The sequence below is a fragment of the Dermacentor albipictus genome, chromosome 8 (genome assembly GCF_038994185.2).
Source record: "Dermacentor albipictus isolate Rhodes 1998 colony chromosome 8, USDA_Dalb.pri_finalv2, whole genome shotgun sequence".
Classification (NCBI taxonomy): Eukaryota; Metazoa; Arthropoda; class Arachnida; order Ixodida; family Ixodidae; genus Dermacentor; species Dermacentor albipictus.
The window spans coordinates 488,110-555,000 of record NC_091828.1 but is presented as its reverse complement, the minus strand read 5'-3'; the positions used below and the strand labels follow the sequence as shown (position 1 = coordinate 555,000).

Sequence of the window (66,891 nt, the reverse complement as noted above, 5' to 3'; positions counted from 1 at the left end):
TAGCTGTCAAAAACTTCGCGACACCGAGCTGTTCAACTTTTGAAGTGTCCACCATGCGACGCAACCATATTCAACCCAGTGTATGAGAGCATTACAGAACAGTTATCTTCACACCTGCGTGTCACTTTTGTAAATGAGACATGCCGTTCTCCTACGCGCATGCGTCGCAGATAATGAACCGAACCATTATTGCGCGGTTAGGGTAGGCGCACTTTCATATGACTCGCCCTCGTACATTAGAAATGCAAAGATACAATGGGACATACAAATGCGAAAATACGGCTTGATAAAGGACAAAAAAGTGTCACTGGCAACAAAGTTCACTCCATGTATACACAAAACCTCGCAACAAGATATTTAAGTATACGTATAAGTCTCCAATGAGTCTATGTATGTAAGAAAAAGTAACTGTATGTAATGCGTCAAACAAGGCAAATAAACATGTTGCACAATCATAGATTCACAGAATCCTAGATTCCGCCATTTTTCCATCCACTCCCCCCGATGTATTGCGCGCGACGGAAGGCGGCGCGCTTGCTCCCCGCTTTTCTCCTTTGCGCACACAAGACTGAGCCACCATCGTCGGCTCACCCATTCCACCTCCCCTCCTACGCTTTTACTCGCACATACAGCATGCAGCGGGTAGTCGCGATTTTATCACCCTTGGACTTTATACGAAACATGAGGGCGACGGCGACGGCAGGAATGCGCCTGGAGTGTCCATATAATTGCTTTCGCAATAATATAATAAACGTACGTATCCGGAAACTGAAGCGTCCCGTCGCCCATTACTTTCCGCAAAAAACGTATCAAAATTGAACTTTCACCATGCGACAATTCGCTGTGCCGCAACAATGTATTTTTTTTCTGTGGGGCGGAGGCACCGAAATGAAAAAAAAACGGATAGGAAATGTTGGCCAGAATCGAATGCCTACATCGGGCACCTAATGGGGCTACAGAATTAATACCGAAGAAAACATGAGATGATTGGACCATTGAGAACCATACGCATACTGCTCAGTATCCTACACCGGCGAAACAAGACTTTCCGGAAAGGTTCCGCTCAAGGAACGCGATGCAATCCTTCGAGTCCCCGCAGTGATGGCGGCGAGCGACCATTGTTTTTTTTAATCTGTCGTCTGCTAGCCAGAAAGCTTCCAAAACTCTGTCAGGTGAAAATCCACTCGGCCAGAGCAAACCGAACGCCCACCAAAATGCACCGCGCGGTGGTCGGGGCCATACGAGAAAAACATATGCGCTCTGGCGCGCTCTGGCAGCCCGCTGGTAGGGTAGCGAGAACAAAAAAAAAAAATTGAAGAGGCTGAATGTGTCCTCGGCGAATAAATGTCAAAGTAGAAAAAATAAATAAGAACGTAGTTACTTTGGCTGGCTTTTGTGTGTTGACATGGATGTTCTGGCGTAGGTTAAAAAAAATGTTGATATTTTTTTATGTGACATGACGGCACAAATGAACCACCCCAACGCATCGTCTCATTTTACCTCGCTGCGTGCTTTGTCAACTGGTCTGCTAGTGTGTTGATTTGGCTTGTCTCGTTGTATGTTCCGATGTAAAACTTTTGAAAAGTCAATGGACCTTTGGCGTCAAATGTTTATAACAACATTAAACCCACAAAGTTCCGCAACTGAAAATTGAAAGCACAACTTTGGAAATGTCAATGCACGTTTCACATCAAGAGGTTATGAGATTTATACCCATAAAGTTTCGCAATTGATATCCATGCGCTCCATACATTCCGTGGCCTCAGTGAGATGCCGCGGCGAGCCCGCTCACCATCAAAGCGCCCTTGAAACTTTGTGCTTGGATGGGACTGCTTAGCGTTATATGACTGCCGGTGTATGGGCGTTGCCACGAAATCCAGCCCGAGTTCGCAATCTTCGCGGTTAAATCTCTTTTCGAGTGTCAAAAAGACATTCTAGACAAAATCCAGAGTGATTTCCGGCGCCGGGGGTCGCTTTGGTCGGCGGTGCATGGACAGCACGAAAAAATTTCGGGGGGGGGCTGAAGCCCCATAAGCCCCCCCCCCCTGGCTACGCCCCTGCTGGGATCGTACTGGCTCTGGGGAGGTAAGTTCTATATCATGAGTAAGGACAGAAGTCCTACCAGGCCTCTCAAAGAACTGACCTTGAAACTATTGTAAGAGCTGGTGTAGTTCGGTTTTCTGCTCAGGCGACAGCGGTGCTTTACTGAATAAGTCACTAATGACTTGATCGGTGTCTCCCCTGTTCGTCACTGAGCCTAGTCCCGGAAGCTCGACCGGAAGCTCTTCGGGAACGTTTACCATCATACACACCACTGCTTCCCGTTGCTTATAGGGTTTGAGCAGATTACAGTGGTAAACTTGCTGTGCTTTCCGTTTTCCTGGCAGACTCACCACGTAGTTGACGTCCGACAGTTTTTGAACAATCCGTGCTGGGCCCTCCCACTGCACGTCGAGTTTGTTTTTTAGCGATGTGCGCAATATCATGACCTCATCGCCCACCTCGCAACGACGGGCCCTGGCTGTCCGATCATAATAAACCTTGGCCCTCTGCTGGGCCTTTGCCATTGCTTCACCTGACAACTCCTGTGCCCTTCTTAAGCGTTCGAGGAGCTTAAGCACGTACTCCACCACGACTGGGTCGTCGCCCCTGCCTTCCCACCATTCTCGAAGCATGCGAAGCGGAGACCGCAGCGAGCGACCGTACACCAGCTCAGCTGGCGAAAACCCCGTAGCCGCATGCGGCGCGGTCCTTAATGCAATCATCACCCCGGGCAGACACAGCTCCCAGTCAGTTTGATGTTCAAAACACAATGCTCTCAACATGCGCTTCATGACTGAGTGGAGCTTCTCATCGGAATTCGACTGGGGTGGTACACTGAGCTGTGTAACAGCTTTACCCCGCACCTTTCGAGAAAGGCTGTCGTCAAAGCGCTAGTAAACACTGTGCACTGATCTGATTGTAAACCAACTCGCGCAAATATGGACAGTAGTGCATTGACTATCTCAACTGAGCTGAGTTCTTTAAGCGGCACTGCTTCAGGGAACTTTGTCGCTGAGCAGATCACAGTCAAAATGTGTCTGTATCCCGTGGCTGTTACCGGCAGAGGTCCCACTGTATCAATAACGAGCCGTCTAAAAGGCTCCGTAATAATAGGTACCAACTTCAACGGCGCCCTCGATTTGTCCCCTGGTTTACCCACCCGCTGACAGGTGTCACATGTCTTCACAAAGTGGTCTGCGTCCCGAAAACACCCTGGCCAATAGTACTCTTGCAAGAGACGGTCCTTAGTTTTCTTAACTCCTAGGTGTCCGGACCACGAACCCCCATGCGACAAGCGCAACAGATCCTGACGGTAGCACTGAGGCACGATCAGCTGATCGAACTCCACTCCCCTGCGGTCTATATACTTCCGGTACAGGACCCCACCTCTTTCCACAAAGCGAGCATTTTTCTTGGCGATACCTTCCTTGACAATGCAGCGTATACTTTCTAGGCTGCCATCCTTCTTTTGCTCGGCTATCAAAGCCGCCCGGCTGACTTTTAGCAACCTATTAAGTCCGTCTGACGTAGGCGCGATGAGCAAATCCGCAGATAGCTCTTCTAACTTGAACGAAAAAAACCAGTCAAAAACACAAAGGACAAGAGAAGAAGTTCACGACACACCAGTCGTTGTGTCGTGAACTTCTTCTCTTGTCCTTTGTGTTTTTGACTGATTTTTTCGTTCAAGTATGTACCAACTGGCCCAGATTTCAACCCTTCTGCTCTTCTAACTTTCCCGCATCGGGCATTTCCTCTCCAGCATCTGGTGCCTTCAACGCTACAGGCTCAATTTTATTCAGTTTGGACGTGCTCTGAATATCAGCTTGCTGCGCCTCTGACCCTTTCACATTGTTCGACAACGTCGGCCCCGCAACTACCGCCTTTGCAGCGAGCTCCCGAACTTTCGATCTGGTTAAGGCCTGAACGCTAGCCTCACCAAACGAAAGCCCCTTCTCGCGCAGGAGGTGATCGGACCTGTTCGAAAATAGGTACGGGTACTGGGGGGGGGGGGGGCAGCATAGATGACACTGCGGCCTCCGTCTCAAGCGCTCCGAAAGGTCCTTCAATAAGCGCTTTTGCTACGGGCAGACACGCTATGAGCTTCCACTGCTTGCTTGATCCATGCGCACTCACCCGTGAACATATCGGGTTCTACGTAAGAGGGGTGAACTGCATCCATTGTAGCTGTGGAATCGCGAAGCACTCGGCACTCTTTCCCGTTCACGAGGAGGTCTCGCATGTAAGGCTCGAGAAGCTTCATGTTCTCGTCAGTGCTGCATAATGACAAAAACACGACTTTTGTTTTTGTTTCTGGACACTGCGCCGAAAAGTGACCCGGCTTCTGATACGTATAACACACGCGCACTTGCCTCGTCTCGAACCGCTTTCTGCGTTCGGCTTCGGCTGCCGCCGTCTCCTTACGTTCGGTCGGACTGCTTTCACTCGCATCCGCACTACGTGTGTCCCCTTTTGCTCTCATGGGCGTGAACTTCGGCCTCTCAAACTTGGAGCAAAATTCACTCTTTTGACCGTCCTTAGCTCCGCGAGCCCGACGCGTCACAAACTCCTCGGCTAGCTCAGCGGCTCTAGCCACCATACTAACGTCTGGCCTATCCAAGACCCAGTACCACACGTTCTCAGGTAACCGACTATAAAACTGTTCCAGCCCGAAACACTGCAGAACTTTCTCGTGGTCACCAAACGCTTTCTCTTCTTTGAGCCACTCCTGCATGTTTGACATTAGCCTGTAGGCAAACTCTGTATATGACTCACTTCTGCCTTTCTCATTTTCCCGAAACTTCCGACGGAACGCCTCCGCTGACAGCCTGTACTTCTTTAGCAGACTCGATTTCACTTTGTCGAAATCCTCTGCCTCCTCTCTCTTCAAGCGAGCGACTACGTCGGCCGCCTCGCCGGGTAACAAAGTGAGCAAGCGCTGTGGCCACGTTTCCCGAGAGAATCCCTGCTTCTCGCACGTTCCAATGTCCTCTCCAATGTCCAATGTCCTCCCCAAGCTTAAACGGGGCGGAAGATATGATAGGCTGCGTGTCGCTCTGAAGTCTCGGGCCAAGATGGTTTTTCGCTTCGCCCGGAGAGCGCCCGCCACGCGTTCGCCACCGTCGCCATGCCAGTTTGAGCCTGGTGACACTCGGCCCTGCATCCCTCGACGAACTCCGGGCACGGGAGGACCTGGAACTTCGTGCCACTCGTATGCTGGGCCAGTGGCTCAGTCAATGGGCCGCCACCCTCGATCTCCCTGTGGATCCCCCCCTGCCTACTACCGCTTCGAAGCCTCTCCATGACGGCCACCCAGTACAAGAGCCCCATGCTTCGGTCCCGCTCCCCGCCTCCGACGACGAGGACATGGATATGTCCAGCTCCCGGAAACGCGCCCGCGAGACGGAGAGCGATGACGAGGAGCCAACCGGGCGACGTAAGCAGCCGTCGAGCTCTCCCCCCCGCCCGGAGCAGCACACGGCAGCCAGCTGCCACGTGCAGCAACCGGACCACGGCAGCGCCATTTCCCCACACTCGGGCGAAACAGCCGCCACCTCCTCTCCGCCTACCGCCCAAGACGGAGGCCCTCCAAGAAAGGCGAGCACCACCTCTCGACATCCCGCCGAGTCTACAGCCGCCGCCTCCGCGCCCCCTCAGAGCAAGGGCGCGCCCGGAACCATCCTCGACGCGCCGTCTGCTCCTGATGGCGCGCCGCGTCCCCTGCAGCGTCTGCTAACGAACCAGCTACAAACGCAAGCGCTGCCGACGAGATGGAGCTGACGGACGCAACACCCACTGTTTCGTCACATCAGGGCCCTGATCACCCCGCGGCGCGGTTCCTGAAGGACCCACCATGCCAGCCTGCTTCGCGGCCGAAGCCAAAGGGGCAGAAGAAGCAGAAGAAGTGGAAGGAGCCTGCCCACGTTTCCCGTTCGTCTCCCGGGGCAACGGACGACTCGCGGCGCCCACCCGCTACCTTGGTCACCCCCAGTGTGCCTACAGCCGCAGTACAGAGAGTGACACCATCCGCTCGCGAGTCCACCACGTCCGACTTCACGCTGGTGCAGTCAAAGAGGGACCGGCGCCGTGCACGAGCCCTGGAGACTGCTGCACTCCCGGTTGTTCCCGCGGTCGTCGGTACGGTGCTCTTCCGTCCCTCGGCGCCTGGCGGAATCTTCCGAGGAGCACCGCGCCTCTCACTCGCTGCAACCCTCTCTTCGCGGCCCGGTGTTGCAGTGGTTCGCGTTAACCATAAGCGCAACATCGTGGCCGCCGATACTACCACCCGGGAGTGCCTGGAGGAGCTGCTGGCAGTCACTGAGCTGCACGGAATTCCAGTGACTGCCCGACTGCCAGCCGAGCGCGGCAAGAGCACCGGCTTCCTGCACGGGGTGGTCGGGTTACCCGCGGACACAGACCTGCTGGGAGCCATCGAGTCGAGCGTTCCCGTGCTGTCGGCAACGAGGGAGGAGAGCACCACCACCATCCGATTCGCGGGACCGGTCCCCCCTGAACACGTGCGCATTTTCAAGCTAGGGTTCAGGGCGCGACCTGTCAGGCCCCGTCCAGTGCAATGTCGGCAGTGCGGCCGCTTCGGGCACGTGCTGGAATCCTGCAGATGGCCGACCGACTGCATCTTCTGCGGCAAAAGCCACGCGGAGGGCGCCTCCTGCGAGAAAGTCCGCTGCAGGAACTGCGGGGGCCCCCATAGGGCCGACACTCCCGCCTGCCCCAAATGGCAGGAAGAACGGGAGGTGGCCACCATCATGGCTTCCTCCACCTCGGCATTGTCGAGGCGTGCTGTCAGGGCAGTAGTCCGGGAGGAGAAGCAGCCACAGCATCCTTCTCATCTCCGGTGCGGTCCTGTGCGAGCGTGCTGAAGGGCCCCAGTTGTGCACCCAGGCATCCGGTACCAGCACCTCGTGCCTCTCAACGCCAGCAGACACGGGATACTGCTGCTCCACCCGCCCAAACTACTATGGATTAGCTGGTAGACAACCTGCTGCTCACCATGCAAGCAGTCAGCACCTTGCTGCCAGCTGACCATCCGCTCCGGGCCATCTGCCTGCAGGCAGTGGCATGTCAACAGCAACACAATCACCATGGCTAGTCGCACAGCAAAACGTCGGCCGCGCATCTTGCAGTGGAACGTGCGCTCGCTACGCCGACGACAAGCCGAACTTTCCGAACACCTACTTCTGCACGAGTACGACGTGCTCACGTTGCAAGAGACATGCACGCGCGACGGGGTGTGCAACTTTCCGGGATTTGTGGGCTACCACAGTGCGACCACCTGCGAGTTACGGACTTGCGCCAACGTGCAGTGCTGTGATCCGCTCCATCCACCCGGTCGCTCCCGCGCGTCTATTTACGTCCGTGCGCGTCTTGCCCAAGCCGTCGTTCGTGTGGCCGACATTGTACCCACCTCCGTAGAGTGTGTGGCTGTGACTGTGCGCGTTGGGGGGGCCGACACTTGTGTCGCCAGCGTGTACGTGCAACCCGTACGACGGTGGGATACGACCTTCATCGAGAGCCTCACCGCGCTCATCGCTGGTGACTGTGTCGTGTGCGGTGATTTCAACTCCCACCACACGGCGTGGGGCAGCGCCCACAGTGAGCCGAACGGCAGGGACCTGCTGAGTTCCATCCATGCTTCGGGCCTGCTAATCATCAACACCGGAAGTCTCCCTTTTGTGCGTCGGAGGGTACACGGGAGTGCGATAGACTTGTCGCTCGCGAGCGAGCGATGCCACTACGAGTGGGTTCGCAGCCCTGACACGCAGGGGTCGGATCACTATCCGATCTTTCTCGACCCGCTCGGCCTGAACCGCACGAGGACATGTACGTACCGCGTCACGGACTGGTCCCATTTTCGGTCCCTCTGTGCCATACCCCCTCCGGCAAATACAAACTTTCTTATGCATCTTATAGGAGGTGTTTGGATGCCGCTACAAAATCTTGCGTGGTGCCTGCTGGAACGCCGGTCCTCGATATCAAGCTTCTCAATCTGCGCGCTGTCCGTCGTCGCGCCGAACGCCGTGCCATCAAGAGCGACAAGGTGGAGAATTGGACTTTATACAACCGCCTGGACGCTGCGTGTCGCCGTCACGCCAGGCAGCGTCGCAATCAGAGCTGGCAAAGTCTCTGCGTGTCATTGGAGGACACTCGCGACAAGTCGCGCCCTTGGCGCATTCTCGCTTCCCTCCTCCGTCCCAAGATCCCTCGCCATCCTGCACTCTCCATCGCGGTGGCTACGGGCTTGAGCACAGAGCAACTGGCCGAACTCTTCGCCGATGCCTTCGCTCCACCGCCACCGTCTGTGCGCCCCGTCAGTGCACCCTGCGAACTACCGCCGCACAACAGGGCTGAACTCCTCCCTCCCCTGCGCTACTTTCCTACGAGGGCAATTTTGGAGCACGTTGAGGTGCTTTGCTCGGCCGAGTTTACCCTCAGTGAGTTGCGCATTGTCTTGAACACGCGTAAACGACGCTCAGCGCCTGGTGCCGATGGACTAACTCATCAGGTCCTCAGGAACGTCGATGCAGCGCAGCTCCCTTCCCTACTCGAGGCCTTCAATGGCGTCTGGCGCAGTGGCATTATTCCTGCTGACTGGAAAGAGGCGATCGTCGTCCCTATTCTCAAGCGCGGCAAAGCTGCCACGAGCGTCAGCTCCTATCGCCCAGTGTCGCTTACTTCGGTAGCCGGCAAAACTCTGGAGGCCATGGCTTTGCGCCGCCTTGAGTGGATTGCCTCCGCCCTCGACGCTTTCGCCCCTGAACAGAGTGGTTTCCGGCGACTGCGCTCAGCAGCTGACTCGCTCGCGGACGTCGTGGCTACGCTCGAGCACGCAGCAAGTCGCCAAGAAGCCGGATATCTCGTGCTGCTCGATGTGCAACGCGCATTTGATGGTCTCCCTCACACCACCATCATTCAAGCCCTCCGTTAGCTACGTGTCACCGGCCGCCTCTTTGACTATATCGCGGCCTTCCTCAGTGACCGCACGCTCAGAGTGCGAGTTGGCGCCACGCTCAGTGCCCCTCCCAGCGTGACCTCCGGGGTTCCCCAGGGCAGCGTGATCAGCCCATTTCTTATTAACTTGGCTCTGGCAAGACTACCTGACTACATCCCCAAGATGACAGCCCACGAAGTCCGCGTGGCGATCTACGCCGATGACATTGCACTGTTCGCGTGCGGGCCCACGGACCTCGGCTTCCAAGTGCGAGAATCCCTGCAGTCGGCGATCAACGCCGTCGATGAATATCTCGCCAGCATAGGGCTCCAGCTCTCGGCGTCAAAAACTGAGGTGTTGTCAGTACACCCCCGTGCTCGTGCGCGCTTCGAAATGCCTTGTCTCACGCTGCGCGGAAGCCCCCTCCCGTGGCAGAGAAAAGTGCGCTATCTCGGACTTGACATCGACTGCCGGGTCAACTTTAACGCCGCCGTCTCCCAGCTCTGCAAGAATTCTAAGAAGGTGGCTGGCGCCGCACGCTCCCTGCTCGCCCGTGGTCGTGGTTGTACACCGCAACTTGCGCTTCGAGTTTACAAATCTGTCGCAACAACGCAAGCACTCTATGCGCTTCCCCTCACGAACGCCAGAGCCATCAACTGGAACGCCATCGACATGGAGCACCGCACCGTAATTCGCCAACTTTACGGGCTTCCTCGCAACTCGCAAGTAGGAGCAACTCTCGCCGAAGCGGGAGACTGGCCGCCCTCACTTCGCGCACGGAAGCAAGCGATGAACCACATCGAGCGCCTTCAACGTTCGCCACAGGGACAACGCCTCGTTTGTCGCCTCCACATGCTGGAGGGCTCGGGCATGGGCCAGCGTGCCACCGAGTTCAGCGCACTCGTCGCGTCGACGCCGCAACTCCTACCTCTGCCGGTATCGCCGCACGCCTTCGCGCAACTCGATGTAAACACCACGGTGCCAGACGTCAAGTCCAAGCGTCAAACAGCTGTTTGTGCTATGCAGCAGGAAACGGCCGCACTGCTACACGAGCGCCTAGGGGGCCGGCTGCTCGTTTACACCGACGGCTCCGTGGCGAGTGATGGTTCTGGTGCTGCAGCGTGCACGGCGCAGGATATTTGCGCTACACGGCAGTGCCGCCTTCGTGTTGTGTGGTCGTCGACAGTGGCTGAGCTTGCTGCGATCGACCTAGCAGCTGATCTCTTGCTTCAACAGCGCAGTGTTTTTTCTGCCGCGATCCTTTCGGACTCGCGCGCGGCACTGTGTATGCTGGCGAAGGATTACCTTGGGCCTCCGTTGGTGCAGCGCATCGGCTCAAAGCTCCGCCACCTCGTCAGCCAGGGCTGCGATTTGGCGTTGCAATGGGTTCCAGCGCACATCGGCCTGGAAGGGAACGAAGCCGCGGACGCTCTCGCAAAGCAGGCTCACTCTCTGCGCTTCCCCCTCGCTACCTCGGTCAGCGGCTTCGACGTGGCCAAAGCAACCATTCTGCGAACGCTCCGTGCACGCCCACACTAGCGACAAAAACGCGCGCGACACGCCGCACGCCGCAAGCGCCCGCGCGGCAGACGCGTGCGGGCAAGTCCACAGTCGCGTTTTGCGGCACGCGGCAGCGGCCCGTGGAGTCCCGCGTTGTCTCGTTCCATTCGATACTTCTCGCGACAACGCGCTCTCCGTTCTGCCCATTTCGTCTTCCATCGGAAGTGTGTGTTTTTTTGCGCCACTGCCGGCCACGCTCAGGCATGTCGGATACGGACGAGGAGCTACTGGTGACTGTGAACACTATAATACTTGTTTGTTCTTTACTTGTGCGACGCCGACGTGCCAGACAGCGGACAAGAAAGTTTTGAGTGCGGTACAGGGACACTGAGGGCCAGGCGCACACTCTGCTTCCCCACCTTCACCTGTCATGCCAAACTGCTGTCCATAATGTGCCAGCGGTTGGCGCGCAGCTCCTTGTCCGACGCTCGATTTATCATAGAGGTATGCATATCCGCGAACGGTTTCCAAAAACGCCTCCATTGCGAGGCGAATTCTTCGTCGACGCCTCAGTGGCGGTGTGGTAAGGCTTAACAAAAACAGCCCCCTGGACTGGAAATGGCCTCTGAGATTTTACGGCGCGCGTGTCACTGTTCAGTCTCAGAGCCCATAGATTATGATTCTTTGCTTATGCGACAGGTGGCGCCACAACAGCGCGGCTCGTAAAGCGGCTCGCTTCTGATTGGTGGACGTTTCGCGTCTGCCGCGAAAAATGGGTCTCGCACCCATTCGCGCGTTTGCCGCGCGTTGCTGCCGCTTTTCGTGAATCTTGCCGCGCGCGACAGCGACGCTCGCCGCGCGCGTTTTTGTCGCTAGTGTGGACGTACCATTAGCGCGTCGCCGCCGGTGCGTCACTTCGACTCCTCCCCCGCGTGGGCTTCTCCCGGGCGGACCACTCTTTCCTGCTTCGCCTGCGCGTCGGCTGCTACAGGACGGCTGCTAGAACGCACAGGCTGCAGGGAATTGGCGACCCCGCGTGCAGCAACTGCGCCGATTTGGAGACGCTCGACCACTTGCTACTTCGCTGCCCTGCCTTCGATGTGGAGCGCACGGCCTTGTGTGCAGTCTATCGGCGACTGGGACTGACTTACGATACGGCGACCGCACTGCTATTCCCTGCAGCCCACTCGTCCATCGTGAAGCACGCTCTTTCGGCACTGCTAGACTACTGCAGTGCGACGCACTTGAGAGCGCGGCTCTGAGCCCCGCACTCACATTTTTTCGCCCTTGCCACGTTAGTCCTGTCTTTCTCCCCTTCATCTTTTTCTTCCCATTCCCCCTTCCCCGCGCAGTGCTTTTGAGGTGTCTTCCTGTGAGAGACAGTTACGGCGCTGCACTCATCTCTTCCGTTTCCTTTCCAAAAATCACTTCACACACACACACACACACACACAAGCTTAAACGGCCGCATCAGGTCAGTCATTTTGAACAATACTCGTTCTCCTGCACCGTGTGCCTGACTTCCAGTTCGCGCTCCTGTCTTTTTGCCGTCTCCTCAATGGTCTCAAGGCATTCCGACAGCTCGTCATCCTCAGCCTCTAACTCAAGAATAGCCCTCAGCAGTTCTGGTTTCCTGAGTTTGAGACATCCAGACCCAACTCTCTTGCAAGCTCCAGCAATTTCGGTTTGAGCAACGTTCAAATCCATGGCTGCTCTGAATGCTGCTTTCTCTACTGCCTACTATTGTCTTGCCGCAGACTAACCCGGCAGCAACGACAACCACAATTACCAGCTCTGTTTCTGACACTAAAAAAAGCCTGGCAAAACTCAGAAGAAGAAAGTCCCGCACTCACCAAACCTCGCAGCCGAGAATTCAGCGCAGTCGTTCCGCTGCAGGCAACCAGTCATCACACAGGGCTCGTTGCACTGCTCCCGGATGGTCGTTGTGCTGCTCAGCATACAGTCAACCGCATATCTTCGCTTCTGGCCTCCGTTGTCGCGATCTCACCGCTGCCAAACAGTTGTTGGAATCGGACCGCTGGCGCCCGTTGTTGCAAATGGGTTGCAAGCCCCAAGGGTAGCGTTGGCCTGGCGGCCTGGGGCACAACTGGAAGCATCCGAAGGTCCTGGCAAAGCATGAGTCGACTGCTAACAGAACAACTTGTTTATTCTAGCATCGCAAAAGAGCGGCCGGTCAGGTCGACCGAAGTGGAGAGACGGGAGAGCACGTTACTCAACAGAAGAAATCGGAGCCCCTCTCTTGGCGTCCGGGGGCAGCTGCTTTTATACTCTCGGAGTCGAGGGCAAGAAGGAAGGTCACGGGATGAGGTCACGTGACGGCGGGGCACGGACAAGCTGAGAGACATGTTCAGACGAGTGTAGTGACTCATCCGCCGGGCCGGCGCCGGTCAGACCTCCTCGCTTCACACTTGGGGAGCTCCTCTCCCCGGCTGCCGCGCTTTGACAAGCGTGGGCACCAACATGCACACACACACACACGCACACACGAATACACGTGGCGTCGAAACATGCCTGGACGCGCTTGGCAGAGAGGCGTCGCGGCAGCGCTGAACGGGCCAAAATGTCCGCCGCTTTGAATGAAGCCCCGGCGTCCGTTGCATCCGCGCCGGCTATTAGCGGCGAGAATTAGGAGTGGCGCCCTCTCGCGTGTGACGTCACGGCGAGGACGCCGCTCGCACCGTCTCGCTCGGCGGCCGCGCGCGCTCGTTCCCTTCGTGTATGCATGGGGTGTGGGTGGCTCGAGCCGCACTTATCGAAGGATATGTCGACTTCTTTCTGCTGCCATGCCTTAACCACAGTTCCTTCTCCTAAAGCACGCGAGTCAATAAAATTTGGGGCTTGGATATCGCAAGCTATGTAGCGTTGAACAGGGCTACTGCTGTTACAACGCATATATGCGCCGTGTCTGTCCATAAATTTTGCGTAAAAAGAATGTCTGCAAATTCATTATGCGAAGTTGTGTACGATGCTTGACTAAACACTTAACATTCCCTTAGAATTTAGCTATGAGAGACATTGCATGTTACATGAAAGAAAAATCTTGGTAATTGGTGTCAGCATGTTATCCGTGTTAGAAAGACATTGCCCAGCGAAGCTGTGATCATGATTCTTATTACTCTGGTGAGTTGTTCTAGCCAAATATGGCCATTTATTAATGCGTAAAAGAAAGAGTTAGGCGCCCATTTTTTATGAAAAAGTTTACTGCTAGTTTCACCCCTCTCTGCAACAGGCCTCCAACAAACGAATCGCTCATGGCTGCTAACACGACGGCGCATCATGTAGAGTATTTACATAGTTAATTCACAAATACCATAGTAGCAATCACCTGAGAGAAAAGTTTCGTTGTTAATATCGAGGTACAATCAATTGCAAGCAATGAAATGTTTCATAGCGGCCCTCAGTAGCCTTTAGCGACAATATGGCACACCCATCACGCAATGGTAGCACGTAACGGTAGCGACCGACTGTCTGTATGGCGAGGCACGCTTCGTTCGTGAAACCCATCAGTTCACTACGATTTCGAATTGAAACCATAAAGCATTCCTTTAAAGCTCCAATTGGAATGGCTAAAATATTCTTGAGCTACTACAGAGCAGCTTAGATTGCCTAGAAAATTCAAGCACTTTCTGTCTCACCATGTCTCGATCCAGCGTTGTTTAATTATGCAAACGGAGAACTATTCGCTTCGTCGGTACATAAAAGAGAACCTCGCCCAACTGTAGGCAAAATAAAGTTTGCTCTAATCCAATCGCAAACATTCATAAAGAAAACACCACAAGGTGTTTATATATATATTCACTTGATTTTTGACCCTCCACAGGGGAATTATATCTTCAATATGTCCCATATTACTAGTGATTGACGCTTCGACTTCTTTCTGGCTGCAGCATGCGGTCCAACAGGCATATTTCACTAAAAAATTTTGGCCGAGCAGCCTGTGTCAGTTCGCCAAGCAAATTCGTCATGTATATTCCTCAAGCAACAAGCACCAGTAAATTTCTCAAGTGAGTTGAACGTGTAGCACAGAAAAGGGAATATATATTGGTACATTCCATTTTGTATTCTATAAATAGACGTAAGCCTTCAATAGCTTTACTTCAAATTACCGCCGCTTAAAATAAACACGTGAAGAACCGCCTAATTGTAAGAAGCAGTCAAAAAAGCTAGTTGTGCTTGTAGAACTTAACTGCAGTATTAGTTAAGTCGTCGTGTTACTGCCGAGCGTTTCTGTGAAGAAACGCAAAAATTCAATTTTACACCATAAACTACTCGTCGTGAGCAAACCAGTTTTAGCGGATTGTAACTGTTGTAGAAGTCATATTTAGCCAGCGTCTTTGGCATACTTCTTGCGCCGCGGCAGGCATGGTATCATAACTGTATTCTTATTTTCTATATTTTTGCGGTTGTCGATTGAAAAACCCGCGATGGGCTGGTCTGCGCTCCTTCGGCTGGCACTGTAGCGTTGCCTTCGAGAGCTGCATTATCGTCTAAGAAATTAGCTCTTTGAATAAATTTTCGCAAATGAGGACGTCGTAAAAATATATTTGAGACGACCACCATAAGTATACAAGCAGAGAGAACGAGGGCGAACAAACGAAAACACCACAGAAAGCGCCCGGACAACGCCCGAACTGTAGCAGACGACAGGCGCGAGTCCGTGCCCTGACGTCACGCGAGCGGCGCTCGCAGCGCCGCTCGCGTTCGTTCTCGGGGCTAATACCACGCGTCGTAGGCGAAACGTAACACGGCCCAATTTGCGAAGTTCATTATGAACTTCTTTTAACATGGGTTCGGCAACGGCAACGCAATGAGACATCGAAATTGTTTAGTATTGCTGCGGAGCGAGCGCGCGCGCTCCGCGCGCGTTACCACGCGCAGCGCGGCGTGCGGCGTGGTTTCGCGAAAGATGTAAACAAGAGAGGAGGGTGGCCCTAAAGGTGGAGCATCGCCATGAGCAACGCCAAATTCCGGCTTCACTTTGGCTTCACAAAGAGTGACGTCAGGGCCTCTCCTTATAGCGTCCTCGATCACCTGGCCCCGGGGTTGCACCGAAACCAGAATGGTGCGCCTTGCACCGCCGTGGTGGCGCACTGCGGAGGGTCAACATCGAGGACAAAACTGCACCCATTGCAGGGTGCTTGCATGCAGCGCTACTTTGCCTCTGGCGCGCAAGACGTGCGCACATTTTGTTGTTTACAGGTGCTGAGCATCTGCGGCAAGCGCTCGAACCTTGTCAAACTGCGTGCTCCGACATACCTGGTTGCAAGCAAACACCAATGGGTCTTATAATTAATCCTGACGACCCGTTCCTGACGACCCTTTCAACGAACCTGTCCACTTTCGACCGCTCTTCACCACATTGTTTTTGGACCAGGTCGATAAGCATGCCGTCTTCGCTGTCAGACGAACTTGAAAAAAGCTCATCGATTGCGGCAATTAGCAGCGCTTCCTTTCTCATTGCCGACATCTCCACTGGCTAACTCCGTCAACTCCGTTGCAACCGCAGCTATCGGGCCAGAGCATCCACGGTTCTGCAGTCGGCAGCGCGCGCGCGCGTCCCGCAGTGCTTGCGGGGATTGCACCCCGGCGCACCGCCGATTTTCTCGGTGCGAGACGGGGCAATGGAAAACTCATCATCATCATCATCATCATCATCATCATCAGCCTGGTTACGCCCACTGCAGGGCAAAGGCCTCTCCCATATTTCTCCAACAACCCCGGTCATGTACTAATTGTGGCCACGCCGTCCCTGCAAACTTCTTAATCTCATCCGCCCACCTAACTCTCTGCCGCCCCCTGCTACGCTTCCCTTCCCTTGGGATCCAGTCCGTAACCCTTAATGACCATCGGTTATCCTCCCTCCTCATTACATGTCCTGCCCATGCCCATTTCTTTTTCTTGATTTCAACTAAGATGTCATTAACTCGCGTTTGTTCCCTGACCCAATCTGCTCTTTTCTTATCCCTTAACGTTACACCTATCATTATTCTTTCCATAGCTCGTTGCGTCGTCCTCAATTTGAGTAGAACCCTTTTCGTAAGCCTCCAGGTTTCTGCCCAGTAGGTGAGTACTGGTAAGACACAGCTATTATATACTTTTCTCTTGAGGGATAATGGCAACCTGCTGTTCATGATCTGAGAATGCCTGCCAAACGCACCCCAGCCCCTTCTTATTCTCCTAATTATTTCCGTCTCATGATCCGGATCCGCAGTCACTACCTGCCCTAAGTAGATGTATTCCCTTACGACTTTTAGTGCCTCGCTGCCTATTGTAAATTACTGTTCTCTTCCGAGACTGTTAAACATTACTTTAGTTTTCTGTAGATTAATTTTTAGACCCCCTCTTCTGCTTTGCCTCTCCAGGTCAGTGATCATGCATTGCAGTTGGTCCCCTGAGTTACTAAGCAAGGCAATATCATCAGCGAATCGCAAGTTACTAAGGTATTCTCCATTAACTTTTATCCCCATTTCTTCCCAGTCCAGGTCTCTGAATACCTCCTGTAAACACGCTGTGAATAGCACTGGAGAGATCGTATCTCCCTGCCTGACGCCTTTCTTTATTGGGATTTTGTTGCTTGCTTTATGGAGGACTACGGTGGCTGTGGAGCCGCAATAGATATCTTTCAGTATTTTTACATACGGCTCGTCTACACCCTGATTCCGCAATGCCTCCATGACTGCTGAGGTTTCGACAGAATCAAATGCTTTCTCGTAATCAATGAAAACTATATATAAGGGTTGGTTATATTCCGCACATTTCTCTATCACCTGATTGATAGTGTGAATATGATCTATTGTTGAGTAGCCTTTACGGAATCCTGCCTGGTCCTTTGCTTGACAGAAGTCTAAGGTGTTCCTGATTCTATTTGCGATTACCTTAGTAAATAGTTTGTAGGCAACGGACAGTAAGCTGATCGGTCTATAAGTTTTCAAGTCTTTGGCGTCTCCTTTCTTATGAATTAGGATTATGTTAGCGTTTTTCCAAGATTCCGGTACGCTCGAGGTCATGAGGCATTGCGTATACAGAGTGGCCAGTTTCTCTAGAACAATCTGTCCATCATCCTTCAACAAATCTGCTGTTACCTGATCCTCCCCAGCTGCCCTCCCCCCTTGCATATCTCCCAAGGCTTTCTTTACTTTTTCCGGCGTTACCTTTGGGATTTCAAATTCCTCTAGACTATTTTCCCTTCCGTTATCGTTGTGGGTGCCACTGGTACTGTATAAATCCCTATAGAACTCCTCAGCCACTTGAACTATCTCATCCATATTAGTAATGATATTGCCGGCTTTGTCTTTTAACGCATACATCTGATTCTTGCCGATTCCTAGTTTCTTCTTCACTGTTTTTAGGCTTCCTCCGTTCCTGAGAGCGTGTTCAATTCTATCCATACTATACTTCCTTATGTTTATTTTATTTTTATTTATTTATTTATTGATACTGCAATCCCCACCGGGATTTTAGCAGGGTGGGTTACAATACATGAGAGAAAATACAACATAATGGCAAACGAAACATATGTACATGCCTAGGTCACAGTCAAGAAAGAATAAAAGAAAAATTAAGCAAAACATTTATCAAATGTGGAAATGAAATAGACGAACACTCAACGTATAAATCATATAGACAGTCACTATAATATAACCAATTTTGTTTCAGCCATCAAGAAGGGATGCGAAAGCTGACAAAGAGTCTGCTTGAACGATACAGCTGCTGAGATTATTCCAGTCTCTGACTGTTCATGGAAAAAATGAATACTTCAAAGAGTCATTATGAGAACGAAAAGGTGTTATTGTTAGTTCATGTCTTTTGCGTGTCGAATAAGCGGAAGAAAATGTAATCCATTCGCTAACGTCGACTTTATAGTACCCCTTAACTAATTGATATAAAAATTTTAGTCGCGATGAGCGGTTTCTATCGGATAACGGGATTAGGTTAGCGCGAGCTTGTAGTTCAGTGATTGAGCTACGTCGAAAGTTGTTATAAATGAACTGTACGGCTTTTTTTTTTGGAGATTCTCTAGTTTTAGAACATTACCTTTTGTATAGGGGTCCCATATTATAGCAGCATAGTCTAAGACTGGGAGGACAATGGATGTGTATGCTAATCTTCTTACAGCAGGGGTAGCCAAAGTTAATGTTCTTCTTAAAAAGAATAACTTTCTATAAGCATTCGCTGTAACGTAGTGAATATGTTTGTTCCACCTAAGATTGTTTGAAATCCATAGCCCAAGATATTTGTATTCAGACACTTCAGACAAAAGCACATTGTTAAAATTATACGGAAACGATAAGGGCCTCTTCTTACGAGTGATCCGCATGAAGACGGTCTTGTCGAAGTTTATACACATCTGCCATCGCTTAACCAAGAAGCAACACGCTGAAAATCATTGTTTAACAATGCCTGAGCAGATTGATTATTAACATCCGTATATAGAACACAATCGTCCGCGTATAATTTTATTTTGACAGAGATGCCTTCTACCATGTCGTTTACATACATAAGAAAAAGGAGTGGCCCTAGGACCGAGCCCTGCGGGACACCCGATTTTACTGGTAACTGGTTAGATTGATGTCCTTTGAACGCAACAAACTGATGGCGATTGTTCAAATACGCTGATATCCAATTAACAAGTTGAGAGTTTTTAAGCAGACTATTTAATTTAAATAACAATTTACTGTGTGATACTTTGTCGAAAGCTTTGGAGAAGTCCATAAATTGCATCAATTTGTTTTACGTTATTTACAGATACGGCAAAATCATGGATAGTAGCAACTAGCTGTGTACAAGTCGAGTACTCTTTCCGAAATCCGTGCTGGCATTTTGTTAAGATGTTATGTGTATCTAAAAAATCCACGATATGTTTATGTATTATGTGCTCTACTAATTTGCAAGTGTTAGAGGTTAAAGATACGGGACGGTAATTCTTTATAGACTGTTTGGCACCTTGTTTATGAAGTGGTGTTACTCGGGCTGTTCTCCAGTCATTCGGGAGTTGACCTTCTTCCAAGGAACGTAAAAACACAATGTACAAATATTTCGAAACCAATTCGGCATACCTTTTTAGGAAAGTGTTGGGTATATCGTCTGGGCCTGAACTTTTCTTTTCCTCAAGTTTTAAAAGCATGTGGAATAAACCCTGTTCGCTTATTGATACATCAGAAATAGGGGGCAAACAATTCTCAAACATAGGTAAGACACCATCATCACTAGTAAAAACTGAGTGGAAATGCTCATTAAATAAGTTAGCAATCTTTTCTTCATCATTCAAGTGAATGCCATCAACTTCAAAAACATCGCATTGGTAATGTTTCGGTGACACCTCCCGCCAAAATCTATTTGGAGACGCTGTGATGAATTTAGGCAATGATTCTTCATAGTAACGTTGTTTCTCAGTACATAATTGGATCCGAAGTTTAGATGAAAGAGAAAGAAATTTCTGCCGTTGATCTGGTGAAGCACTGCTTGATTTTTTCATTTTATCTTTTAACCTCTTGAGCTGCCTTTTCAATCTCAGCGTCTCCCGAGAAATCCAGGGATTCTTTTTTCTTTTCTTAACAATAGTTGGTACATATTTTTCAATGCATTTATTAACAATACTCTTGAAGCGTTCCCATAGTTCCCGCACATCTACAATATTCTCTGAAAATGAATCTAAGTGAAACGAAAGCGTATCTATAATCGAAACATCATCAGCGCGGGTGAAATTGCGGAATCGGACAGCGCTAAAGCTGTCTTTCCAATTCGTATTATTTATGGTTAGTAACACAGCCTCGTGATCCGATATACCGGGAAATACATCGCACTTAGTGTGACTACTTATGGTCCCACTTACAAAAAAGAGGTCCAGGATTGTTTCAGAATTACCCTGTATTCTAGTACGGGTATCCACTAACTGTAATAAATTAAAAGAAAAGACAATGTCCAGCATGGCCTCCCCTAAGTTGTCGTTATCACTTTTGACCGACATCGTTTCCCAATCAATGCTTGGCAAGTTAAAATGGAGTTAAGTGACGTTAAGTTAAGGTTAAAATGGCAAGTTAAACGTAGAGAATAATGGGGTCAGCGGGTTTCACATGCTTGCTCATGTATAGCTTCAAAGAATCCAAAACTTCAACACCAGAATTAGGAGGTCGCTACAGAGCAGCTATGACATATCGAATATTTTCATGGTAGGCCTTGCAAAATATGCATTCAACATCTGATAAATCAGGCATCTTTAAGAGCTTAATGTTATCCTTGAAAAGGATGGCTACACCTCCGCCCCGGCTACCTCTGTCTTTTCTGAATGCGCTATACCCAAGTGGAATGAACTCGCTATCATATATTTCTTCATTTAACCATGTCTCCCTCAATACAACGATATCTGGGTTATACGACAAAAGAATTCCCTCTAACTCTGTACGCTTGTTTATAATGCTCCTACAATTTACGTTAAGTATTCCTAAAGAGCCACGCCTGCGCTTAGTCTGTCAATTTTGAGAACTTGATTTCTTCAGCTTATAACAGCATTTTTTTCAGCATCCCAACCAAACAAAGTCCCGTTGATGCTCAACTTATCGTAATGCAGCTTTACTTTCATGTTTTTCTGCCTTTCTTCCTTAGAACTCTCCCATAAAAGCCTGCGTGTGTCACGTACTCGCTTAGAAAAGTCTTCAGATAGTGACAGTTCACTGCCCTTCAGTTTAGGCGATGCTCTAAGCAGGGCATTCTTCTCTCGGTAGTCAAGAAATTTTAGAATCACTGGACCGGTTTTATTTTCGTCTTTTTTTCCGAGTCTGTGACACCTTTCTATGCCTGTTACGTTAATGCCTAGTTTTTTACTAAAGACTTCATCTTTCACATTTCATTCTAAGTCTTCTGAAGTTTCAACTCTAGGTTCATGTAAGCCATAAATTATTAAGTTATTTCTCCTGCTTCTGTTTTCTAGATCATCAACATGTTCCCTAATGTTAGCGAGTTCTTCCTCGAGGTTCGTTATTGTTGTTTTGATGCTTTCTACGTTAGAGTTCAGTGCACCTAAACCACCCAATCGTCGCTCGATGTCATCAGTTCTTTCTGTTTATTTTGATAGGTTCCTTTGCATTTCATTCTGTGTTGCTTGCATATCATGTATAGTAGAAAGAATTTTACTTTGCCCATTTAACAGTTCTAGCAAGATATCTTTTTCTGTTGGACCTGGATTTTCTTCTACGTCTCCGCAAACCAGAAGATCTCTGGTTTGCGAGCTGTCTCAGCTGTCTCAGCTGTCTTATGCTTGTTGATTAACTTCGAAAGTTCTGCCAGTTCTATTCTAGCTGTAGGGTTAGAGGCTTTCATACATATCGTTTCTTGATCAGATCTTTCGTCTCCTGCGATAGTTTGCTGGTATCCTGCCTAATGGAGTTACCACCGACTTCCATTGCACACTCCTTAATGATGCCCACAAGATTGTCGTTCATTGTTTCAACACTAAGGTCCTCTTCCTGAGTTAAAGCTGAATACCTGTTCTGTAGCTTGATCTGGAATTCTTCTATTTTCCCTCTTACCGCGCACTCATTAATCGGCTTCTTATGTACTAGTTTCTTCCGTTCCCTCCTCAGGTCTAGGCTAATTCGAGTTCTTGCCATCCTGTAGTCACTGCAGCGCACTTTTCCGAGCACGTCCACATCTTGTATGATGCCAGGGTTAGCGCAGAGTATGAAGTCTATTTCATTTCTAGTCTCGCCGTTCGGGCTCCTCCACGTCCCCTTTCGGCTATCCCGCTTGCGGAAGAAGGTATTCATTATCCTCATATTCTTCTGTTCCGCAAACTCTACTAATAACTCTCCCCTGCTATTCCTAGCGCCTATGCCACATTCCCCCACTGCCTTGTCTCCAGCCTGCTTCTTGCCTACCTTGGCATTAAAGTCGCCTATTAGTATAGTGTATTTAGTTTTCACTCTACCCATCGCCGATTCCACGTCTTCATAGAAGCTTTCGACTTCCTGGTCATCTTGACTGGATGTAGGGGCGTAGACTTGTACAATCTTCATTTTGTACCTCTTATTAAGTTTCACAACAAGACTTGCCACCCTCTCGTTAATGCTATAGAATTCCTGTATGTTACCAGCTATATTCTTATTAATCAGGAATCCGACTCCTAGTTCTCTTCTCTCCGCTAAGCCCCTGTAGCACAGGACGTGCCCGCTTTTTAGCATTGTATATGCTTCTTTTGGCCTCCTAACTTCACTGAGCCCTATTATATCCCATTTAGTGCCCTCTAATTCCTCCAATAGGACTGCTAGACTCGCCTCACTAGATAACGTTCTAGCGTTAAACGTTGCCAGGTTCATATTCCATTGGCGGCCTGTCCGAAAACTAAAACCCCTAAACTTCGTAAAGTAGTGACACTCTCCTCCTCCGCCTTCCCTCCTCCTCGTTTCTCTTCTCTTTCACGCTCCCTCATCGACCGTGGCGCCGCCTACAGTGCTCGAGCGTAGCAACGCCACCAACATGCGCTCCTCGCCACTCCGTAGACGCTTCTCGAGCAAAAATGGCACTGATGCACGGGGCGAGGGCCCACGTGATGCTATTAGGCCAATAGCGACGCGGTGTCGGCCTCCGCCAGAGCGCGCGAGGAGGAGGCGGCATTCTTCAAAGCGTGGCACTACTTTACGAAGTTTAAGGGGTTTTATGGAAAACCGCTCCAACAGGGTGCGCTTCCGTTGATCGAGGATGGTTGGTGCACACTGGTGCGGTTGATCGAGGATGAAAGTGCGCACCAAGGCGCCCCGGTGCGGGTGATCGAGGACGCTATTAGTTTCCTTCATAGAGTTTCTCACTATAATACCTAGAGGGTAATCTGGCGCCACCGTCTATGGGAGTTTCTTAAGGGGGCACCGTGCCATCATGGGAGTGTCTGCGAGGCTCGTGTTGGCTGGTGTTGTGAGAGGCTTCGTCTAAAACGTGGATATGGCTACGCAAATAACGCGTTCTCAAAGTAAAATCTTCATAAAATGTTTCCATTCACGCATATTACATCTTTACTCACCCACGATGCATGACCAAGCGAAGAAAAGCAAGAACAAACAACCAACTGCTTCAAAGCGAGCGCGAACCTTGTCGTCTGTCCTCTAACTTTAGTGGCCTGCTGATACTTTTTACGTAACATGTAGTCGTACACACAATAACAAGTTCTCATAGTTAAACAAAACACGTTTTCGCTAGTAATAAAGCTAAAACAGCTTTTCACGTGCTGTTTTAGTAGAAAATGAATCATTGTGACAGACGGAATGGTACTTGCCAAGCGCGTCTTCAAGGTGTCCTCTCTCTACGAGAACGATGCCAATCCGAATCCACAAGTATACACGAGCACATCGAAATTGGATTTCACCGCTCTTTTCGCGCACGCGCGAGGAGCAGTGGTTGCGGGAGAGAAATGTGGGGACTTTAGGTGCTCAAAATTTCTCATCGTTTAGATGCTACGGGGAAGAAAACCGTTTGCTCTGTTTGTCCCTAGCCGAGCTTGCGGCACAGAATTGACAGGGTGCGTGGGCACCCTGTCAATTCCGAGGTCCGAGGTGAGTTTGTTGCTATTTTGTTGCGACGGTAGCTTATTAAATTTTATAGTCGCAAGGGGACACGTTTGGAAGTGAGTTGTCTTCTCGGATGACTTTAGTGGCAAAGCGTCGTGCCGATGCATTGTTAATTAGTGTCGTTGATCAAGGTCATCATACCGCACACTTCAGGGGAATCGCGGGATTGGAAACAGTTTATGAATTAACTGCCGTGCCGATGCATTAGTTCTTAATGTAACTGAGCATACAACACACTTGGAGATTCGTGGGAATGGAAATTTTGTACTCTGTATGTGTAAGTACTAAAACTTGCGTCGCCATGCAATCTGAGCCGTAGATCGTTGTGAGAGCTGTACAGCCACATTGGCAAAACACTACGCACTGCGGATGAATACGGAACAAATTTATGCCAAAGAAAAGTGATCGTCATGCGCTGATGATGTCATGCGTGATGCTCTTGTTAATTGACCTTGTCGCTGTATTCTCTTGTTGAATCTCTATGTGCAATTTTTTCTTTGTGTCTGTAATTCTGTATCTTCACACAATGTTTCCCACCTGCTATGATCTTGTGTACAAGATCGCAGTATTCATAAATAAATAATAAATTTCTTAGCAGTAGACCGTTTTGAAAGCGTTTTGAATGCAACGCTCGAGCCATCTTGTCCGTCACTGCGGATAGAAAACGCATACACGTTCAAGCTATTTGAGCTGCATCATTTTGTCGATGTTTAACCCTCTGTACTAAATGAAGGGGATAACGTACGCCTGTGTGGGTGATATGAAAGATTGATAAGAAGCCTGGTAACTTATGTGCAGTCAGTCAAAAAACACTATCTATGCAGGTGTCCACGCTCCTGTAAAAAAAAATGCAATTCAGTGATGACCCTCTGGAGGTGGATCCGCACCTATATAAGCACAGCCGGCTCATCAGTCACAAAGTAGGAGCTGAAGAGAAAGTTTTAATGCTCATTACACGACATTGACAGCGATTAATTTGTGGTCAGCCAGTGACAAACAGATTGCACGAAACAGTGAGACTTCGTTTAATCCGCAATGCTTATGTGGCGAACAGGAGAGCAAAAGGTGAAAACAATGTTTTCATACAAGGCAATTCACCCATGTAGTGGAATTGCATTTATCGTTGGTGTAGTGTTGATGCACATTCTGAAGTCCAACTTTAATGCAACTTAGTTTTCGTTGGTGCAAGTGCTTCTACTGGAAACATCCAAAATATGATTTATCAAATCAGGTTGCTGTCTTGTAGTTTTAGAAATTTCCCTCTGGTGTTAAGTCTTTTCTGAATCTGGAAGAGCTGGCTGATTGCACATTTCATCTCGAGATAGCTCACACACTTCCAGCAGCACAGGTTACCACGCTTTGTTGAGTGCAGATGAGCACTGCAAATTCAATAATTTTGATGAAGCACTGATCTAATGCCGCTTACTCTTGCCGCAACACTTTTTGAACTTGTACTGTACTTGTTTCTTCCACCTTCCATTTGCAGCACCAGGGCTAAGGCACAACAGCAATAGCATTTCTAGCAGAAAATGCTTGCTCCTTGGCATCTGATCTCCCCATTCATTTGCTACTTTCTTCAAATTTTTCTTTTTATGTGATGCTCTTGCCTTCACACACTGTCAGACTTCTCCTTTATGCGTTTCCTTAATACTCCTTCTATCCGCTTCTTGCTCGACATACCGTGCATTCCTTCAGTCTTGTCCTTTTGTCTCTCTCCTCCAGAACCTGCAACTTTCGACAACCACTCCCCAGCATTATTTTGCTTCATTTTGTGATAGTGCCTGGCTATCTGTTGCTGAAGCCACACATTCAATTTGCAATGGTTTATTAGACCACATACATAAATTAGTAGCCGTATAAAATCTTGACCCTCCAGCACTCCCACAAAATTCATGCAGAAGTGGAAACACAGATTACACTTCATTCCTCACCACAGCTTACTATGTCTACATCGAAAGCTTGATATTACCTACGTGTGTGCACTGTCTTTGTGTCTTCCTTTGTAGCTGTAGGTCACTGCATGAGCAGAAAAAGATTTTGTTGCTTAAATGTTCATGTGCTTAAGTAGGCAATGTAGTGTACTTGATTTTCACAATGCTTAACTCATTTGGTGGTATGCCTGCACTATAACATGCACGAACTGAACAGCATATCCAAACAAGAAAATTGCTAGCCTATCACAGTTAGGTAGAGTCATTTGAATGAAAGTTGGGACAGTTTTTGTATGGGATGGCTGATGGCATTCAGGCTCATCATGTCAACCTCAAGGTGGGAGCAAAAGCGCAGTACATGTATAAAAGATGAGCAGTTTTATTGCGTTGTGGTGCTTTACATGCACCTCACTTCAATCACAACGATGTCTTTGTGTGTCACCTGTGTCGATATGAAGCCACTGCAGCTGGTGAGCAATGTGCTTGCAGATGGCACTGGCTACATTTCTTTGGAAAGGCATCCTCATGTAGCACAATGTAGTGAAGACGAAGGCTTTTAAATTATATGTACTTTATTTTTTATTTACCTCTCACCTACTGTTGCCAACACAAATGATGTCTCCTGGTAAGCCGAATGCCTGTGAACATTGCAAGGCACAGTGTCAGGCAACCGTTTATAATCTTCCGCATAATACTGTAGAAGGCGGCCTTCTGGTTTGTATACATGAAAGCACCAGGAAAGCAAGCTAGATAGACATAGATAGAATACTAGCTGACTTGACAGCTCTGTACAGCCTGTACTGCCTACAGAAAGCAAGTCACACTGGTCATGGGACCTATAGCAGCGGCACGCAACTAGAGGTTTGTATTGCCTCTAGTACATATACATAGCCTTTCTTTGAAAAATATGTTTGGTCACTTTTCATTAACTTTACCTAGTCAGGACATGCATTATCACTTAAACTGCTTGGTCTTCAAATAAAACGAGCATTTTCTGCATAGTAACTTTTAATTACATGAAGTATGTGGTGGTGTTGACCTGTCGAAGTGTACAGAATACATAAAATCTTGAAGCACTTAAGCAGAATTTATAAACAATGGAAAATTTAGGTGGACTGACAAACCGGACTGTACAACACAGATAATATAGGGCACTTGCAAGACAGTTTTTTGATGGCCTAGTTCCTAGAAGGTATTTAGAATGAAAACAGTGTCAACTGATTGGAAAAGTAAAGGGGCAGACACAGTGCCCACTTATGACTGAAGGTTCTTTTGTGTGCGTGCGTGCAGTAATATATACGAGGTGGGTTCAAAAAGAAACCGAACTTTTGAAATAGCGTGCCAATCAGCAGAGGGAGCGTGCTGCGGCTACCGAGCGCATGTAGCGGCAGGTTTAGACAACAAACTGCCATTTGCCGCGTTTCGATCTGACCATAAGTTGGTGAGCTACAGCCGCTGAAATGAGCACATGAACAAGCTGCTCTTCGGATTGGTGCCAAAGTGACAATAAAGGAATTAGAAGAACAGTGTGTGTGTGTGAAGTTCTGCTACAAACTTGGGAAAACTTTCACAGAGACATTTCAGTTGCTTAGCCAAGCATACGGGGAGGACTATATGAGTCGCACGCAGTGCTATGATTGCTTCAAGCGTTTTGAAGAGGGAAGAATGTTGGTCGGTGACGATCCCAAGCCTGGACAACCTTCCTTATCCACAGATGATGACCACATCAAGCGAGTTCGAACTGTGATTCGTGGAAATCGTTGTTTGACTGTTTGAGAAGTCGCTGGTGAAGTGGGTATCAGCGTAGGATCATGTCATGAAATTTTGAGTGACAAACTTGGGGTGCATTGTGTCAATGCAAAATTTGTGCCACGTTTGTTGTCTGGTGCACAGAAGCAGACCCGTGTTGAAATCAGCCAGGAAATGCTTGCCGCTGCCAATGACGGTGAAAACTTTCTTAAGAACATCTTAACAGGCGATGAGACATGGGTTTATGCCTACAATGTTGAAACGAACGTGCAGTCATCGCAGTGGGTGGCCAGAGGTTCTCCTCGTCCAAAGAAAGCACGCATGAGTCGGTCAAAAATGAAGGTGATGTTGGTTGTGTCTTTTTACTGCAAAGGCATTGCCCATCAGGAATTTGTGCCACATGGTTAGATGGTAAACAAAGAAGTGTGCCAGGGAACCCTAGCATGTCTGACAGATTCTGTGTGCAGTAAGAGGCCTGAATTGTGGCAAAATCAGGCTTGAATGTTGCATCATGACAATGCCCTGGCTCACATGTCGCTCCTTGTCTGCAGCTACTTAGCAAAACACCGCACTCCTTTTGTGCCCCACCCACCATATTCTCCGGACCTAGACCCTTTCTAAATCGTAGAGGAGATCCAGGACAATGCGAGAAGAGACCTGCATGCCATTCCAGAAATTGCATTCCAGGAGGCTTTCCAAAAATGGAAGATGGGAAGAGTGCATTGCCAGCAGAGGGGACTACTTTGAAAGGGACAGCACTTAAGATGTTGTACCATAAGCAGCAAAAGTTCGGTTTATTTTTCAATACACCTCATATGCAATGTCCCATTAATTTCCACTATTCTCATTCTAAATGGGCAAATGCACCTCCATTTATTTACCATAAGACATATCAAGAGATCAACCCCACCAATGCTAGTTCTTTCTAGGTAGCTGAAGCAAAATAGCATTTCGTTCAGTCAGTATTGATGCAAGTTTTCAAACACTCCTATCATGAAATAGCTCAGTTGTCCATCTTGAGCAAGGCAGTTATTACCTGGTATAATGTCAGAATTGGTTTATCATTTACTGTTAGACCTGCTGATGATAATGTATGCAGAATGCTGCTCAGACCAATTTGAAAGTGTGAAAAAGAAAATAATTATTACAATGTTCCAGCCATCATTCCCTAAGGCGTCCACCCTGTCCCATCGTAAGCAATCACTTCACATCCCAGCATGCATATCTTGCGCATTTCTTTATTTCACTTTTTCTCTATTATGTAGGACTGGCCATATTAGCACTAGAAATCAATAACAATGACATCAGCATTGCCGCTGAGGAAAGACTGAAGTTAAAGAAAACAGAACAAAATCATACGAGGAAAGTAAGGAACACACACAAGCACCTATTCACAACTGGAAGTTTATTGGTGAAAAAACAGGTACAACACAAATTGATGAGGAAAAAAATGTTCATGGAAAAACTGTACATGTGTGATGTACGGCGATGTTTAATACGGTGATGTTTAATACCTAATAATTACACAATTGATGCCGAATGCCTAAACTTTGTATCATCATTCATCATTAGTACAGAAGGAGGTCCCAGAGTTACAAAAACTGTCAGTGAGACCTATTAGTAGTTTAACAATCTAGTAATTAATACATTCTGGCAACATAGCAGTGGTACACATCAGAATACTGAAATGAACAAGTAATCATGAATGCTTAATGAAACAAGTAATCAAATACAAGGAAGGTGCTTACAAATACAAGCAAATGAAATAGATGCTGCGTATGAATAAATAAAAATGTAGTAATTGGCACATTATGAAAACATAGGGATGACGCATATCAAAGAACACAAGGTTAATGTACGAGATAATTAGAAACAAAAATATGCTTACAATATGCAAAGCACAAGTGAAATATATACTGTGTGATAAAAACTTAAAATTTCTAACTATAAGGAAGGAAAAAATAAAGACAATGCGATATAGAGAATGAAAGCGATACATTAGGCAAATACACAAGCACTGAAAACGGTAAAATAAATTTGTATATATGTTCATAGTAATGAGTCTGTAGCCAGTAGTGTCGATAGTAAATATTTCTTCATATTTCTCTTGAATGTTAATGTTGTGCGGCAGGCTTTAATATGGGGTGGCTTAATTTAGTGTTTAATTGCCATAAAAGAGCAGTAAACATTGGCAATTAGTGTTTATTTGAGGAAGGAAAGAATTGTTAGAGGAATATCTCGTATTGTTAGTGTTGGTAAGAGCAGATATATTAAATGCTGAACCCTTGATGATCACCAATAGGTACGCTACTGACGGTGCACTTGCACAAAACTCAAAATAATTTCAGAGCCCTGAAAACGAAGCTTTTTTCCCTACTCGTCAGGTGTTTCACAATCTGCACTGATGGTGCTCTTCTCGAGTATGGCTGGAGTACATATTTGTGCTGTGCGAATGTTTAAAATGTCAAATGTATATGAAATAGTTGTTGACCATTTCACTTGTATTCAATTGGAGAACATGCAATTAGAAGTTATCAAATCTTCCTTTCAGTCAATAATTACACATACTGGAATCTTTAGGGAGAAAGTCGGGTGCCTGTGGTGACCATTCTCAAAGGGGACTGCAGTTCCTGAGCGGAAATATACAGCAGGTACTTTTTTGCTTTGCTTAGTAATTTATAGTCGTGCAGTAAGGATGCCTCACCTTTAGGCAGCCAACGGATTTGTTTTCTCAATTGAGGCTGTAATAATTATCATTTGGATAATGTGAACATGTTCCTGATGTCATCTTGGTGCGGCAGATACTATCACCTTTCAGTTACTCTCATTTACAACCTTATCAGTTGACCAGAAGCCTGGTTGTGACTGGCATTACATGTGTCAAACAATCTAAAAAACATCTCTTCTAAAGCTTTCCGTGGTTTCTTTTCCACCTCTCGAGTTTCAAAACCCGCCATAATGCCTTTGGCATTGTGTGCTGCTAATCCCAAGGGCGCGGAATCAAATTCCGACTGCAGCAGCTGCATTTCCACTGGGAAGAAATGCAAGAACACCTGTTTACCATGCATGGAGCGCACATTGAAGTATTCCCGGTGGTCAAAATTAATCCGAAGTCCCCGAATATGATGTGTCTCATAATCATGTCGTGGTTTTTGCACATAAAACCCCAGACTCGCCTCTTGTGTTCCCTGTAAGTAGCATGTGTTACATGCATTTAAGGCCATAATGCTCCACTCAAGGCCCATATGTAGTAGGGGTTTTCATATTCTGATATTTCTGGATAGAATTAAATATGGATATTTCACGGAACTGACCTATTGAATATTGAATAACAAATATGTTCACATTTCAGAGAAACGTGGAATATTTTTGGAAAAGAAAGAAACTTTACATTGCAAAGGTGGACCTTTAACATTGTTGGTACAACATATTTTTACTGCTTAGCGCAGAAACCATAGACAAGACAGACGAGAGAAGAGACACACACAAGTGGTACTTTCAACAATTTATTGGAAGTTGGATCATTATGCACGCAAGCATTTGCTAGCAGTCTTGATAAACATGGCCAGATTGATGTTATATTTCTGTATTGCAGACAGAAAAGCCTTCGAGCTTGTTTGACACTCTAAACTAATTGAGAAGCTCGAAATCACCAATCTTCTGCTATACTTAATTGGCTGAATCTCTGCATGCTTAGCTAAGCACAAACAATTCGTCAGCATAAGCAATTTCCCTTTCCATGAAGTGCCAGTTACTTCCAGTCTTCCTCAAAGCAGCATGCTTGGCCTCTTGTCATTTTTAATATATATTAATGATATAGAAGTAGTCAGTCACCCCTTTTAAATAAAGTTGTTTGCTGATGATATAAATGTCTTGCGTTCCTGGTTCATTGGCCTTAAGACGAAATTGCCCTCGCTGTACAGAACTATAACCTGGTTGAGCTTCAAAAGTTCCTTTCATGAGAATGCAAAGAAGCTCTCCAGTAGGACGGGTGCAGTTGTCTAATGTGGCTATCACTAATATTACCCACAGTCAAGATTCTAAGCACATATGTTTTTTTGATTAAAAGGACAACGTAAAAGCAAGATGTGTGTTTTTACACCATAGATCAGCAGCACGTAAGCTCCACCTTAAATGTGATTATTCACCTACATCTGCCTGCATTTGGAAAGTTACTGCAAACCCTAAAATTAAATTAAATTGTGGGGTCTTACGTGCCAAAACCACTTTCTGATTATGAAGCATGCCGATGTGGAGGACTTTGGAAATTTCGACCACCTGGGGTTCTTTAACGTGCACCTAAATCTAAGTACACGGGTGTTTTCGCATTTCGCCCCCATCGAAATGCGGGTGCCATGGCCGGGATTCGATCCCGCTACCTCGTGCTCAGCAGCTTAACACCATAGCCACTGAGCAACCACGGCGGGTAGTGCCTTCTGTGCTGTTGGCACCCAATTTCAAAGTGTTCGCTTGTTTTTAGGCCCTTGCCCAACTGGTTTGTTGAAATAGATGTTAAAAGGAATGACAGCTACAATTGCCTGGACACTTATCAATGAGATTCCACTGTAATTTCAGTGGTGTTCACATCAACAACAGATTTGGTGAAGTAAGGGACAGGCAGATTGTTAAAGAGAACTGTGAAATCCATCAAACGGATATGTTGAGCTAACAATGTGGACTCATTGTATAAGGCGAGCATGCTGTAGAGAATTGCTAAGCTTGATGTGCAGACCTCATTTCTCAGGCAAATAAACTGTGCAATGTCTTGTTTTATTATTGATGACTGCTCTGCCAGTCTGCCTGAGTTGTCATTTTTTTTATTTATCATAAAGCAGGCACTTTCATGTTTTTGTAGTTGTGTGACACAGAGTCATTTGTTTCTTACAGCTGTCGTCTTCTCGGAAGCAGGCAATCATGCTTCGAGACCTGCAGAGCACGAACTGCAGCATGTACGCCCAAATAAACAGCTATTGCCGATTTAAAATAGAACCAATGTAAGGCAAGGTCCTTTTTTTGCTGTACTGTGCTTGCAAATTGCAAAGACACAATGATAAGACACAATGTAGAAAGAAACATTTTCTTTTATTTTGCAGACATTCGAGTGGCATCAAAAAAGAAATAAAAAATATTGAGCAGCCCCAAGTCAGTCACTACACCAAGCAGCTCCACTGCAATTCACATGACCTAGGAATCCCAGCCATACAACCGAATGATTATTCACATAAGTGACGACCAAGATCATTCTTCACTTGAATGCCACGGAGCGCTGTTCAGTAACAGCAGTCAGTTTGTGTCCCTGCAAGCAGGAATATTAATTCGTGTTTTGGTTAATGGTGACATAACGAAATTTATAGTTTTTTGGTGCATCAGATGTTTGAATCAGAAATAACTTCTCCAAAGATGTATACACCTTGTCAGCGGTACATGCAGGATGATTTGCGGTGGCCAGAGACTTTTGAGTGGGACTTCGGTATCGATGGAAGTATAATGCGTGTGCGTGCTTCAGTACAAGGGAGATTGGAAGCAGCATCAAGGCAACCTATAGGCAGTGTGTGAAAAATCTTGAACGCTATGCTATTTGAAAATGCTCTTCTGCTCTCTGCACTTGATAGAATACTTTCCAGGTTTAATTTCAATCAGAAAAGAAATTTAGTATTTTCTGATGCTACCTTGACATGCAAACAAGTTTTTGTCATGTAGGAGGAGGAGGGGGGGGGAAGGGTTAGGTTAAACTACAACACAATTGATCTACGTTTTTCAGCGTTCTCTTTCATGTGTGGTACACTTTCTTTAATTTGGCTTGCTGACCTGGCAGTCGCATAGTCTTGGGCCAGGGATGACTGGATGGGAGAAGACAACGAGGTGCACTGTTCATTGTTTAATATGCGCTTGTGTACTATAATATGTAAAAATAAAAAAAATGAGTGATGCTTTTATGCTTTAAGCATTTCGCAGAGCAGAGATGAGAGAAGATGGTGTTGCTTGCTCGTGATGTTGCTGGGATACCCTAGTACCTAGCTCATAACTCTTGGGTGCAGTGAAGATCACCAGGTAGAAGCCACATCAATTTGTAAGAGTTATGAATCTTCAGCATGAAAGTAAATTTCTGCTTTTTTTATTGGATACGTTCCCCTTTTGGAAAGTTCTGTGAACAAAATGAAAATTTGCAAAAGGAACAAATAAGAATTCGGAACAAGCATGCTATCAACACAACTAACGCAGAAGCAGAATTTAGTCACACTACATACCAATAAGGACAGTGTAGGTGTGAGAACGTTGCTGATACTTTACTTTTCCACCTATGACAAAGGAAGAAGTATACTCCAGTAATTCAGATGAGAACACAATTCTTGTTACCCCAGGTGTGGCGAGCTGGGAGACAGCAAGAGCCGCAGGAGTCCTGGACTAAGGGCGCCTCCCACACAAGCAGAAAGACACCTGCTTTTCCTTTCTTTTTTTTAATAAATGTTTTTCCTTCTCCTCCTCCTCCTTACAATGTTCTTTAATACAATGGTTTACCTGACTTGGAGGCAGTTTTATCTCGGCAGCTCCTATCTGAATACATGGGAAAAGAGAAATAGTTTTTCTCTGAAACCAGCAACGGAATTCAATGAGGTTGGTTACATGTAAAAAAAAAAGAAACTGAAATGTAGCGACTGTTTTAGGGGGCAATTTTTTGTGTCAGGAAATTTTGAAAATTGTGAAATTAAAAAGACTTCCGTATGGAGTTTACAACTTGATACAAAAGCTATGAAATTGTAAACTTCGTGTTTACATTTTTAAGCTTACTGACGCAGCAATTTTTCCTAAATATTCAAGGTCCTAAATCAATTATGCAGCCTATAATGACTAAAATTTAACCTTTTCTCTCAAATGCAACAAATTTCATTGAAATTATTCCAGTAGTTGTCTCAAAAGCATTTCTGCATTTTACATGTATTTCAATGAAGAGATTAGAGTTGGCACATAACTAAAGCATCCTCCTCAAGGTAAGCACATCCTTTCTGGCCGTAAGGCCAGTTATCAGTCGACACTCTACACTATAAACGAGAATTGCCTTTTTTTACACTTTTCCAACAATTCCAACTTAGTAGCATGCTTAAATAAATGCAGCTAGGAAGAAGGAAATTTGACAATTTTTTTGTTTATGTGCAGAATTAATGTATTTGTATGTCACTGAATTTTGGCCTTCATGATCATTCATATCCCTGAATTTTCTTTCAATGTTGAATCGAACATTTTGTACAATACCTGAAGCAGCCATCAGGCCACCAAGCAACGTAAGGGCAAATAAGAAGTTCATGTGGAAGCACGTAAAATGTCTGTTCAATTCACCTGCACAACTGTGAACCAGTTAACGGAGGTTCACGAGAAGTTCAGAAATTGTGCAGCTTGTTTCTGCGGTGCAGGCACAGCGCAACACTCCAGATGAATGCCAAGGGGCAGATCCGGTGCAGGCGTTATGTTATGCCCGATTAATGTGCACAGAGTGCGTACATTTGAAAGATTGTGAACTACAAGTATTATCAGCTTGTGGGCCTAACTACAAACCACACTTGTAGACACATCAGACGTGCGTAAGCGGGCTTTTAATGGCGCTTGCGCCCATGTGCTGGATTGTCTGCTGCACTGCTGCGTCGCACCTGTACGCCTGCACCAAGTCGGCACCGACAGCGGAGTAGGTGCAGCAAAATCATGAACCAGCCCTGCACCTTTTGAATCTAATGGAATGGTTCAGCGGGCGCCATTGCTGCACCACTGGAACGAATGGCAGGGTGCAAAACCTTGTGAACTGGTTCAGGCGGTGCAGGCGAATCGAACTCACCTAAAGTAAAGCACATTCAGGGGCGCTATGACATAAAATGATTTCAAACTGTTTTGATTCTAATCTCCTGACATCAAATTTACGTAACCACCGGCGCAAGCATCGGGCGGTGACCTGCAGCGTGGTCTGAACAACCCAATCAAACACTCTTCGTTTATAGGAGGTCACCGCAGTCAGGTAGGCGTCTCGCAGTCAGGATAGCAGCAGTGATGCATCTTCTGCTGTCCTATGCAAACGGCTTGCTGGGATTAGTAAGTCATTGGCAAATCTCACGGCCAAAGTGGATGATCTGACATCTTTGAAGGAAACCGTTTCAAGCATTGAAAAGTCTGTACAACATATGTCTGACACGTATGACAAATTGCTCAAAGTGTCTAATAGGCATGACAAGGAAATCGAGCTCCTGCGTAAGAGAGTTGACGACATTGAGGCAAACCAGGACGGTCAGCAATTTCGAAAACTGCGTCAGGAATTGAACGACCTGAGCCAGTACAGTAGGCGGCAAAACATGGAAATACATGGAATGCCTGTGACAGATGGTGAAGATTTACTGAGCAAAGTAAACAGCCTTGCTGTAAAGCTTGACTTGCCCACACTTGCAGCAAATGACATTGAAGGGCTACACCGCCTTCCATCTCAACCAGACAAGGTGCCTGTGGTTTTGATCCGTTTTGCCAACCGATCCACAAAATCAGACTGGATTTCAAAGCGCAAAAAATGCGAAGATGACATTCGATTCTTTGATAACCTGACGGCTTCTAGCAGGAATTTACTGTGGCTAGCTAAAATGAAGGCTAAGGAAATGAAGTACGCTTTCGTCTGGTCAAAGGAAGGAAAGATCTACGCTCGAAAGCAACCTGGTGCACGAGCCATCAGGATCGCTTGTGAGGAGGACATTGATAAGATGGTTTAATCACTGTTGCTGCGAGACTGCGCAGTACACCTGCTCAAAAATGGCTTATTTTACTGCCGAGTCATTCACCGACTTTCTAAAGGATGGTGCTTACAATCCTCGCAACACACTATCTCTTTACCACTTGAACTGTCAAAGCCTAAAAAATAAATCGGAAGAAGTAGAAGCTGAATTAACTAAACTGAACTTTAATTTTGACCTTATTGCCTTCACTGAAACATGGTTTACCTCAAATGCAGATGTCAGCGAGTTTGCTGGTTACAAGCCCATTTCAGTATTTCGAGATGGAAAGCGTGGTGGTGGTGTATCTTTATATGTGCAAAATTATTTGTGCTTTGAGGTCTTGTCGGATTATTCAATTGTTTGTACTGATTTTGAAACTGTTTGCATTGTTTTTCATAGAGTTACTATTATGGTTGTGTATCGCCCCCCTCAAGGAAATTCTGACAATTTTTTTCGCTTCATTGATTGTTTTCTGAAGTTTGCTAACCAAAACAACTGGCGTATCATTGTACTAGGTGACTTCAATATTAACTTTTTGGAGGATAACGCTCTGAAGATTAACTTGAATGAAATAATGCTGTCTAATGGTTGTGACAATACTATTAAATTGCCTACTCGCATATCCTTGCACTCTGAAACATTAATTGATTTGTGCTTCACTAATTTCCCACCTCAGAGTTGCATATCCGGTGTTTTTTCTTCTGGAATTAGTGATCACTTACCTTTCTTTTCACTTTTTCCTGATACGACCAAATTGAATAAACGCGTTCACGCTCGTAGAGTTAATGATGAAAAGAGCATCTCCAGATTTTGTCACTTGTTGTCGACAATTAATTGGGTAGATGTATATGGTGAAAATGACTCGTCCCGTGCTTATGATATATTTATTCAGAAGCTGCTTGAATGCTATTACGCTGCGTTCCCAACTCAAACTATAAGAAAACATAGAAAGGCTAGAAAAGAATGGATGACAGGGGCACTTTTGAAACAAATTAAAGAAAAGAACAAAATGTTCTCTCGTTTTTTAGAAACGCGATGCCCGGATGATTTAGCTAAGTTTAAGAAGTTTCGAAATAAATTAAACTCAGATCTAAAGAAAGCTAAATCTTTTTTCTATATAAATAAGTTTTCGTCAATCTTACACAATCCTAAATTACTTTGGCAAGGTATTAACGTTATTATAGGGAACAGGCAGAATTATCTTCCCTCTGAGTTGAAAGTCAATGGGGTGAATTATGCTGGAGTTTCACTTGCCAATATGCTGAATGAACACTTTTTAGTTGCCGGAGCATACCGACCCTCTGCTAGCTGTCATTCAACTCGGTCTGTTGACTCATACTTACCCTCTTGCACTACTGAATCTATATTTTTGTCCCCTACTTCAGTGGATGAAGTTATTTCTATCATTAATTCATTCAGGAACACCTGCTCACCTGGAGATGACGAAGTTGCTGCTTTTCCTATCAAATGTGCTGTAAATATTATTGCTGGCCCTCTTACGCATATTTGTAACAGAATGCTTCTTTCTGGTGTATTCCCTAGCAAATTAAAAGTCGCGCGCGTTACCGTTTTATTCAAAGGAGGCAACAAAAATGACCCAAATAATTACCGTCCTATTTCGGTATTGCCTCTGTTCTCGAAGTTAGCTGAGCGTATACTCTATAGGCGACTAAACAATTTCTTACAAGCTAAACATCTTATTTGCCCCCAACAGTATGGCTTTCAGGCCGGTAAATCAACAGAATCTGCTCTGTTAGACATTAAAAACTCTATAATTAACAATTTTGAAACTAAGCTTTTTTCTGTTGGAATTTTTCTCGACCTGCGCAAAGCTTTTGATTCTGTGCAACATACAATACTGCTCCACAAATTAAAAACTTACGGGATCCGTGGAGTGGCAAATTCACTATTGGAAAGTTATCTAACTGCACGGATACAGTACACTCAGATTCATGATGTAAAATCCAGTTTTGGTATGATAAAATTCGGTGTCCCTCAGGGTTCAATTCTGGGACCACTTTTATTTATTCTCTATATTAATGACATTGTAAACATTCCATTAACTCCTAATATCCTGATGTATGCCGACGATACTAATCTCTTTTTTTCCGGCTCCAGTCTCCAAGTACTTGAATACCAATGTAATACCTGGCTTGAGGAGTTAGCGGTTTGGCTCTATGTTAATCAACTTCAATTAAACGTAAACAAAACAAAGTTTATGCTCTTCCATCCAAAAAACAAACCATTAGATCATCACATCAAACTATTTTTTAATGACTCAAACATCGAGCAAGTTCATAGTTGCCGGTTCCTTGGAGTGTTTTTTCGTAGCGATTTGGGTTGGAGTGATCATATAAACTACATTAGACTAAAAATGGCCAGATCTATTTATGTTATTTATCGTGTTAGACATCTCCTCCCACTACAAATTAAAAAACAGTTATATTTTGCCCTTGTTCAGTCTCACCTGGTGTATTGCAACCTAGTGTGGGGTACATGCAACAAAACTGATTCACACAAACTGCTTTCTCTCCAGAAAAGAGCTCTACGTTCATTAAGTTCAAGTTCATCTGTTGAAGCTAATCTTTTCGAAACATTTCATGTTCGCAATTTCTTTCACTTATACAATTTTAGTTTGGCTCTTCACATTTTTTATAAAGTCAAACATGACTTCAACTCTTTTTCTAATACTTATAATTCGAGAAACGTTGCGTATGGTCTACGTTCCGTTGCCCTATCTACTGCAAGACCCAGAACAAATTATGGTAAACAAACAACCGATTATCAAATTATAACATTATGTAATGCTTACCAGTCTCTTACTCAGATTGCTTTAGAAAGTTATAGTGTGTCTGTATTTAAGAGAAAACTGACGACTCTTTTCCCCCCCGGTTAAATTTCAGCTAATTCTGTATACTTAGTTTTCTTTTTTGATTGTGCATATTATGAAATGTTTTGTTTATTGTTAATGGATATTTATTATTGTCTATCATTAACTATTTTCTATTGTGATCATGTTTGCTCATTGTTTTTTTTTGTTTTTTTTTCTCTGTGTCCATTCGGCCCCCGTTTCCATGATGTGTGATCGGGGTTTAGGCCTTGTCAGGAGGTATGCTTGGTCTACCTCCTTTAGCCTCACCTCGAGGGCATATTGTATTGTATATAATATGGCCAAATAAACATACTACTACTACTACCTTTGTTCACTTTCAAAACCCATTACATTGCCTACACTCAGCGGTTTTCTTATCTAATTGGCTGACAAGAGGCGAGGAGTACGGTCTAGTGGAGAGGGTTTTGATGGGGCCGAGCCAGCACAGTGAAAATAGATAACTGCATGCAGAGGGTGGTGCTGGCTTCTCCGATTGGTCCGCTTCACCTTACTTAGCTTGCGGTGGCTGGTCGAAAATTGCAGCGGCTTGCAATAGAAGCATAAGAATGCCGCTAAAATGGATCCTCAGCAAGGAAGCGTTGGCAGAGCGATGCTGTATGCATGCCGCAAGGGCTCAATAACGTTTTACTGCCATGCAAAAAGGTTTATCATGTGCAAATAAATACATGCTGACTGGCAGATGCGAGTACCGAGGGCCTGAGCGATCGGCGGGCAGCCATCTTGTATTCCTTTCAGAACGGGGCAGTCTGTGGCTATTCAGAAAAATGTTGAGTTTTGTTCGGCATATTAATGGATTTTTTTTCGCGTACACGTCACTTTGATGCAGTGAGTTTTTGCGGTTTTGTGAGTTCGCGTGACAGACAGGCGAGGTGGGTGTTGCCCAAAAACATTGAACTAATAGCAGAGGGCTAATAATGAAAAGGCGTTGAATCAGGAATAATTATTTTTCTTTTGTGCGGTTTAATCATTCATAATCAGCGTGTACAAGTATATCAAATGGAGAGCCATCACGGTTTTCATGACGTCGCGTGACAGACGGGTGAAGTTTGGAGTGGGGGGGGGGGGGCTGAAAAAGTTTTGACCAATCGTGGTGGGCTGATTGCCTGAATTGGAATAGAAAAGCTTGGAATCATTTTATGTTATAGCACCCCAGGATTCTACAGGGGGCCATAGAATGTAGACTTCCATGCAAAGATGGCCAACCTCACAAGGTTCACACGGCTGACGTAATGAAGTCAACCTAAGCTGATCTCAACCTCCCAAAGTAACGCGACATTTGTTGGCTGTTAAAATTTTTTCAACCTCATGGACAAATAGGTAGAGTGAGGTCGAATGCTCGGTGAGGTTATATTTCACAGCAGCTGATGTGCACATTTCCAGCTCATGAATAAATATGTGAAAAGTTTTATGATTTTACTGATATGAAGGGGTAATTAATACAATAGCCCCAGGCAAGAATCTGGAAGTGGGCTTCACCCCAAGCCACCTGAGGCTTTGTTTTCCATTTGTATAGACAGCTCTCATCACATATGAACCACAGGTGTACATTTCTTTTGCTTTACTTCAGATTTGTGACACCACCGCAGTTGGATATCTTGCATCGGCCTGTATCCTCTGACCTTACTTTTAAAAGACAGTGAGTCACTTGCCAAACTTCTTCCTCGTTGAGTATTCCTGCTCTAAACTAAAAAATGACAGTTGGTGCCTCTCATTCAGTGTTGGGCAAAGACACCTAGCCAGAATCTTGGTACTGAATGATGAAACCATGCAAGACAAACATTCTTTTCTGGTATGTTGCCTGTAGGCAACAATTGTCAATAAAGGGTTAATGCGAAATAAATTAAAAACTGAAATACAGTAGAACCTCGTTAATACGATCTTCACAGGAACCGGAAAATAAAGTGTATCATACGAATATCGTATAATCCAACATATTATCTAACCAAATCGGATTTTCGGGGAAAAAAAAACTTGACATTTCGAAAAACGTATTTAGCAGAATCGTATCGAGGTTCCAGTTAGTAAATTGCTAACTGAGCTCTGAAGCTTGTCACAATTTTTTCTAGAGTTTAGAAGTCTAGGACCTTGATTTAACGCAAGAAATGAATAGTAAAAATATCATGTAAGTACCCCATTAAACATCTTGAGAGGTATTTCTGCACATTGAGACGTGATATTTACCGAAGTCATAAGACTCTTAACAAAGCGTGTTTCACAGCCTTGCAGGCAAACCGAACATTTACAGTGGTGCACCTTCAAATGGTGCAGTCAATTCTATGGACCAAATGCTTGCATCTTGCACACCTGCTCAAGCAAGCGGCAGGAAATTAGGACAACCTCCAAAACATTTCAATGATCTCTTTCTGAAAGAGAGAAGTGTGTTTTATCCAGCAATTCTTGACATAACCAGACTGGTCTAAAGGTAAATTGACAAGTATGTTCCTCGCGAAGGCCTGATTCACACAGGTGTTAACGGCCCCATCACGGTACATGCGTCTGTCAGGACAGAGCATTTCCTTGCCGATTTCTCCGCAGAAACAAGACACTATCGACATTTGCTGATGCCATAACATCATCAGTATCCTATGTTAGAGGAGAAGATGGTGTGAAAACCCTCTATTTTCACAGATACAGGTTCCGCAACATTTGGTGCCGAGACATGACAGGATGGGTCAAATGTGTGAACCAGAATTAACTTACAATGGCACTTGAACATAAGATAAGCTAGAGAAACATTGCTGTAAACAGATGGCAACACAGGTGAAAAGTTTTAGATAATGATGCCAAAGGACAGACACCATTGCTTATAATGCTTCAGTAGAAGCACAAGGTGAGTATTTCAAGATCATAAGCTGGAATCTAAACCACGCAAGGCAAGCAAAGCCCACCTGCCAACTGTGTTCACAGCAGCCTACACGTATTGTCAACCTACGTGACGTTTCTGTGGCCAACATACCATGGCGGTTGTGCCAGGATGACTGTGGACGCAGATGGCAACGTGCCCAAAGCATCCTCGCCTTGAGCTAGCATTGCAGATGGAGCCAAGAAGCGCCTGCTGCATAAATCAGTCTTGCGTCTGGAAGCGCCCACAACCTCCATGAAAGTGTTACAGAGGAAGAGAGATGCACCAAATATATTTACTGGATATTTACAAAAACTGTAGCAGCTGACAAGATAGTAGTTAGCATGCAAAATCCAAAAGTGTTCCCTTTTTCATCAGCCTTTTAAAATATGCTCTCTAGATCACTAGCCTTTATCTAAAGTAGGAAGAATCGATCGATCCTCTTCAAAAAAAGACAATACAGCACTAACATGGGTACTTACATGAATGAGCCCACTCGAATCTGTTTTAAACACAGGCCTATTTCCAAAGCTACAAGTGCAGTGCACTTGCTTTTATGAGATATGCAAATTAATTTGGGCTAGTTGATGGGTCTTAAACGAATGCACAGTACAAAACAAAATATAGATGGAAGGGACAATGTGAACCGAATCGCCTTCCAACTGTTTCTATTAGAGCATAACCTCCCTATAGCGAAGCAACATATGGGAACTAACAGTTAAAGTGAAAAAAGTGCCAGTCCTTATTACACTCCCTTAGGCATTCACATATTTTTCAATGATATCCCATTTATGCACTGCGTGCACAAGAGACTATTTAAATATGACAAGCCTTTGGTGTAACTTAGAATGATCAGGGGTTGGTTCCCTGCAGTGCGATTAGGTGACAAGTTTGGTTCAGTACATATTGATTGGTTTCGTTGCATGGTATTTATATAATTGTTATTTTTTCAAAACGTTTCGCCTACTGCCTAATGCGAAATTTGAGTGCAGCTCTATACACGTTTCCATTTCGCAGTATATTGGCCAGCATGGACAATCTTTCTCGTGTGGCACTTCGCAAACAAAAAGTGTGGCGCGCGAAGACCACGAGAGCAGCATATGGGTGATGCGTGGGCGCAATTCACAGCAGCTGCCGCAGACAGACCTCTGCTCATGCAGCACTTTGTTTCCATACAGATGATGCGCACTAGTGTGGTATAAAGGCATCCAAGATTTTCCTTCCTAGGAAACATCTAATGAAGCAATTGCTCCTAAGAAGGCCACTATCCAAAATAATCAAGAAAGGAATAGAGAAAAATGCCACAGAAAATCACATCAAACTAGGTCAGAGCATCAAAAATTGATTAACATTCTAGGCCTTGCCCTTGGAAAAAGTCTTGCAGCAGGGTAATTGAGCACAAATGATATGCAGGTATTCTATGGAGTGATGTCAAGGTGATGCACATTTGCACATGTCAAGGTGAGGCACATTGGTGATGCCCATTTTAAATGCCATTCTCCTGGCTACTATGGTTTCCAGGAAAATTGGTCATCCTTAAGAGGACAGGACACCACCATAGTACATTTTCAGGCATATTACTTGCGCTAGCAGACAAAACAATTAGGGTCTACTGACAATGAACATTTGCGGCAGACACAATAGCAATGACAGTATTTGGCAGGATATGTTTAGACAACAGACTAAAAAGAGTGGACTGGAGGTGAAAGCAGTTCTTTTGGTGAAGTATTTAGCTCGGCTTTAACCAGTGCATTGCTTGCATTTAGGGTAACGTACTTGTCATGTGCAAGTTTGTAACAGTGTACTTATGATGGAAAATTCTTATCAAAACCACACAGTGGCATGGTGAGGCAAGTGGACAACACAGTGGTTTTAAAGCATTGTTTTGTGCTGAGTACTAAGTAGCAAGTTCGGTATTCCCGCACAGCAGCCAGGTTAATGGGATCAAAAATGGGAGTAAAATGTCAAACCAAGTGACAAAGCATGAAGCAAGACCTATAAAGTTTCAAAGTTCTTTGAGTCGTGTGTGCACCTTGTTGGCACATGTGTGAACTTCCGACGCAGAAAAAATGTCATTGGAAACAACTTGTCAAAGATAATCACTTGTTTATCAAAAAAGCGAGATTTTATCACACAAGAGTTCAAAAAAGCCTGCTTAAATAATGAGAAACACCAGTAATTTTGACCTTCTCTTACATTGATCACCCTGTGATTAAACTGTCTATGGGATCTCTAGCATGTCATGCGGACCAACACCTAGGCAAGAGACAATGCCAGCAACTGCTGCAGAATAGGCGAAAGCAGAGAAAACAGTAATGGCACGAAACAGGCTGTAGCATTACAAAAAGAAAATGCACAAGTTTGATGACAAATGATAAAAAAAATACAATTCAGAGCCCTTCCACTATGTGAAGATGGAAGACCAGCTGAAGCTGTACTTGTTGACAAGTATATTGAGTTGTATATGGTTCATTGCTATATTGATTAAATAAAAAACACACACAACTACTTTATCTTTGAATTTCTATTTACTTTGTCACCATGGTAACCATTGCTTTGTGGTCACTGTGAATGCTTTCGTGCCCACACCCGCTTCTGTTTGCAAAGGTGATCCTCACGGGCACGCTGTTCTTCATCGGTCACAGAGCAGCTATCCGACATTACGAATCTGCAGACAAGACAGGTCTGGCTATAGCAGCTGCCCATTGCCTTCACGCTGTTGCTCACACTGGTGCTCTTAACATGCACATCATTCTTCTTCAGTACGGGCTAGACGCGTCCTGGCCATAGCAGGACCAAAGTAAAACTGCTGATAACATCGCTAGAGTGATGTCGACTTCACAAGAAAACGAGGCACAGACATTGGTGGGTACACAATGACGTTTTATTATTCTGCCATACACACCAGAGCCACTGAGCACTGCTGGCGCACAGCAGGCCACTGTGGATTCAATTTTGTCGACGCAACTTTTTTCTACACACCCTGTCGATGTATGCACTATTGGTCATGGTCAGAACCTAGCCATATACAGCTTCGCTGTAAAAATAGCAGGGAAAACGGAAGCAGACACGTTCAATGCATCACAAAGGAATGCAGCAGGCAAAAAGATCGGTTTCTGCAGCACAAGCCATGACCTTTTACAGCTTGTGGCAACAAAATGCAGCACAAGCAGACAGCTCAATCACTTCGCAGTTGTTCTAGTCTTGTGAACTGGAGCAACTGGCTTTCCTGTGCAGGAAGCATGGGCAACGACACTGCACACATGTTGGTAATATCAAGCTTTGATGCAGGCATAGTAACGTGTGGTGAGGAATTAAGTGTAATCTTTGTTTCCACTTCTGCATGAATTTTGTGGAAGTGCTGGAGCGTCAAGGTTTTATACAGCTATTAATTTATGTATGTGGTCTAATGAACCATTGCAAAGTGAATGTGTGGCATCAGCAATAGATAGCCAGGCACTATCACAAAAAGAAGCTAAATAATGCTACGTTGTCGAAAGTTGCAGGTTCTGGAGGAGAGAGAGAAAAGGACAAGATTGCATCGATCAATTGGACATGACTGAAGACATGCACAGTATGTCGAGCAAGAAGCCGACAGAAAAAATACAAGGAAACGCATGAAGGAGAACCGTCTGACAGTGTGTGAAGGCAGGAGCATCGCATAAAAAAAATTGGAAGAAAGTAGCAAATGAACAGGGGATCAGATGCCAAGGAGCAAGCATTTTCTGCTAGAAATGTTATTGCTGTTGTGCCTTAGCCCTGGTGCTGCAAATGGAAGGTGGAAGAAACAAGTACAGTGCAAGTTGAGAAAGCGTTGTGGCAAGAGTGAGCGGCATTAGATCGGTGCCTCATCAAAATGACAGAATTTGCAGTGCTCATCTGCACTCAACAAAGTGTGGTAACCTGACTTGCCTTGTATGAAAACATTCTTTCACCTTTTGCTCTCCTGTTCGCCACGTAAGCATTGCTGATTAAGACGAAGTCTCACTGTTTGGTGCAATGCGTGTGTCACTGGCTGACCACAAATTAATCGCTGTCAATGTCGTGTAATGAGCATTAAAAAGTTGTCTTCAGCTCCTACTTTGTGACTAATGAGCCGGCTGTGCTTACATAGGTGCGAATCCACCTCCAGAGGGTCACCACTGAATTGCATCGTTTTTTTCTCTTTTTTACAGGAGCGTGGAGGCCTGCAATAATAGTGTTTTTTCACTGACTGCACATATGTTATCAGGCTTTTTATTAATCTTTTAAATCACCCACACAGGCGTACGTTATCCTCTTCATTTAGTAAAGAAGGGTAAACATCGACGAAATGATGCAGCTCAAATAGCTTGAACGTGTATGCGTTTTCTATCCGCAGTGACGGACAAGATGGCTCGAGCGTTGCATTCAAAACGCTTTCAAAACGGTCTACTGCTATGAAATTGCATGACGACCACTTTTCTTTAGCATAAATTTGTTCCGTATTCATCCGCAGCGCGTTGTGTTTTGCCAATGTGGCTGTACAGCTCTCACAACGATCTACGACTCAGATTGCATGGTGACGCAAGTTTTAGTACTTACACATACAGAGTACAAAATTTCCATTCCCACGAATCTCCAAGTGTGTTGTATGCTCAGTTACATTAAGAACTAATGCATTGGCACGGCAGTTGAATTCATAAAGTGTTTCCGTTCCCGCGATTCAACTGAAGTGTGTGGTATGCTCACCTTGATCAACGACACTAATGAACAATGCATCGGCACGACGTAATGCTTTGCCACTAAAGTCATCCGAGAAGACACCTCACTTCCAAACGTATCCGCTGCGATCACAATATTCAATATGCTACGGTCGCAACAAAATAGCAACAAACTCGCCTCGGACGCGGCTTTTCGTCTTGTTGCCCACGCACCCTGTAAGCTCGGCTAGGGACAAACGGAGCTAACAGCTTTCTTCCCCGTAGTACCTAGGTGAAGATAAATTTTGAGCACCAAAAGTCCCCACATTTCTCTCTCGCAACCACTGCTCCTCGCGCGTGCGCAGAAAGAACGGTGAAATCCAATTTCGATGTGCTCGTCACAATATACCGGCATTCCCATGCATACCACAGCGCAGCAGCGCCAGATTTCCCTCTAGGTAATGTAGTGAGAAACTCTATTCCTCCGTGAGTCACACCATAGAGTTACTATACTGACTCAGGAAACTCTATGACTGACTCTAGAGGTCAAGCAAGCTACCCATCATCGCTACTAGATACTTAATCTAATCTAGTAACGTTGGTTGGCCTAGTGTTCCCGCAGGGAGCAGAGTTGCGCATACCTTTTCCGGCGCCGCTCGCACCGCTATTGGCCGAGCGCGAAAAATGACGTCAAATGATCCGCGCCGCTGCGAAGCCAACTTTACGGGCGCATCGCCGACTCATGCGAACTCGTCGTTTCCGTCAGTGCCATCGCCAATGCAATCAGCGGACCGTCGATGGTGCGTTGAGAGGAGCAGCTGCGGGTTTCAGGTACGGTATTCGACGATGTGAAGTCAAGGGCCTTGGTGAAGTGATACGAAACACATCGTACTGGCACTTGTATTCCAGTATGACGGGGTGCAGCGCACCACACTGCACAAACCACACGGAATTCAGCCATAGGAGTAAATGCTTCAGCCAAGCAAACTAGCTGGAGGCACACTGATACTATAGTGAGAGCGTTGTTGCTAACAAGTCTGGGCTTCTTGACTTTGAATCCACCCTTCAGAGTTTAAAATTGAAATGAATAATATGTCTCTCGTCAACCGCAATTTCTGAAGAGCTAGGGCATCTTTGCAGAAAGCACACAAGGGAACAAGGACAAAACGGGTGCTAAGTTGGCATATGCATATTTAGCTCTCTAGCTGTAACAATTGTAACATATTCCTTCTCCGTGTGAAGTTTTGAGAACAGTAAAATTGATTCTAGTCAATTTATTGTCTTGAAGTGCATAGGCTCATTTATTTTGTTAACTAATTGCTGCCATCGAAGCTAAGCCACAATTGTATGTATGCTAACTTGTGAGCATCATGTATCAGCCAGTGGAACAAAAAAAAACTTGTCGTTCAATTAAACACGCTAGAAATCTACGTTGTGCTTTGGTGAATGCTGTTTCCTGTGGGCGGGAGTGGAGTGAATGCACTGTTCAATGACGTAAAATTTCCTCGCCTCTGATGCGATACGTCACAAAGCTTTGTAACCTGGCTTTTTGGCCAAAGCCTGCTTCAGTGATTTCATTGATTTGATACAGTGTCATCAACTACTGGCTTTTCTCTGAGTGGTAAGAGATAAAAAAAAATGTGTTGTCAGATTACAGTTTGCACTGTGTGAATAATTACTCTGCAAGTTTGCCATCTTGATGTGATAAGTGCAATAAAAATAGCCTGTTGTTACTCTTAATAGCTTGTTGCCTTTCCAGTTTTTGAATTCTGCCCCCAACGTTCCAAGAACCAGCACACTTGGCCTGCTGCCAGCAGCCGTTCATGCATTCCCTTGTATGAAATAAATTTGATCTAGAAGCTCTTGCATCTTGAATCTTTTTCTACTTGCAGATTTGCTGCTACTATATAGCTGATTAGTCTGCGGTATGAATTAATCGTAAAAGTAAGCTTTGCCTAATATGTGCGCATGTGAACATTTGAAATGCGCTTAAATCTGTGTCTGCACCGCATGTATCGAAAACGTGCAGCTGTTGTGAACGATGGTTAGTGATAAATGACGCTCTGTTAACGGTCACTGCCATAACTGCAGGCACGATAGCTCTCTTGGCGACGGTCATTAATCGGCTGGTTACGGCAGCCAAAATGCGCTAACTGTCCACCTTACGTGTGTGAAGTTTTAAACACTCTTTAAGACATTTCTTGCTTTCTGACAATGAGAAGACAACTTCATATGCATGCTGAAAATCATTGCACCGCCTTTTGTGGCAACGCACTGCGCGTTTGCGAGCGAACTTTGGAGCTGTTCGCGCCACGGGAGTATTTTATTTTGGGGAATCGAAGGCGGTCCTACCCCCTATTTGTTCGTTCATGTGTGTGTTTGTATATGCGTGTTTACATAGATACATACAAAGTTTCGGTTGGTTGGAAGCCCACCCCCTCCGACTGCACGAATGACTCGTTCGAGCGTAGCCTATATCAAGAAGTGCCCTTCGCTAAGAGCCTGCGAACAATTGGCGCTTGTAGCTCGCGACCATTAGAGAAAACATTGGAGGACGCTTAAGCTTCGCCTTCAAGAGCGGAACGCAACAGCGTTCCCGTCGACCCTCCAAGGGGTGTAAGACAGTGGGCTACAGGGCAGCCATCACTTACGAGGCGCCCCGCATCGGACGCGGTGAGCGCCGAGCCATATGGTCGAGCAACACGGCGTTCGGCGCAGCAACGAAACGTGCGCTTGAGCAAGCAGAACGAACCGAAGAACTCGGTACCTCGGAGGGGGAAATGATGCACGCCAGCCAAACGTCGGGATCGGCACGGGCAGAGAGATAGACAGATAGCGATCTAAAGAAAGGAAGGACGCTTGATTCTGCAGAGGGAGCAAGGCGAAGCGTTGTCAGGGGAGAGGGAGTCGGGGCCGCGAACCGCCTCGCACCGGTCCTCGCAGCTCCAATGCGCGCGTGGCGCGCCACCTGTCGGGGCAGCGCCGTACATGGAGAGGAGGGGGTCTTCTGTGTTTGCCGCAAGATGGCTCTGCGTGTGCGGAAAGCGCAGAAGAAATGCAGCGGAAACGCACTTTGCTACTCGTGTAATTGCGACTTCTGTAAGTTACATGTTCATAATTACCGATATACACCGCAGTATAACTTTCCACGGCTCGTTTCGAAGGCAACACCGCATTCACTAGAGGCGCGTTTGTACCGCTTGGAAGCATCGAACTCGTGGCTGAGTGGTAGCGTCTCCGTCTCACACTCCGGAGACCCTGGTTCGATTCCCACCCAGCACATCTTGGAAGTTGCTTTTATGCGAAGCATATTACGAGGGCTCAACCCAGCTCCTCAGGCGCGGAGGTGACCATGAAATCACGTGACACCGTGACGTCACGACAGAGGAGAAGTGGCTTTGGCTCAACTCTTGCAAGACGGGCTGGGTGGGAATCGAACCAGGGTCTCCGGAGTGTGGGACGGAGACGCTACCACTGAGCCACGAGTACAACGCTTCAAAGCGGTACAAAAGCGCCTCTAGTGAATGCGGTGTTGCCTTAGAAACGCGCTGTTTCTAAGGCGTGCGTCTCTTGCTCAGGCGCACATTTCGTTGCCGCGCCGAACGCTGCTTTGCTCGACGCTCACCGCGTCCAATGCGGGGCGCGTAGTCGCTGCCCTGTAGCCCATTGTCTTTACACCCCTTGGCGGGTCGACGGGAACGCTGTCGCGTTCCACTCTTGAAGGCGAAGAAGTAATGCATGAGTTGTTTCTTCGTCTAGCCGAACCAAATATAGCCAAGCAACAGCAGTTCACCAGGCTAAACAGTGGTTCAAGAACTAAAATAAAGGCTAGTATGCTTCGCATCCTGGGCTTAACCTTACCTAAGCCACAGCCATTTTTTTATTTATGAAGTGCCTGCCGTGATTTATCGCTTACGGTCAACGCCGCGGACGCCGACGACACCGGCTTTTCTGCGACATGAGCTCCTTAACGCTATCGCGTTAAAAGGCGGAACACCGCGCGGCATTTGGCTCCTGCGCGCGCGAGGAGTGGCTTCGCTGCAGAGCTGGATCACGACGGCGGACCTATGTGCAACTCTGCTCCCTGCGGGAGCATATACAGGAACACTAGGTTGGCCCGGTTGAATATGGAAGCTTCCCAAGGCAGCAGCGCGCCGCCGACTGAATTCCAGTTTTTTTCTTTTTCTGCTCTTCGTGGCGCTAAATATTCAAAGAATAGTCTTTTTACATTGTGCGCTCTGTAAAAAGTAGCTAATAGGTGAATGAAGAGGAGAGTGAAGCCTTTCGTTTGTGGCATGTTGTTTTATGTAAACATGAAAAAGAAAGAATAGGACCGGTACAACGCCGGATTGATGAATCTAAGCATGCTGCATCAATATTCACAAAAGATGCGCTTACTTGGTTGCTACAGCTACCTTGTGACTGCTTTCTAGTTCACAGTTTGTATCCCTGGAGTAAAAATGCATCCTCATAACAATGAAGAAATTCAGTACTGCGCACGTGAACGCGAACATTTGCTCTGGACAACCAAGAAGAGGGAGGCAACACCCCTCTAGATCATCTAAAACCTTCCAAAATATCTCTCCGTAAATGCCTGCCTCATCCAGGAAAGCTGACACACTTTTGTTAGCAGTCTTCATAAAGCCCAGCATCTTCGGCGTCGGGTGCTTTAAGAGACTTCTGAGAGAACCTTGCTTGAGACTTCTGTACTCAATTAAGGAACTGTCGCATCAACTGCTCGGATTTCAGAGCCTATGTCCGCTATGCATAGATCACATGGTGCACCCTTTCTGACTTTATGAATGACATATGCACACAGATAATGACCAACATTGTCCTCTATGTTTCCTCGAGCGTAAGTGTGCTCATTGCGAGCCCATTCTGGTGAGCTACTTGGCTCCACGCAACATTTCAATGTCGCTTCAATGGCATTGCGAACACTATGTTTTGACTTGCAGGCTTCTCTGGGCTGCTTGAATGTGTCGTTGACGCCGACGTGCACAGGGTCTGGCACACCTTCCACACTACCACGTAGCGCCGTTTTAACAGGTGTATACAGGCTTAGAAGGCGGAATATCTGCGTGAAGCTGTTTATAGTTGGATGGGACTCATCTCCACCGAAGGAACGCACTAGTCCAAAGTGTCGCTGAAAAAACACGAGTGAGTGAATTTCCTAGCAAACAGTGCAATGTGAATGCAGTCACAACAAATGTGAACAGTGTGCCTTATGGATATTGATTTAACTTGGCTGTCAAAACAGAGCGCACCTTGACGCGCAGCACACTATCGACATTGTTTAAAGTCGACATCAGAGTTACTCGCAGCGATTCTGTCGTTTGTTATGATGCAAGAAGCTTGAGGTTCTTTTGAATTGCATTCTGTTCTATCAAGCTTAGCTGTTCCAAAAAATCTTGGATGGCCTGAAATGATTAGTGTAACAAGTTTATAGCCGTTAGGAAATGATCGCCAAGTTCGAAGGTGGTGGTATGGTACACTATTTCATCGTAGAATGCTCGCAAGGTTTTATTAACACAAACAAAAAACAGGAGTAAAAACAGACAAAGAAAGTGATAGTTAGGAAGGGCGCTGCACCCTCCCTAGCTATCACTTTGTTTCTCGTGGTTTTTATCATTTCATTGTTTCATTGCAGGTATGTTTGCTCACAAGGCGAGCAGCATTTTCCTGGCACACAAATAAGAAACACGAGCAAAACGTGGCACGCTGCTGCACGCATCGGCGTCTCTGTCCGCCCGCACAAACGTTGCTCGCACCGCCCGCCTTCGGGCGGACAGTGTCGTGCGTGCCGCCCCGCTGGCGCGATAGAAAGGGGCCAGGTGCCGCGGCGGAGTTTGACAACTGAAAATAATTTAGCAACGTTGCTACCCATAGTATGGTGGCTATGGGGAGGTGACGCCAGCGCCGGCATATCCGCCGAGAAAGCGCGATCCCCTCGTTCGCGGATGCTCCTGTGCACGAGGCTTCAGCGCCTTCGTTCGTAGCTAAGTACTCTTTTATCTTTATTAGCTAGTGTTTTGAAGTGTTTTCTTTTGCATGGAGTAGGGGCGCAAATTTTGAATTCTTGGTTGGAGTAGTAAACGCGTGAGTAAACGTAGCGGCTTTAGCCTGTTTCTCATGATGCGATTTTCGGCGCACCGGAAGTGCGATTTCCGTCGTTTGCGATGAAAATCGCAGTCGCAGTGCCGACCCCCCGATTTTCAGCTGCGACCAACCGGTTGGTCGCACAGACGCACCGATCGCTGCGATTTTCCGTCGAAATTGCGCGGAGAGCCGTCAACGGAGCTATTCCGCCGGTTTGTTTTGGAAAATGGCGTCTCGCACGACAAGTGTGCAATGCGCGGAGACGTCGATCGTCGAATTCGGTACGTACGCGAAGGGAGAATAAAAAACTTGTACCGCAGATTGCATTCTCCGATCGCTATGCGTTTGTTGACACGCTACACAGCAAATGAAGTGCATTTTCACGTTTGCTTCGTACGCCTTTGCGAGCTTTCAGCGCTAGGAGGTGTTCGATCCCCAGCAGACGACGAGGTCGTCACAATTTTCTTTTGTTGAGTAGCATGCAAAAATCGCGCTTACGGAGCAGCTTGAATTATTTCAACCTCGGCAAGGGCAAATAACAAGACAGCAAAGTACCCGAAGTTTCAACGTTGTGCTGAACGCGGTACCGTTCAGTTGCATTTTCTTGTCGGTTTTCAAGCTTGAATTTCCCGATGCATCTTGAAAGCTTATCTTGCCTCTTAATAAATTTGACAGAGCAAAAGTGTAGGCTATCGTATGCTACGATAGCTTTAAATCCGTGGCTTGAGTAAAATATCACATGCACGTGAAGTTGCACCTCTTCACTGGAGAATTTTTTTTTTCTTGCACAGAAGCCAATAAACATTGACTATGTTGCGGACTTTGTATCCTTACTGCATCTGTATGAACACTTGCTCTGCAAGGTAATTAACTGTACAACTATTAGATTCAGTAAATTGCTTGCTATAGTGGCACAGTGACAACGTACCCTCCAGCACAATTATTGTAGAACTCGTGCAACAATGCGAAAAGCAGCCAAACGGCCTGTTCTTGTGGGGATAAAACAGTATAAAACGACACGCTGAAGAAAAGTAAATCAAAACTGTGCAGTGAAGTCAGCCAGTACAAGCAGTTCTTGCACGTTCACAGCTGATCAAGTGTGCAGAAACATTCATGCCTTACATGCTTCTAGTAAGCTTCTAACAAGTTTGTGATCACATATATTAGTGTGTAAACCCATATAACGATATCCGCTACGGTTACTATCTTTATAAGTAATGAAATACCATGCTCCTTGCGAGAACATATATCACCCAAGGATTTTAGAACAAATTTCTGCATTTCAACCATACACAATATGTGGTTTATTCAAAAGTCCACAAACTGGGCTTTTTTGCAATGACAAACTTATTCCGAACTTTACTTACATACAGGCAAGAAAAAAAATTATACACAGAAATATTGTTCAATTTGTTCACCTTCCACTGTGGCTATAGCATTCTGCTGCTAACACAAGGCCAGGGGTTTATTTGCCAGCCATGGAAGTAGCATTACGATGGGAGTCATAGGTGAGAAAAAAAGCTCTTGCACTTAGATTTAGTTCATCACCTTTTGTTGAACCCTTACACTTCAAAATACTATTACATAGGGGGGCATGCTTGTGCAAAATCTAACACCAATAGAAAGGAAAGGGCAGAATTGTAAAAGAACCATCTTTCGTGATAATTCGAGTGTGCAAATATTCATTGCATCAATATGTATTGTTCAACAGCACTGCACAAATAAGCATGATCAGGTATAGCAAATACTCTGTCAGGAAGCTGGTTCTGCAGATGTATAAATGTCAAGGCATGAATGCTCATACTATGTCGCACACATAGCACAAAGAAAACCTTTTTCAAGAGTTGTCCGTACTGGCAGATATGAGTGGGCCATAAGCAGCAGAAACTTTATTGCAGGACATTGTGTAATACCGCTTATGAAAGAATGAAGAGAGTGAATAGGCTTTTAACAGCAGTACCTCAGGCTGCTCTAATAAGAGGAACAATGAGCAAAAACATTTCTGGTAGAGCACTTAAACAGTAACTTTCTGATAGACAGAAAATTCCAGGTGAGAGTTGGAGGTACATTTGGCCCACACACACCAACAACACGGGCATACTGCAAGAAACACTACAGCCTATGGTGTAATACAGTCTATGGGAAAGCTATCTTATACAGAAATCAAGAATGATGCAACAAGCCCTCGACAACACTGCAAACTTTCTTGGCCAGTCTGGCCTCTCGCTTTCTGATAGGTTGGTTCATACCGTCATGGGAAAAAAAAGAAAGACTAGAATCAAGAACTACCCCAGATTGCACATTGTGATCCACATAGCTGGACAAATATGCCCGCAAGTCAACATTTACAAATCCTCAGCTAGTGTAAGCCCATGACGGCAAAGCCAGCACGTGGGTGAAACAATTATGCAATGCCTGGACGCAAATTCCACACCTGGTGAAAAGAATAATCTCGAAATAATGGGGGTGGACGAGTGGATACTATAGAATATTGACACGTGTACTTATCTTTATCGACGTTTCTGGAAAGTTATCGATGCTTCTACCCGGCTGTCTGTTGTCGCCGAACCTTATGTTATCTGATTTCATCGCGTGACGCGAATGGTGTAGAACTTTGTGGAAGGCACACGGGTCCGAACGAGTAGTCTGGAACATTCGACGACTGCTCTATAAAAGCCGACGCGCTTGACCCGCTGATCAGATTTCCGACGATCGCCGACCGTGTTCGCCGCTATGGTTGTGCTATAAGTGTAGCCTGTTTTTGTGGGCACAGGTTCGCCCAATAAAAGCTAGTTTTGTATTCCGCCGTATTGCTTCTTTCTTCACCGTCACTACCACGTGACATCTGGTGGAGGTGCTTTTCGTCCATGTACAGGACGCCCCCTACAAGCCGTGATCCCAGCCCAGACCGCAAACAGAACACCAACGTAGTCCCGGACCACCGAGCAAGCCGCCGTCTTCAACAGCTTCCCCCGGAGCACGGACTTCTACCTGAGAAGACCAAGAAGATTGTGGCCAAGGCAACCCCAATGGCAGCCCCAGCGTCCCCCATCGTGCTGCAGCAGCCCAGGGAACCACCGAAGTTCCGCGGTTCCACATTTGAGGACCCGGAATCCTGGCTGGAAACGTATGAGAGGGTCGCTACGTTTAACAGTTGGGACAGCGACGACAAGCTGCGGCATGTCTATTTCGCACTGGAAGACGCCGCCAGAACCTGGTTCGAGAATAGGGAAGCCACCTTAACGACGTGGGACCTGTTCCGAAGCGGCTTCTTGCAAACGTTTACAAGCGTCGTAGGAAAAGAGCGAGCCCAAGCACTACTAAAAACCAGAGTGCAGCTGCCAAACGAGACGATCGCGATCTTCACGGAGGAGATGGCCCGTCTTTTCCGGCATGCCGACCCAGAAATGCCAGAGGAGAAAAAAGTCCGCTTCCTGATGCGGGGTGTCAAGCAAGAACTTTTCGCAGGACTTATCCGTAACCCGCCGAAGACCGTAGCTGAGTTTTCTGCAGAGGCATCGACGATCGAGAAAACTCTGGAGATGCGCACCCGGCAATATAACCGTCAGGGGCTCACGCCGCAGTACGCCATCCAAGGACTGGATTCCGACAACCTTCAGGAGACCATCAGGGCCATTGTGCTCGAAGAACTGCGCAAGGTCCTGGCTTCGTCGCAGCCCCAAGTGGCTTCGATCACCGACATCGTGAAAGAAGAGGTGCACCGATCACTTCGAGTTCCCGAGCTGCAACCACAATTACCGCAGCCCCAGCCAGAAGCGATGACATACGCCGCCGTCGCACGCCGTCAAGGTCCCCCTCCGCGACCACGCCAGGGCCCTGCAACGACGCAATTCCGTCGTCCCCCGCCGCCGCCGACAGCGCGCCCACCCGTCGCCCAGCGGAGCTACCCGAGGAAGACCGACGTTTGGCGCGCTCCTGACCACCGCCCGCTCTGCTACCATTGCGGGGAAGCGGGTCACGTCTACCGACGATGCCCATACCGGGAGATGGGACTACGAGGTTTCGCCGTCAACGCTCCGCGCCCGCAGCATGGTGAACGCCCTCGCGATATCGCTGGCTACCTTGCGGCTACTCAGTGGAGCTCTCGACGACCATCGCGTTCACCATCACCAGGCCGCTACCTGTCGCCGCAGCGCCGACCATACACTGGCCCAGCTCGGGGCCGGTCAGCGAGCCCGTATCCGGAAAACTAAAGCAGCAACCGATGGAGGTGCGGTTGCTGTGCGTCGAACTGTCGAAGATCCTCCGCCGCCGACGAAGACGCCGAAGAAACTACCTCGATGACATAACGACACGCCGCCGTCCCGACGAAGTCTGGAAGGAAAGAATGCGACGACGAAAGATGACCTGACGAGGTCACATACCAGCCGCAGGTCAACGCGACGCAGTCGTGATCCGACGCCAAGACCGAACTGTAATGCAAGACAAAGAGCCACCGACCTCGACGTGCTTCTCGACGGCCACGCAGTCACCGCGTTAGTCGACACAGGGGCTGATTACTCCGTCATGAGTGGACACATCGCCGCCCAGTTGAAGAAAGTTAAGACTACGTGGGAAGGCCCTCAAATTCGTACCGCCGGAGGACGCCTCATAACGCCGACTGGAATGTGCACGGCAAGAATTACCATTCACGACCGGACTTACCCTATCACCTTCGTTATCCTCCAACAGTGTTCACGAGACGTCATTCTCGGCATGGACTTCCTCAACCAACACGGCGCAGTCATCGACCTGAAGTCGAAGTCAATAACTCTGTCGGAAGACCATGCGATACCGTCGGAGAACCCTCGTAGTCACCACGCCTTGAGTGTGCTCGAAGATCAAGTGAGCATCCCGCCCCGCTCCAGCATTGTTATTTCGGTCGGCACCGAAACACCCGCTGACGTAGAAGGTGTCATCGAAGGCGACCAAAGTCTACTGCTAGACCGTGAAATTTGCGTCGCAAGAGGGATCGCTCGACTGCACGGACGAAACACGAAAGTGTTGCTGACAAACTTCAGCCAGGAGTTCAAGCACATCAACAAGGGCACGACGATCGCATACATCGAGGAAATTCTGGAAAACAGCAATGCGTTTGTCCTCTCGGATTCCGCCGCATCTACCCCGACGACCATGTTTGCCGAACCCGACTACGACATTAATCCAAGTCTCCCCATGATTAAGCAACAGCAGCTCAGAAGTCTGCTCCGGCGATACAAAAGCTGCTTTTCGACGTCATCGAGGCTTCGACAAACACCAGTCGCCAAGCATCGTATAATCACCGAGGAGTACGCTCGACCACTTCGCCAGAGCCCTTACCGAGTATCGCCGCGAGAACGTGAAGCTATAAGGGAACAAGTCGACGAAATGCTGCGCGACGACATCATCCAGCCATCGGAAAGCCCGTGGGCATCCCCTGTTGTCCTGGTGAAGAAAAAGGACGGAACCCTTCGTTTCTGCGTCGATTATCGTCGTCTTAACAAGATCGCGAAGAAGGACGTATACCCTCTCCCACGGATAGACGACGCATTGGATCGGCTCTGCAACGCTAAATACTTCTCCTCGATGGACCTCAAGTCTGGCTATTGGCAAATAGAAGTCGATGAAAGAGATCGTGAAAAGACCGCCTTCATCACCCCAGACGGCCTCTACGAGTTCAAGGTTATGCCATTTGGACTGTGCTCGGCGCCTGCAACGTCCCAGCTCGTGATGGACACGGTTTTAGCAGGATTGAAGTGGCAGACCTGTCTGGTTTACTTGGATGACGTCGTTGCATTCGCCGAAAGTTTTGACGATCACCTTAGGCGGCTTGCCACAGTACTAGAGGCCATCAAGTCATCAGGGCTCACTATGAAGCCAGAAAAGTGCCGCTTCGCTTACGATGAGCTTCTATTCCTAGGCCACGTCATCAGCAAATCCGGAGTACGCCTCGACCCGCAGAAAACAGCTGCCATCGCAAAGTTCCCGCAGCCAACTGACAAGAAGGCAGTGCGTAGAGTTCTTGGCATGTGTGCCTACTACAGGCGATTTGTCAAGGACTTTTCACGCATCGCTGACCCGCTGACACAGCTAACTAAATGTGACGTCGAGTTCAAGTGGGAAACGCCACAGGCCGACACATTTCAAGAACTCAAACGACGCATGCAGTCGCCGCCCGTACTTGCGCACTTCGACGAGCACGCCGATACCGAAATACACACTGACGCCAGTAGCCTAGGCCTCGGTGCCGTCCTAGTCCAGAGAAAAGATGGACATGAACACGTGATAGCTTACGCTAGCCGATCATTGTCAAAAGCAGAAGGCAATTATTCTACAACCGAAAAGGAATGCCTCGCCATCGTTTGGGCCACAGCGAAATTTCGCCCTTACCTATATGGCAGGCCATTCAAGGTGGTCAGCGATCATCACGCGTTGTGTTGGCTAGCTAACCTAAAAGATCCTTCAGGACGGCTGGCACGGTGGAGCCTCAGGCTACAAGAATACGACATCACTGTAACCTACAAGTCCGGACGAAAACACTCAGATGCCGATTGCCTATCCCGCGACCCATTGACCCGCCGCCGCAAGATGACGAGGATGACGACGCCTTCCTTGGAATAATAAGTGCGGAAGACTTCGCCGAACAGCAACGAGGGGACTCGGAGCTAAAAGCCCTAGTCGAGTATTTGGAAGGGCACACCAACGTTGTCCCAAGGGCATTTAAGCGTGGATTATCTTCGTTCACGCTTCAAAACAACCTACTAGTGAAGAAGAACTTCTCACCAGTCCGCGCCAACTACCTTCTTGTTGTTCCGACGGCGCTACGTCCAGAAGTGCTGCACGCCCTACATGACGATCCGACCGCTGGGCACCTCGGTTTCTCCCGGACGCTATCGAGGATACAAGAAAGGTATTACTGGCCGCGCCTAACCGCCGATGTCGCCCGTTACGTCAAGACATGCCGCGACTGTCAGCGACGCAAGACACCGCCGACAAGACCAGCGGGATTACTACAGCCGATCCAGCCTCCTTACCGCCCTTTTCAGCAGATCGGGATGGACTTGTTGGGACCGTTTCCGACATCAGCTTCCGGAAATAAGTGGATTGTCGTGGCGACGGACTATCTCACCCGCTTCGCTGAAACTAAAGCTCTACCGATAGGCAGCGCAGCCGAAGTGGCTAAATTTTTCGTCCAGAACATCCTGTTGCGACACGGTGCTCCAGAAGTCCTCATCACCGACAGAGGAACGGCTTTTACTGCAGAGCTCACCCAAGCCATTCTGCAATACAGCCAGACAAGCCACAGGAGGACAATTGCCTACCACCCGCAGACGAATGGTCTCACAGAGCGCCTCAACAAGACTCTAGCCGACATGCTAGCAATGTACGTCGACGTCGAGCACAAGACGTGGGACGCAGTCCTGCCGTACGTGACCTTTGCATACAACACGGCGGTGCAAGAAACAACACAGATAACGCCATTTAAGCTGGTTTACGGCAGGAACCCGACGACGACGCTCGACGCCATGCTGCCGCACGTAACTGACGAAGAGAATGTTGACGTCGCTAGCTATCTCCAGCGCGCCGAAGAAGCCCGACAGCTCGCCCGCCTGCGGATCAAGAGCCAGCAGAGGACCAACAGCCGACACTACAACCTCCGACGACGCTTCGTCGAGTACCAGCCTGGCGACCGTGTTTGGGTATGGACCCCGATACGCCGATGAGGACTGAGCGAGAAGCTTTTGCGTCGCTATTTCGGACCGTACAAGATCATCCGACGTATTGGCGCGCTGGACTATGAGGTCGTGCCAGACGGCATTTCGCTATCACAGCGGCGTCACTCACGACCTGAAATAGTCCACGTTGTGCGACTCAAGCCGTACTACCAACGTTAATGAACTTTGGGGCTTCGCGTAACTGACCTTTGGACTTTGTTTGTTTTCGTTGTTTTGTTACTTATGTTTAATAAGTGTCCTTTTGTGTTTCGCTCTCTTATATTTGTAGCATCGGGACGATGCTTTTTAAGAGGGGGGTATTGACACGTGTACTTATCTTTATCGGGCAACCACGTTTCGCAGCCTAACAAATGTAATCACACAGCGAGGGACGCGCCTGCATGTATCCGACGTTTCTGGAAAGTTATCGATGCTTCTACCCGGCTGTCTGTTGTCGCCGAACCTTATGTTATCTGATTTCATCGCGTGACGCGAATGGTGTAGAACTTTGTGGAAGGCACACGGGTCCGAACGAGTAGTCTGGAACATTCGACGACTGCTCTATAAAAGTCGACGCGCTTGACCCGCTGATCAGATTTCCGACGATCGCCGACCGTGTTCGCCGCTATCGTTGTGCTATAAGTGTAGCCTGTTTTTGTGGGCACAGGTTCGCCCAATAAAAGCTAGTTTTGTATTCCGCCGTATTGCTTCTTTCTTCACCGTCACTACCACGTGACAATATCGCAGATGCTGTGCTTGTGTCCAAGGTATGGTACGGTATGAATTAGCAGCAGCACACAAAAAAAGACAACTCATCGAATACAGGCATCGGGTAGTAATAACAGGTCTTTTCAACTGTACCATGCTTGAAGACCTCTATGAGAAAGAGCTAACAAGCACTTAGGCAGAGTAGAGTTGCAGCCTGCAGCACAAATTCGTTGTCTCAAGAGCTCAGAACCTTATCCCAAGATACTATGCCAGCTAGCATATGAGATGCAAAGACGACTACCCCTCCCTTCAGAAACACAACCTCGGGAGTACCTGAACTTGAAACACAACAGGCCCATACCGTGGAATATGGGGGCAAACAATTAGGCCAGGAGACTCTATGCAACTGCCAAACACAGAGGAGGTTGCTAATCACGAAGATGCAAGCAAACATAAGGCACATATAGTACACTGATCTGGCAATAGCAGTGTAACAGTAGTATGACACTACATAAAACTAAACCCCACATAAGTGAATACCATTCCAGGTGATCCTACACCTAGAAAAGCTGAACTGAAGGAGGAGGAGGCAAAGGAGAGGAAAGACAGGGAGGTTAGCCAGTGTAAGTACCGGCTGGCTACCCTGTGCTGGGGAAAGGGGTAAAGGGAATAAAAGGAGAAAGAAGAAGAAAAGGAAAAAAAATAAAAAGAAAAAAATTCACACAGTAACGCGAAACTACGCTCTACAACGTTAAAGGCGGTCGCACAATTCACATGTCCTTAAAAACTTCAACAAAGCCCTTAAGGCCCTGAATGCCGAAGCCCGTCTGGACCAATGTCCTAGAACTTTTTCCTCTGTAAAGGGGCGATTGTCCAGTTTTGCGAGAGCGGTCACGAGCACTGTTCTTCGCACTGCGTAACGGGGACAGTCACAAAGGAGGTGTTCAATCGTCTCCTCGCAGCCGCAGGTGTCACAAATAGGGCTGTCGGCCATTCCAATGCGGAATGAATATGAGTTCGTGAATGCCACGCCGAGCCACAGGCGGCACAGAAGTGTTGCTTCCGCTCGTGGCAACCCTGGTGGTAGGCGGAGTTGCAGACGTGGATCCAATTTGTGGAGACGTGCGTTCGTGAATTCACTGGTGTTCCACAGATTCTGTGTAAGCTCACGGGCGAGGGAGCGAAGACTTGTGGCTGCATCTGTTCTTGACAGCGGTATGGGTATAATCTGGGCGCCATCATGAGCCGACCGGGCAGCGTCATCCGCACTGTCATTTCCTGAAATTCCACAGTGACCCGGTATCCACTGGTAGATGATGTTGTGTCCCTTGTTGATTGCGTGATGGTGGAGTAGTCGGATGTCTGCGACTAGTTGCTCATTTGGTCCATGGTTGAAAGGGAACATCAGACACTGAAGAGCTGCCTTTGAGTCACATAAGATGGACCATGAATGTGATGATTTCTGAGCAATGAACTCCAGAGCAGCACGGATAGCTGCGAGTTCTGCAGCCGTCGATGATGTAATGTGAGATGTCTTGAACTTGAGGGTGACGCACTCTGTGGGAATCACCACTGCTCCAGCTGAACTATTAGAGGATACAGAACCATCTGTGTAAACATGGATGCGTCCTCTGTGCTGTTCATGTAGCACTGAAAGCATGGTTTGTCTGAGGGCAAAAGTTGACATCTCTGTTTTCCTGTTGATACCGGGAATAACAAGAAGAGCCTGGAGTAGATGGAGGCACCACAGCGGTTGATATGGTCGTACTGCAGGCGTGAAGTTTGATGGTAAAATTCCATGGTTGGCAGCAATAATCTTGCTAAACGCTGAACGAGGTCGAGCGGCAGGAAGGGAGGCGAGATGATGCGATGGAAGTCGGGCGAAGTGCCTGATATTGACACGTGTATTTATATCGGGCGACCAGGTTTCACCGCCTAACAAATCTTATCGCACAGCGCGGGACGCGAAGTTTCTAGAAAGTTATCGATGCTTCTATCCGCAGTCTGTTGTTGCCGAACCTTGTGTTATCTGATTTATTCGCCTGACGCGAATGATGTAGAACTTTATGGAAGGCACGCGGGTCCCAACGATTAGTCTGGAACATTCGACGATTGTGTATAAAAGCCGACGCGCTTGAACCGCTGATCAGATTTTCGACGATCGCCGACCGTGTTCGCCGCTATCGTTGTGCTATAAGTGTAGCCTGTTTTGTGGGCACAGGTTCGCCCAATAAAAGTTATTTTTGTCTATCACAGTATTGCTACTGTGTTCTTAACGTCACCACCACGTGACATCTGGTGGAGGTGCTTTTGGTCCATGTACCGGACGCCCCCTACAAGCCGTGATCCAAGCCCGGAACGCAAAGACAACACCAACGCAGTCCCGGACCATCGAGCAAGCCGCCGTCTTCAACAACTGCCCCCGGAGCACGGACTTTTGCCTGAGACGACCAGAAAGATTGCCACCAAGTCCACCCCAATGGCAGCCCCGGCATCGCCCATCGTGCTACAACAGCCCAGGGAGCCTCCGACGTTCCGTGGTTCAACTTTCGAGGACCCGGAAGGCTGGCTTGAGACGTACGAGAGAGTCGCTAAGTTTAACAACTGGAACAGTGACGACAAACTGCGTTATGTCTTCTTCGCATTGGAACACGCGGCCAGGGCGTGGTTCGAGAACCGAGAAGCCACCCTAACGACCTGGGAACTTTTCCGAAGCGGCTTCCTGCAGACATTCGCAAGCGTCGTACGCCGAGAACGAGCCCAAGCGCTATTGGAAACCCGGGTGCAGCTACCTAATGAGACAACCGCGATCTACACGGAAGAAATGAGCCGTCTCTTCCGCCACGCCGACCCTGAAATGCCCGAGGAGAAGAAAGTCCGCCTGCTGATGCGCGGTGTGAAGGAGGAACTTTTTGCCGGAATGGTACGAAGCCCACTGAAGACCGTCGACGAGTTTCTTCACGAGGCCACCAGCATCGAGAAGACACTCGAGATGCGAAACCGGCAATTCGACCGCCGCACGGCCTCGACAAACTACGCCGGAGTTCAGTCACTGGCCGCCGACGACCTACGCGAGACTATCCGAGCTGTCGTGCGGGAGGAGCTACAAAAGCTGTTCCCATCATCACATCCTCAAGTGGCTTCGATTGCCGACGCCGTGCGTGAGGAACTCCAACAACAACTTGGAGTAGCCCCTGAATCGCCGCAGCGTGAGCCGCAAGCGATGACCTACGCCGCCGTCGCACGCCGTCAAGGACCCCCTCCGCGACCGCGCCAGGGCCCTGTCACGCCACAGTTTCGTCGTCCGCCGCCGCCGCCGCCAGCACGACCACCCGTCGCCCAGCGCACCTACTCGAGGAAGACGGACATCTTGCGTGCTCCTGACCACCGCCCGCTCTGCTACCACTGCGGAGAAGCGGGTCACGTCTACCGACGATGTCCGTACCGGGAGATGGGACTGCGAGGTTTCGCCGTCAACGCGCCGCGTCCACAGCTTGGCGAGCGCCCACGTGACATCGCCGATTACCTCGCCGCTACTCAGTGCAGCCCTCGACGGCCGTCCCGTTCGCCATCACCAGGCCGCTACCTGTCGCCGCAGCGCCGACCATACACTGGCCCAGCCCGGGGCCGGTCAGCGAGCCCATATCCGGAAAACTAAAAGCAGCAACCGATGGAGGTGCGGTTGCTGTTCGTCGAACTGACGAAGATCCTCCGCCGCCGACGAAGACGACGACGAAACGATCTCGACGACATAACAACGACACGCCGCCGTCCCGACGAAGTCAGGAAGGCAAGACTACACCGACGAACGACGACTTGACGACGCGACGTTCCAACTTCAGTTCAACACGACGCAGCCGTGATTCGACGCCACGACCTAACTGCAACGCCAGACAAAGAACCACCGACCTCGACGTGCTTCTCGACGGCCACGCAGTCACTGCCTTAGTCGACACAGGGGCTGATTACTCCGTCATGAGTGGACACATCGCCGCCCAGTTGAAGAAAGTTAAGACTACGTGGGAAGGCCCTCAAATTCGAACCGCTGGAGGACACCTTATCACGCCGTCTGGAGTCTGCACGGCAAGAATTACCGTTCATGACCGGACTTACCCTGCCACCTTCGTTATCCTCCAACAGTGTTCACGAGACGTCATTCTCGGCATGGACTTCCTGAACCAACACGGCGCAATCATCGACCTGAAGTCGAAGTCAATAACGCTGTCGGAAGATCAAGCAATACCGCCGGAGAGCCCTCGCAGTCACCACGCCTTGCGGGTGCTCGAAGATCAAGTGAGCATCCCGCCTCGCTCCAGCATTGTCATTTCGGTCGGCACCGAAACACCCGCTGACGTCGAAGGCGTCATCGAAGGCGACCAACGTTTACTGCTCGACCGGGAAATTTGCGTCGCAAGAGGGATCGCTCGACTGCACGGAGGAAACACGAAAGTGTTGCTGACAAACTTCAGCCAGGAGTTCAAGCACATCAACAAGGGCACGACGATCGCATACATCGAGGAATTTCAGGAAACCAGCGATGCGTTTGTCCTCTCGGATTCTGTTGCATCTACCCCGACGACCGTAGTTCCCGAGCCAGACTTCGACATAAATCCAAGTCTCCCCGTGATTAAGAAGCAACAGCTCAGAAGTCTGCTTCGACGATACAAAGACTGCTTTTCGACGTCATCGAGGATTCGACAAACCCCAGTCGCAAAGCATCGCATAATAACCGAAGAGTGCGCTCGACCACTCCGCCAGAGCCCTTACAGAGTTTCGACGCGAGAACGCGAAGCTATAAGACACCAAGTCGACGAAATGCTGCGCGACGACATCATCCAGCCGTCGAAAAGCCCGTGGGCGTCTCCAGTTGTTTTAGTGAAGAAAAAGGACGGAACCCTACGTTTCTGCGTCGATTATCGTCGATTGAACAAAATCACGAAGAAAGACGTATACCCCCTCCCACGGATAGACGACGCATTGGATCGGCTCTGCAATGCTAAATACTTCTCATCGATGGACCTCAAGTCTGGCTACTGGCAAATAGAGGTCGACGAAAGGGATCGCGAAAAGACCGCCTTCATCACGCCAGACGGCCTCTACGAGTTCAAGGTTATGCCATTCGGACTGTGTTCGGCGCCTGCAACGTTCCAGCGCGTCATAGACACAGTATTAGCAGTACTGAAGTGGCAGACCTGTCGCGTTTACTTGGATGACGTCGTCGTCTTCGCCGGGAATTTCGACGATCACCTCAAGCGGCTTGCGATAGTACTAGAAGCGATCAAGTCGTCAGGGCTTACCCTGAAGCCGGAAAAATGCCGCTTCGCTTACGATGAGCTTCTGTTCCTAGGCCACGTAATCAGCAAATCTGGTGTCCGTCCAGACCCGCAAAAGACAGCTGCAATCGCACAGTTCCCGCAACCCATCAACAAGAAGGCAGTGCATAGGTTCCTTGGCATGTGTGCCTACTATAGGCGCTTTGTCAAGGACTTTTCACGCATCGCGGAGCCGCT

General features: G+C 47.5%; 1 protein-coding gene and 1 long non-coding RNA gene across 2 annotated transcripts; both read left to right on the top strand.

Annotated features, from left to right (window-relative positions):
• Positions 1-9,172: 9,172 nt before the first annotated feature.
• LOC139048707 (uncharacterized) lies at positions 9,173-10,528 on the top strand. Its single transcript, XM_070523203.1, has one exon. The coding sequence runs from the start codon at positions 9,173-9,175 to the stop codon at positions 10,526-10,528; it is 1,356 nt and encodes a 451-aa protein (XP_070379304.1).
• A 19,764-nt stretch (positions 10,529-30,292) lies between these two features.
• Positions 30,293-34,223, top strand: LOC139048547 (uncharacterized). The gene is made up of 3 exons (XR_011507763.1): positions 30,293-30,394; positions 32,631-32,737; positions 34,106-34,223. It is a non-coding gene; the product is annotated as an uncharacterized lncRNA (long non-coding RNA).
• Positions 34,224-66,891: the final 32,668 nt, after the last annotated feature.

What these genes read in the sequence shown, in the direction of transcription:
- LOC139048707 (XM_070523203.1), top strand. Translation starts at nt 9,173, where the DNA reads ATGACAGCCCACGAAGTCCGCGTGGCGATCTACGCCGATGACATTGCA.